Genomic DNA, 72,089 nt, shown 5'->3' on the forward strand with positions numbered 1-72,089 from the left:
CATTTACACTTCTAATTACTTAGCATTTACACTTTACAATTCATGACATTTACACTTTAGATCATTACATTTACACTTCTGATGCCTTCACATTTACACTTCCTATACCTTAACATTTACACTTTTCCACTTATTGACATTTACACTACATTTCATGACATTTACACTTTACATCATATGACATTTACACATGTAAGTCCCCTATATTTTAACATTTACACTTCTAGTACCTTAACATTTACACTTCCTATTAGTTTACATTTACACTTCTAATTACTTAGCATTTACACTTTACAATTCATGACATTTACACTTTAGATCATTACATTTACACTTCTAATACCTTCACATTTACACTTCCTATACCTTAACATATACACTTCCTATTAGTTTACATTTACACTTCTAATTACTTAGCATTTACACACTACATGTCATGACATTTACACTTTACATCATGACATTTACACATTCAAGTCCCTATAACTTAACATTTACACTTCTAATACCTTAACATTTACACTTCCTATTAGATAACATTTACACTTCTAATTACTTAGCATTTACACTTTACAATTCATGACATTTACACTTTAGATCAGTGACACTATTTTTAACGTTCACACTTACATGCTAGCTTTATCGATGACACAGTACACGTAAAGCAAGTGCAGGTTGTACGATGTTTGAAAGAACCAGGAATCCTATGCCGCCATATAATATGGATTTTTTCAAAGAAGTGGGATAAAGACTATACCAGAAGATTATGTTCGAATAGATGGATGAAAGAGTATCTCCGATTAAGGATTTTCAATAGTAATGGTGAAGGAACAGAAAACATGCAAGTCATCGATGAAAAACAAATTGCAATGTCAATAATGTGGTCGAAGTTCATGAAGTGTAGGGCTCCTTCGAGACAAAGGAATAGCTGATGTTGTGCTTTTCCATTGTAATTAGATCATTTAAACGAGTCCCTGTCACCATTAGGGGAAGTGTTGAATAAAAATCAACAAATGGAGAAATTTCTGAATTGTACGGCATGTGAGGTAATGACGATATTGCCACCAAAGAATTCGAAAAACAAGGGGACCGGAAAAAGATTGCTGTCAGCCAAAACAAAAGCAATGGTGTTGGCTAGGAAACCCAAACGTAAGTGTAAGAATTGCAAGAGAATGACAAATCACGACAAGAGAAACTGCCCTAACCCCTTCTCAGCACACACTCCATTGTGCGAAAGGTCGTCTGAACCAGAAGAGGATGAAGGAGAGGAGGAGGAAGAGCTGGAGTCAGAACAAGAATAGACGTCAGATCAGTGACAAGTGTTGCTCTATATATTTTGAGTGTGTAACTTAAAACTTTGATGTGCTATAACTGGAGCGGGCGATAAGGAATTGGTCTCATGGCAGCGTAACTTTGAACTGCAGTTGGTGTAACTTTTAGTAACACCAACGTTAGAGTTACACTGGCATAAGACCAAAATCTCTCTGTTTTATTAGATAGCCAAACATTGTGTTACTTGAACTTATTTTGGATTACTTATGTTATTTCAAGTAACAGTTACACTTATTTTCAAATAACTGGTGTTAACATTTACACTTCCCATGTCAGCACATTTACACTTCCAGTAACTTCACATTTACACATACTATATCCTCACATTTACACTTTGAATATCTTCACATTTACACTTCCAATTTAGTCAGTTTTACACTTTATTTGTTCACATTTACACTTCTCCTATATTCAAATTTACACTTCCTATTTGTTCTTATTTACACTTTTTTTTGTTCACATTTACACTTGGGCTGTCACCACATTTACACTTCCCATGTCACCACATTTACACTGCATTCAAATTAATTTCAGTGTGTTTACATTCACACTTTCAGTATGTTAAAGTTGACACTGACAGTGTTAACATTTACAATTTAAGTGTGTTAACATTTACACTTAGTGTAAATGTGAGTAAATTACAAGTGTGATATCATTTACACTTGCAATTTAGTCACATTTACACTTTGAATAAACTATGATTATAAATGCCAAAAAATAGTCAACCATTACACTTCATTACTGTAAAGCTTACACTTGCAAACATTGCCAACCACAATACAAAACATTCCTTTCTAAGTTCAAGATTGCCAAACAAAATACATTTAAAAAAAAATATGTCCACAAATTGTTCACTTTTTCGACAACACAGCCTTAATTTTGCGCTTCTTTTGTAACTTGGCCCATAAATCTTCTTTTCCGGCGATAAACCCATTCAACTTTGCTTCAAAAATGTCTCTGTTGACATTTATGTCAGCTAGAACAAGCGTCGCCACCAACTCGACTACCAAGTACCGTCGATTCCTCTTCCTCTCCAAGTCTGGATGCTCAAAAGGTAGACCCTCGTACATCAGCATATACGTCATACAGAAAATCCCGATTCTGTTATGTTAGGAAGGGTGTTTGGCGCCTGAACGGGATTTGCCGATGCTCAAAGCTCGTAATCTCATATCCCCTGTCCGTTCTGACGTCCAAATAATCGCTAACAGCTGATGCCACTTGGCGAGTAACATTGCACATTTCAGACTGATCCCAGTTGGCATGATGTTGGTAGTCAAGCAGATCAACAGTTTGTTGTCCAAAATTTATACACACGCATGCAAAGTGACCACCAATGTTGACAGGTACGAAGATAAACTCGGCATTCAGGTTGAAAGTTTTATCACAGTCCTGGATGAAGGTATCCCAAATGTGATACAACCGATCAGTGATGTCATTAGACTGTGAGCCTACTTCACGGATTTCCAAAAGCTGCATGATACATTCCTGTTCAGGGGAGTGAGTGAGACTACATAATACAAGTAAGAACTAATGTATAACTTTTATATATTGAGGGGGGGGTGTACCATATGACGTATCCCAAAGAAGGCCATCCTAGGAAGTAAGTGTTCAGCAGACTCCAAATGGTTCAGCAAAACAGCCCACGACTCAATGACAACAGGCGACATTACAACCTCAGGAAGCATGGTCATGATGTCGGACCGGCGCAGCGCGGCATGCCTACTATACTAAGAGATTGATTCGCTGCAATAAACACACGTATAATAGTAAGAAATTGAGAAGTAGTTACAAATTAAATATCGTAACTAATTGGCCCTGTTATAAGAGTATGGCAGGTACTTACGAATTTTCAAAGTTGTAGTCGTCTAACAGGCAATAGTCCACCGCATGCTTCCGACGTGATCGAATACCCCTGACCAAGCTTTGATTGTTCCGTAAGAAGGTCGAGACAACAAGAGTTGCAGTACCAGCAGCCCCACAGTCAATTGAGCAACCCAAGCCATCCCCCCCGCCACGGGGACGGCTCCGTACGGCTGACAAAGGTTGGCTACCCGACGATCCGACCGACGCTTGAACAACAACGGGCGCTTTCACTGTAAGGCTACATGATTGCCCCGGGGCTTCCGTCTCACGCGTTTAGGGGTGGGACCGCAACACGGGGACGTTCGTATCGTAATCTCTTCCTCGTCGTCCGCACTCCGCTTCGTGCAACATTGGAGACCAGGTTTTCCCAGTTCACACCTTGACCATACTTTTCCTGAATTGGGTTATCCTTGAGCGAACGTTCTCCCTCACTTTGTTATGGTCACTCAGGATAAGAATCGACACCACTTCAGCCGGACGAGGTTCGTAACGTCCCTCTCACCTAAGGCGCGATCAAATAGCTTCCCATTGAAAAGCAGCATGTGTATCATCATGTACACCCCGCAATCAAACGCAGAATAACCCGTGCCTTGCCATTTAAATTCGACATTCACAAATTTGAACCCAAAGAACCTTTGAACCTCTCGACAAACCCTTTAGACTCCGATACGCACCCATTAAATCACACTGTAAAAGGAATTTAAAAAAAAAAAGTCAATTTAAAAACAGTGTTTATCATTCCAGAATACAACAACACTAAAGAACAAATTAAGGTATGCTATTTATAATTATTACCGCAATACGGGAAATTCCAAAATAGGGAAGCTTCTCAAAATCATCGTCGTATCGACGGTTGTCCAAATACTCTATCTGCTCGGAAACGAAGTTTATGCATGCACAACTGTAATGATCATTATTGCCAGATAAGATCGGGATGAAGACCTGGCAGGTGTGACAACAAAGACATAAAAGATACACTCAGTAAAAAATTTTAGATTTACACTTTCAATAATTCGTCACATTTACAGTCCCTGTGTCATGACATTTACACTTTCCATATATTCACATTTACACTATATATGTCATGACATTTACACTTCATATTTAGTCACCTTTACACTCCCTGTGTCATAACTTTTACACTTCACTATATCTCACATTTACACTTCCTATGTGACGACATTTACACTTTCCATATATTCACATTTACACCTTATATGTGCTGACATTTACACTTCCTATTTAGTCACCTTTACACTCCCTATGTCATCACATTTACACTTTCTATATGATCACATTTCCACTATACATCATGGCATTTACACTTCACTATGTGTCACATTTACACTTCATATTTCATTACATTTACACTTCATAATATCTCACGACATTTACAGTTCACTATGTCTCACGTTTACACTTCATATGTCATGACATTTACACTTTACATATATTCACATTTACACTTTATATGTGCTGACATTTACACTTTCTATTTAGTCACCTTTACACTCGCTATGTCGTCACATTTACACTTTCTATATAATCACATTTACACTATACATCATGACATTTACACTTCACTATGTATCACATTTACACTTCATATTTCATGACATTTACACTTTCTTCTTAATCACATCCAGGCATTTATACTTTCTGTGAAAATCACATATACACTTTCGGTGTGATGACATTTACACTTGACAATAGCTCACATTTACACTTACCATATCAGATCCAAGTTGAAATGGAGACAAACAGAATTGAATCCAAGCATCCCACCCAGCCCAGATTTCGTCCTTCTTGTCAAGAACAATGCCTTTTTTCTTGGCTTTCCAAATATCCAGTGCAGGGCTCTGTTCAAGCAAAGGGCAGCGTTATTAAATTTAGACACTTACATTACAATTAAATAGGAACTATAAAAATTGCAATGAGTGAGGATAGGGCAAGTACGGTGTGACTAAGCCCGAAGAAACAACGAGAGGTTGCAACTGGTGCAGTTTGGTCATACATCATCTTATTGATTAGTAGGCACCAACAATCGATTACAGAATTCATAACTTCCTGTCCAGGTTCAAGGGTTAACATGTCTTCCCGTGACACGAAGAAAAAGTCCGAAAAAAGCGCCAATTCTTCCCTACAAAAAAGAAAGATTTATATAAGGCTAACATGGTTACGACAACATATAAGTATTAATATGTTTGACATAGAAATTAAACGACTCACCCGTTCAACCAAGCTTTCGATTTGTTAAATACGTAATCCGGGACGTATTTTCTTTCCTTAAAAACACCCCTAAATAATTTCTTATTCAAATTGCAGTCTACAGAACAAAGCCTGCTCGGGCATGGGTTCCCCACAATCCATGGTGCAAGTCGATTCTCGGGGACCACTTCCATGCCTTTGTAAGGGCTCGGGTGAATGAAATAGGAAAGGGTGGTGATCCATATTACTCCAGGGGACATAAATTTCCCGACCATCCGCGGGAACGGCTGGTTGAGAAGGGCCTGCCATATCAGTCGTTCCAAAATCCTCACCTGGAACCCCCTTAAATGCCTCAGCTAGCTCTGCAGTAGATATAAACGTACACTGAAATTCCGGCAACTTAAACTCAGAGGAGGGTGCTTCAACAACCACCTTATCTGCTCCCTCTGCAACATCCATGGGCTTGTCATCATTCTGAAATGAACCAGGGCAACCAGGTTGTTCAGTAGGGCCCTCAACTTGCTCGTTGACCATGCCACTACCAATCTCTAAACCTTCTTGCGATGCATCTTCACGGACTGTGGTCGAAACAACGCCAGGCTCACCATCCGTTGCTTTCGTACCACTAACTTGGCGTCGGTCAACGAGAGTGTTTCACTCCCCGGTGCACCACTAACATCCACACCTCACCAGGCACTAGTCCAACCACGAGTGGTTCGGGCCACGGCAGGCCCCGGTCTTGGGGCGGCTCCATGTCCATGCCCTGCACAGCCTCATCCTGGACTGTCGGTGCACCGCTAACATCCACATCCACGCCAGCCACTAGTCCAACCACCAATGATTCAGGCCCACGGCGGGTCCCCTGATCTTGAGGCGGCCCCATATCCATTCCCCGCATGACCTCGTCCCCGCTCTCTTGGTGCACCACCCGTGCCACTTCACTTGTCACCATTTGTCGACAACTTTTTAGCGCGTTATCAATATCAGATGTCGCTATAAATTTCAACTGAAATGAAGATGATCCATCTTCAATTGACGGGACTACCACATCCGCAGCCACCTTGTTTGCTACTTTTGAAAAAGACGCCTCCCCTTCGCCAGAAACAGGCCTCTGTTCTTGAGCCAGATCCATATCCATACCCTGCACAATCTCATCCTCACCTATCTGTACGCAGCCCTCTACCTCTTCACCACCACCATGACCAATATCTGTCAAACCTTGCAGCGCGTTCTCAATATCAGCAATCGAAATAAATTTTAGTTGAATCGAAGATGAACCATCTTGATTGGTCGACCTACCACATCCGCATCAACCTTATTCGTTGCTTCTGACTTACACTTCTCAACAACATGTTCAGATTTCTCAGGGGCACCACTAGTGTCAGGCACTTCCCCTCCCAAACTTTCTTGCTCCTCGTTCAATGAGGGCTTTGTGTAAGCTTCTTCAACTTCATCCGGGCTATAAATTTTCTCTAGAATCTGCCGATCAGTTAATTGAGTCAAGTCGTCGGTCAAATCTAGCCCGCATTCCTCTTCCTCTCGTCGACAGGCTTCGTTAAGTTCAGCGGTGTTGTAGAAATCAACAATCTCCATTACCTGTGACATCGCCGCATCACCTGCTTTATCACCCAAATCAGAATCTTCTGCTAGTGATACAGGCTCTACAGTAGGCGCAAACTCGAACTTAGGTTCCTTGGTCTTTCTTTTCTTGCTTGCCTTTGTTTTTTTCATGGCCACCTGTTTTTTCTCTTGGCCAACATCTGACAATGAGGGAGCGTTATCATTATACTTCTTCATTTCCGAAGCTAAATTTCCAACTTCTTCAACATATTCCATCACCTTTGCACCTTCAAAAAAAGCTTGCGTCGCTTGTGACGGAACAAGATCACTTGAAGAAGAAGCACCTGTTGTTAAATTCTTAAGCATTGCAGCTGCGTCCGTATACCAGGAATAGAAGGCCACAGCGTTCCTTTGAATCTCCAAGTACAGCTCGTGTACACCCTACAGTTGGTAACAAAAAAAGATTTCAGAGTCTAGATATGCAAAATATACCTCGTCAATATATATATATATATATATATATATATATATATATATATATATATATATATATATATATATATATATATATATATATATTAAAAAATATATGCGATTAATCAAACATTCATAACATAAATCTTACATCTACAACCCTAGCTTTCAACTCATCGTCATCTTCAACACCGGGAGGGAGTTCAATCTGAATAAACTTCTTATCGGGTGATGTACCCGACGTTGAAATCAGAAGAGGCGTAGGGCTTGCCAATGGCGTCTTGGGCGCGCCGGCCTATAGCCAACATTGTATTACCAAAGTGTCCTTCTCATCGGGGTCTTGTTTTGACATCGCGGATACTTCACCTTCGACAAAGTTAGTCGACCCGGTGGCCCACGTCCAGCTCATCCTTTAACCTCTTCGATAGAGTTTTGAGATCCCAATCTTTGAATAAGTGGAAGGCCATCGGGGAACTCTTGCCACGGTAATCATACCGCTGAAAATAAGTAATCATGAGGAAAGGGATACAACAAGCGGATGTGATCGCACACTGCGAGCCGGCTGCGACATTAGCTAAACATTCTAATACATACGAGCACCAGTCATACTCCGGTATGGCACTCACATCTTCAACCACTTTCAAAAGTTTGATTTCAATGCCGTTGTTCAATGTCGGCGCAAGGAATGATGAAATGCTAAGAAGCACAAACAGGAGGCAGAATTCATCACCTCCATCTTTGAATTGCTCTGACTCAATATAATTGAAGACGTCTCCTAAAGGAATAGAATCAGAATTTGATTTCACTTTGAACTTTTTGCGCCACAGTTGTTTTATGCGCACATATTTTCCATCTTTAGCACCAGGCATATGTCCAGTAGGTACTATTTCCATCTCTCTCTCACCAACAGGTAACATGAAACAGTCATAGACATCATACTTAGTAACCATAAACTCCTTCAACTCCGACGCCCTGAAAACATGAGAACCATCGCTGAAAGCCTCAAGAAATTCAGGAACATGTGAAAGCGGGAAAGTTTTGAGTTTAAGATGAAGCAGCCCCCCAAATCCAATCCTCTGTACAGCGGCTCGTTGGGCAATGTTCAGCTTACCAATAAGCTTGTGAAGCCGGTTAGGGCGACACTTAACGGAAACAGTGGGGGTAACTTCTGGTTGTTCTTCACTTCCAGGTACTTCTCCATCAAATACCATCTGAATCAGGAACAAAAAGTACATAAGAAATGCACAATATCAGTCAAGCTATAACAGTCTACACATTTACATTTACACTTACTCTATCCTCACATTTACACTTCCAGTATCTTCACATTTACACTTCCAATTTAGTCAGATTGACCCTTTATTTGTTCACATTTACACTTCTCCTACACTCACATTTACACTTTCATTATCTTCACATTTACTCTTCCACTTTAGACAGATTTACCCTTTATTTGTTCACATTTACACTTATTCTATCCTCACATTTACACTTCCAGTATCTTCACATTTACACTTCCAATTTAGTCAGATTGACCCTTTATTTGTTCACATTTACACTTCTCCTACACTCACATTTACACTTTCATTATCTTCACATTTACACTTCCACTTTAGTCAGATTCACCCTTTATTTGTTCACATTTACACTTCTCCTACACTCACATTTACACTTTCATTATCTTCACATTTGCACTAAAAGTTTAGTCAGATTTACCCTTTATTTGTTCACATTTACACTTCTCCTACACTCACATTTACACCTTCATTATCTTCAAATTTACACTTTGACTTTAGTCAGATTTACACTTCATTTGTTCACATTTACACTTCTCCTGAACTCACATTTACACTTCCAGTATCTTCACATTTACACTTCCACTTTAGTCAGATTTACACTTTATTTGATCACATTTACACTTCTCCTACACTCACATTTACACTTCCATTATCTTCACATTTACACTTCCACTTTAGTCAGATTTACACTTTATTTGATCACATTTACACTTCTCCTATCCTCACATTTACACTTCCATGATCTTCACATTTACCCTTTATTTGTTCACATTTACACTTCTCCTGAACTCACATTTACACTTCCATTATCTTCACATCTACAGTTCCATTTTAGTCAGATTTACAGTTTTAGTGTTCACGTTTACACTTACTCTATCCTCACATTTACACTTTGAATATCTTCACATTTACACTTCTAATTGAGTCAGATTTACACTTTGTTTGATAACATTTACACTTCTTCTATCCTCACATTTACACTTTCTATTTGTTCACATTTACACTAACATTTACACTTCTCCTATCCTCACATTTACACTTTCTATTTGTTCACATTTACACTTTTTTTGGTTCACATTTACACTTGGGCTGTCCTCACATTCACAGTCCCAATTACATCACATTTACAATCCCCAAAAACAGACTCGATTAAAACCCTAACAAATACATTGACACTACCCATCAATTCAGATTTACACTATGAATTTAATTAAATATTCAAACACACAATAAAATCACATAAATTGAAACACACAATAAAATTGAAACACGCAATACAACAATTACGACTCAAGCATAATTTGCAAATTTAAAAAATTTAAACAAAGAAAAGAATAAAGGATGATCAATGAATTACCTTCAAACTGAGGTAAAGAAACAAAGATACGAACTACAAGGGTTTGAATGCGATAAAATATAGAAAAGAAATGGATTTGTTGTATTTGGTAAGCAAGAGAGATGGAACAGTAAGGAATAGAAAAGAAATGAAGAAATGTGAGATGAAAGACAGGAATAAGGAAGGACGGTTTTTTGAAATTATGAGGAGGTTGTATGAGATAGTGGAGGGAAGTTGAATAACGTGCAAGTGACTGATGAAGAACATACATGCAGAATGAACAGTAAGTCTAATAGCCTAAGGAGAGAGGTAATTAGTCTACACATTATTTTAATGTTATAAGTTGCTTTTTGGTGTAATCTTAGCCATTCATCCTCACAATCTAAGGGCTCTAAATGGGACTTATGGACTTAATGACTTAAGGTGGACTCACTTGATCCTTCTTCTATATATATATATATATATATATATATATATATACATACATATATATATATATATATATATATATAGAGATAGGTTCAGGTAAGTCCACAAATTTGGTTGAGTCCCTAAGTCCCATTCTTAGCCAATCATTTCTTAGTGTAACTTTATTACTTTATGAGTGTAACTTTAGTCATTTATTGATTCATGAGTGGAATTTTTGTCTTTAAGGTCATTTTATATATGAAAATTTGAATTTATAAATTTGAATTTATGTAATTTTAACAAAAGTATATGTAACTTTATTTTTTTACGAGTATAACTTTAGTCGTTTTAGTTGTAACTTTAGTCATTTTAGATGTAACTTTAGTCATTTTAGATGTAACTTTAGTTGTATGGTGGTTTCTATACTTTTACAGGTGTAATTTTACCCCTTTTAAGTGTAACTTTAGTCATTAGAGTCGTAACTTTAGTCATAATAGTGAATTGTATGTGAAAATTTGAATTAATATATTTTGTTATTGTAACTTTAGTCCTTTCAAGTGTAACTTTTGTCTTTCAAGAGTGTAACTTTAATCAATAAAGGTGTAATTTTATTGACTAACGAGTGTAACTCTAGTCCTTGAATTTGTAACTTTAGTCCCGGAAAATGTAACTTTATACTAATAACTCTTCTTTCTCTGCCCACCACCATCACCATCCTAGGACCTCCTAACCCAACCACCACAGCACGACCACCACAGTCCCACCACCACCTTCCAACCACGAATCTGGAAAAAAAAAACAAACAAAACCACGAATCTGAAACAAAAAAAAAAAGAAAAAAAAAGAAAAAGAGGAGAGGAGACGGCCACCACCATCCCCCATCACCCCGACACCCACCATCCCCGCGTCACCAGTAATAAAAAAAAAAAAAAAAAAAAAAACACCACATAACCACCACGGCACCACCATAAAAAAAAAACTGAAAAAAAAGGTAACAACTCACCCATCAACAACCAACGACCACCATGACTTCAAATTTCCAGATCTGAAAAAAAAGGGAGAAGGGGAGGGAGACGGCGGCTGTCGGCGTCGTGGTGTGTGGTGGGTGAAGGGGAAAACGATGGAGAAGGAGAAAGAAGCATGGTGGTGTGGTTGATGAGGCGGTGACGGCGAGTGGAGGGCGGTGACGGCGAGTGGAGGGCGGCGGCAGGGAGGGAGAGATTGAGGGAGAAGTTGAGAGAGAATGAAGAGAGAGAGAGGGGGTGGAAGGATTTGTGAGAGTGATTAGGGTTTGGGTGGGATTTGGGAGTTTTAATCTCAGCCTTCCATTTTCTTTTAATCCTCACCACTCATCTCTTAGATCTAAAGGCTTAGATTAGGACTTATGGACTCAACCAAAATAGGTGGACTTACATGATCCTTTCTCTATATATATATACATACATATATATATATATATATATATATATACATACATATATATATATATATATATATACATACATATATATATATATATATATATATATACACATATACATATACATATATACATATATATACATATATATATATATACATATACATATATATATATATATATATATATATATATATATATATATATATATATATATATATATATATATATATATATATATATATATATATATGCATGACCTTAATCACATGATACTACCAACAACCAAACGTTAACATCGTCATGATCATATAGACATACCCACATCACATTACAAGTACTCCAATCATTTCCATTAAACCCAAAAATATACTTCATCCAACATATAATTAAAGGTATACAACAGATAACGATCCCTTGACACCCCATCGTGACCGGCTCAAAGTTGTAAGGGCAAAGTTACGGCCTTAGGACGTCTCCCAAGCCTTAGCGGTAGCTCCAAACAACTCCTACCCGGGTTCATTTTATTTAGACTCTCTAAGTCCATTATGTTCATTGGTTACAGGCTCCAAAATCGTCGCTCTGATACCACTTTGTAACACCCCCACATACCAAGGTGTCTTACCAAGGACCACCCTAGCATAAGAAATTGTTACCATATCGGTTGTCCGAGACTAGTATATCAAAATTAACAATTTCAAATCATTTATGAAAGTATTAAGTTAAACGATTACATTGTCTCAAAACAAAACTAAAATAAAGTGTATATGAATCTCAAAACAAGTGAAACCAAAGAGCTAAACTCGTAACAGCGGAAGCTAGACTCGAAGTGATGACATCCCATCTCCTCCCCATGGCTAAAGACAACCATCACCTGTCAAAATCTGCTCACCATCCCTAAATGGATCACCACAGTTTTACAAAACAACAACGGGGTCAGTTCACTGTATAATTAAGATAAACAAATTACAATAAAAGCAGTGACAACAATTCCATAATCACTCTCCATTCCCAATGTCTCAATAATATTGATTACACACTTAAGTGTATAGCCGTGCCAGTGGGGGACCGCAGCCTCACCCACCTAAGCCATGCTCATTGCAACGAGCAACAACCCATGTTCCTTAATGTGCACATCTAGGGATGGCAGTGGGTCGGGGACCCGACCCAGACCCTGAGGTTCGGACCCTAATGGGTCGGGTATGGGTCTCATTTTTTCAGACCCAATGGGTATGGGTCGGGTATGGGTCTTAAGAAAATATTTCGGGTCCGAGTCTAAGTTATGAGACCCATACCGACCCTTAGACCCTTTATTATAAAAAAAAAAATCAAAATCACAACTTTTCTGAATTCATACTGGCAGACCGTAGAAACCCAACTAAAGTCTCTTTCTCTTCCCTCATCCCATAAAGTGATAAAACCCAACCAAACTCTTCTGACAATACCACCACTCCACCACTGACACAAGAAAATCACCACCACAAAGACGACACGCGCGGCAACCACCTCTCTAATAGGCGGCGACCGACAACCACCATTAAAGGCAGCCAGCGACGGTCAGATGGAGACGGCTATCAAGTACGGTATTGATTTTTGGGTTCCGAGTTTGATTCTTTCACATGTATTTGGATGTAAAATTAATTTAGGTCTTCTTTGTCTTTCTTAATCTCTTTGGTATGGATATTGGATTTGGTAGTGTACAATAGAGATTAATAAACTCATAATGTTAAAGTAGTATGAATTTTTTTTAATATTATAGACTCTATAGCTGTTAATCCTGTAACTAAAGTGGCTGAAACTCGGACCCGCGGGTAGACCCAGACCCTACTCTTACCCATACGGTCCGGGTATGGGTCCTCAAATTTTAGACCCTTGCGGGTCTGGGTCGGGTACGAGTCCAAAGGGAAAATCTCGGGTCCGGGTCCGGGTCTAGGCGGACCCTACCCAGACCCTACCCATTGTCATCCTTATGCACATCCCTCTTGTGGTGGGTTCCACAAGGGGCGAATCAAGGACAGGAAGCCACTCCCGCAAGTGACTCCACTCAACCGAGGACATACCCCATCATCATCATTAATCCACCACAACTCCAACAATTAAGAATAAAATCAACAACAATACTTATCATGCCAATTAAATCACAATATCACATCTTAACATAATTATGCAATCAATTGAGTAGGGAAAAATGGGATTAGGCAGGGGGGACCCCATGTCCCCTCTTCTTTTTATTAATGGCATGGATCAAGGGGAGGTGGATTACATTCTCAGGATCTCTTGTTTTAAAGTTGGGGTATTCCCATTTAGATATTTGGGAATAACAATTTCCCATAAAAGGATGGGTATTGGTGATTGCACAAGGTTAGTATAGAAAGTGGTGGCTAGAATAAGGAGTTGGGGTGCTAAGAAGCTGAGTTATGCTGGGAGACATGTCCTCATAAAAGATGTGCTGACTCAATTACATACTTACTGGACAAGAATGTTTGTTATTCCTCTTACAGTGATTGATAGAATTGATGGGATTTGTAGAAATTACGTATGGTTTTGGTCTGATTAATACTTGAAAACTCCTTCTGTCAAATGGGAAAATACTTGTAAGGAGAAGAAGAATGGTGAATTGCGCATTATTAATTCCAGAATTTAGAACACTACTATGATTGGTAAGTACACTAGTTGGCTAGCAATGAAGAGTGACCATCTCTGGCTGAGGTGGGTGTGTCATGTATATATGAAAGGGAGGGATTGGAGTGAGTACAAGCCCACTACTAACACTAGTTGGACCTGGCCTAAAATTTGTCAAGTTAAGGAAAGAATGAAAGCTGGATTTAATCATGGGAGTTGGACTGCAACTCAAGAGGTGTACATGGTTTCCCGTGGTTACAAATGGCTTATGGGATAGCAGCAACCAGTGCATTGGTATCCAATTGTTTGGAGCAAGGCTATTATTCCTAGGCACGCTTTTATTGGTTGGCTAGTAGTGCCGGAAAGACTGATGACAAAGGATAGACTTCTCTGATTTAGGGTTATTAATGATGGTGATTGTGTGATATGTTCTAACCAGATTGAAACTCATTCTTACTTGTTCTATGAATGTATCTTCAGTAGGCAATGCTGGGACTTGCTAAGTGCTTGGCTTGGCATCCAGTTTTCTAGGATTAATGTAGTTGATTGGTTTCTAACTTGGAGATGCCCTTTCTCGATGAAGAAGCAAATTGTGGGTGCAACATTTGTGGCTTTGTGGTACCATATTTGGAATGCTAGGAATGTTACTTGTCTGGAAGCTCGAGTCTTGGCTCCTCGCTACATTATTACTCAGGTGAAGCATGACATTCAAGGGAGATTCCGAGAGAGGAAATGGGATTTGAAGGCTCTTCACTTACCTTGGGAATCTTCGTATAATTAGTTCCGGTTTGCAAATGTATTAGCTCAAAAATGGTTATGTTTATACATTGGTGACTTTGTATTACATTTATTATTTCAATAATTAATATATTTTCACAGTTTCACCAAAAAAAAAGTTGAGTAGCGAAACCCTAGCTTGGCACAGATCTGATTACGAGTCAATAAATAGAAGCTAGAATTGTTCTTCTACAAATTCTCCACCTAACAACAATCACAATAATCCAATCACAACATGCAAACATCCCTTTTCCCCAATTCTCAATACTAGGGTAAAACTCTAAAAGACAAAACTGAAAAAAGGTGTAAGACTAGTGACTTACCGGCGCAATCGACGCAAGAGAGAAATAAACAAGGACTCACAAACAATCAATGATCTTGGGGAGAGATTAGAGATGATTAGAGTACGTAGAATTGTTTTAGATTTTGGTAAAAGTGAAAAATGAAACTGTTAATCGTAATTTATAACTCTAATCATCTTTAATCAAACCGCGGAAATAATAATTCCTGTCAGACCGGATACTCGGTCGAGTATTAAGAATACTCAGCCGAGTATCCCTTATTCGGTCGCGTATTACCATACTCGGTCGAGTATTCCTGGACTGTAGCCTAACCAGACACACGACGTATTACTCGGCCGAGTAAGCCATATTCAGCCGATTAACAGGGCTAAGAAAAACGTGGTATTACATTATAACACCCCTTATGACTCCGCAAGTGTACACCTTGGCTATTTGGTTGGGCCGCCACTACACCGCAATACCACAAAGTTTTTATTTAAATTGTTAGGAAGGACTGTCTTAACGTATAAGACCAGCCCAACAATAAGATAAAGCCCATCTTATAAACTTTTTCTGATTTGAAAGTGGAAAAAAACTGATTACTACACCAATATTTAGAGCCACAACTGCTGTAACTTATAACTTCCCTAAATTTCTTCTTTTAGAGATACCCTTTATACATCACAAGTTCTATGCAACTTATGATCCTTATAATCTTCAATCACATCTGTAAAAAAAATCAATTGATGGCCTTTCCTACGTCTCAACCCCCTTAACTCGCTCAATTTTTCATTAGAATCTACTTTATTTTCAACAAAGCAGAAAATTCAACAACAAAGGTTTGTTTCGCCATTTTTATTTCTTCTTGTATCAACTGCATTGTATTAGTATAATTTGTTTCATCCCGAATTGATTATGTCAGTAATTGTTTCATCATTTTCATTGAAATCTACTTTTGAACTTTTTTACTTCATCCCGAATTGATTATGCCAGTAATTATTTAGCAAAGATTTTGCCATAATGGCATAATTACTTGTTGATGTCAGTTTCTTTTATTGCATGATGAACTGATGGAAAGCTTAACAAAGTTAAGGCATCAATGGCAGAACAAGTGAGTACTTAAATGAAATTTGTTTTAAAAAAAGCCAATTAGCTCAAATGGAAGAGCATGTGTAAAACATAAGATATGGGTTCGAATCTCATATTGGCTACAAAACAAGTTTAGTTTAACCTAGAAATCGAGATTTTTAGGTGTTGTTTGGCCTTGCTTATAGAAAATGACTTTTCCTTTTTGAAAGGAGTTTATTCACAAGTTACTTTTCGGAAAAGTTTTAGTTATTTGGCCATACTTTTGTAAAAGCGATTTCTCACAAAATTTCTATGTTTGACCTAACTACTTTAATACAACTTTTGTTTGCTTATTTGGTTCTTTATGTAAAAGTAGAAGTAGAAGTAGTAAATATCTACTTCTCCTTTTGGGGGTGAATAATCGATTTTGACTTTTCAAAAGACTTTTTAAACTCTCTAATTTGTGTTTGGTGTTCTACTACTTTTTCAATTACAAAAGACTTTTTAAGGCTACTAAACAAAGACCTTATTTTCATTACTACAGTAATCCATCTATAGTAACTTGGATATTAATTTGAGGGTCCGTCCCTTTGGTATTACTCCGTATTATTTTAATGTTTTAAGTTGTAAACTTACGTTTTACTTTGAAAGTTATACGGGGTATTTTAAGTTATGAGTTTTATTCTAAGTTATGAAGTTAAAACTGTAGGTTATGAGTTTATTAGAAGTCTTAGTTTTAAGCTGAGTAGTTGAGAATATGAGTTTCTAAGAATACTATTATGCATTGATTATTTTTTTTTCTTTTGAAAAAATGCATTGATTATTTTGAGTAAGGTATAATATCAAAAGTTAAATGTAAATTTACGATGAAAAATATCAAGCATCATACTTTGAAAACTTGAGATTTTAAGTTGAAAACTATAGGACTATTAAATTAGTTTTAGTAATTTGATTATAAACTAAAATCAGCTTGTAAGACTAAAATTAAATTTCTGGTTTAAAGTATTCTATGTCTTCACTCAGTTAATTACTATGAACCCCAAAAGTCAAATTTTAAGTCAAATTTTAAGTTTGAAACTGCAAGTTTAAAGTTGAGAAATTGACGGTATAATTTTATAAGTAAAAGGTTATGAACAGAAAATTTGGGTGTAATTTAAAAACAAGATGTTTATTGGCAACTTAAGGCTCTGGATTTAAAGACTACGAGTATTCTAATTGTAGATTCACAATTTTTTTTCTCAAAAACTCGTGTTATAAGTTTATGATTAAACTCATAGGTGACAGTCCTAAATTCGAGAATATAATTTCGAATCAATGTCTTAAGTTGAAAACCTTGTATTTAACAATAAAAACTAGATCTCGTATATTTAAATTTTAGCTATTTCAAAGGTACTAAAATTACGAAGAATTGACAATTGACGATATACTAGAGGATTTTAACTTGAAAACTAAAGTATATACCTAGAAGAAAGGAGATAAGCCCCATATAGCAATAATCCCAAAAATGCTACAAATCATCAGATTACAAAATTTTATTCTTTAGGTTCTCTTGAATCTCAGCATTACCAACTGTCATAGGACGTGCATAGTTAAAGTCAAATGTTCTTAGTAAGTTATTTGACGGTATATATATTTTGACGGCAGTATTAGGCAATTACTTCCTTTTATTTATTCATTCTTTCTAGAGTATTGGGCTTCTCTCCTTTTGGACCCGTTTTATAATATTAGACGGTTTTATAGAAGAGTTATTTTTTTTTCACAAATTGTTAAGTAGAACGGTCTCTTACCATAAGACCAACCCAACAACTAAAAGCCCAACAAATAAAAAAGAAAAAATTAAAAGAAATCCACAATATCCCCACTACCACTGACAATTCTACGCTACTTTTCTACTTTCAATCACTCAAGTACTCAACTTGTTTTCCTTCCACTGCCTCTATAGTCCTTACTCTGGCTTCATACATAGACTATATTATTCCTCCACACAAATATTTGTTTCAAAGCCATCAATTTGTTAGTTAAAACACTTAGGCCCTGTTCTTTCTGGCTTTTTAAGTGAACGAATCAATCAAGCCCAGAATTTTGAAATAACCGAATCGAATAACCGAATGAATCGAATGAATGAATCGATGAGTGAATCAATCGAATCGAATGGAGTGAATCAATAAATGAATTTGAACTAAATCTGGGATTGAATAAAAGTGAATTGAACTGAAATAATCATATTAATAATAATAATAGTATTCAATATTATTGTTATTATCAACTATAATATATTAATATTCATAGTATAATAGTAATACTAAAATTAATATTTATAAGAAAAAAATTATAATATTATATATGAATAATCATAAATTATAATAATGAAAAAATAGTATTTTTCTACTAATAATATTTTTAATAACAATAATAAATAATAAGGTCATATTAATAATGATATTAGTAAAATAATTATTTAGAATAAAAACACTCAAGTAAGCGTTGCTCGAATTCAGGTCGAGTCAACGCCCTACTCTCATATGGCATCTCGAGCCTATGCTTGCTCTCTTCGGATGGATCTTTCACGCGTAACAAAGGCCTCAGAGGGTATGCAAAAGGTCCTTCTCTGATGCCTTACGGTAATGGTGGATAGTCGGGACTTTGCTTGAAGCTAAGGTCTTTGTGCCCTCTTGTAGTAGCTCGAGTAGTCTTACTTCTAGAGAGAGGAAATTGTTGGTGAGAAGTTTTTACCATTGATTGGTGAATAGTGAGATATTTATAGGTTTTATGTGTACCTCAAATGATGGTTTGGCAAGCACGGTTACCATATTCGCTATGAATACGCCTTCCGATTCGCGATTCGCTTATAGAAAATGTGTTACATGTATTTTCAGTAATCAACTTGATAGAATTCGCTTTTAACGATTTGTGATTCGTAGGGTACCAAGCGAATATGTAACCATGTTGGCAAGCGTGTTGACTTTTAAGACCCCGTATTGGCAAGTGAGTCAAGTCGGTTCGGTGTGCCTCATTAATAATATTAATAATAAATGTTATGAATTTTAATAATAATACCAATAATAATTATAATAACAACGACAATAATAATAATAAGGGTAAATTGTTGATTACAGCCTTTTATAAACCTCATTTTGAAAATTACAGCCTTATATAATTTTTTTTGAAAATTACATCCAAAATATTACTTTTCTTCTAAAATTGCACCAACTTGAGGATTTCGGTGAATTTTTATGATGTTTTTATGATGTTTGGGGTGATTAATTGGTTTGTGTTAAGGAGAGGTAAGAAATCTGGGTAAGTAGGCTCTCAAATAATAAAGGATACATCATAAAAACATCATCAAAAATCACCAAAAACCTCAAGTTGGTGCAATTTTAGAAGAAAAGTAATATTTTGGATGTAATTTTCAAAAAAAATTATATAAGGCTGTAATTTTCAAAATGAGGTTTATAAAAGGCTGTAATCAACAATTTTCTCTAATAATAATAATAATAATAATAATAATAATAATAATAATAATAATAATAATAATAATAATAATAATAATAATATCAACAACAACCACAACAACAACAACAACAACAACAACAACAACAACAACATTAACATTAACATTAATAACATTATTATTCATTTTAATAATAATATTCATCATCATCATCATCATAATAATAATAATAATAATAATAATAATAATAGTAATAATAGTAATAATAATAATAAATAAATAAATAAATTATTAACAATATTATTAATTATAATTATAATAATAATAAATAATATTAATATTAACAAAATAGTATTATTGTTAACAAAATTAATAATAACTATTATTTAAATTAGTAAAATTTGAAATGATTTGAATTTAATGGAATGAAAATGAAGTGAATCGAATGAATAATGAAGGAATGGAGTGAATCGAATGAATCGAATGGAGTGAATCAATCGAATGAATGGAGTGAATCGAAATGAATCGAATCAATAGAGAAATTTGAGTGAAATTTGAACTAAAATAAATTTGAAAATAAGCGTAGAAAAGAACAGGGCCTTAGTTTCCAAACTAAAATCCGCAACCATTAATGTAAAAAGCTAACTTGACAAAAAGAAAGCAATTTTCTAATTTTATATCAAAAGAAGCAATATAGAAACTTGAGTTTTGGTCATAGTTACATAGAGGTTTTGAAGTAAAAATTGGAAGTATTGAAGTTAAAACCTTTAGATGTTTAATTCTGTATGTGGGTCAGTTAAAATGGTGAGTTAACTATTTATATATGTTAAGGTTTTAAGAAAACTCAAAATTTTCAACTTAAAATTAAAAGTTTTCAATATAAAACTTAAGTATTTAAGTTTTTTTATTTTTTTGATGACGAGAGGGGTTAAATCCAGGGCCCATGGACGATAAGCCACCTTTGGGAGCTGTAGTGGCCAATTGATCATCGCCCCCGTTGTTGTTTTTATTTTGCACGGAGTAAACCCTAATTTCCAAACAGCCCAGAACAGATCGTGTTTCAATCAAGGTAATATCGTCTCTTTCATTCGTATTGTTCGTTTCCTTTTTTTATTTTCGTTGGTTTCTTCATGTAGTAGTTTAATTTTCAATTAAGGTTTTTGGCTTTGTAAAATTGTAAATATTTATTTTAATGGTTTAATCAAAGTTGGAGTATTTCTTTTGAATGGTAGCCTGTTCAGTAAAGGTGGATTTATGTGTAGCAATTGGTTTGATTGTTATTTATGTGTAGCCCTTAGTTTGATTTGGAGGAAATTTGATGGAGCGGCCACCAACAATTTTCATGTCCGTGGAGCATGGTCGTCCGGAGATGTCTCATTCACTATACATAATTCAGCCACCAATTGATTTATCCGACTACGACAAGATGATAGATTCACAGGGCTTCATACCTCTTTCTCCTGTCTTAACGTTGCCGGATAAGAGCACCTTAATGAAACACTCTGCCTTAGTCAACCTTGGCTCAAAAATCTACTTCTTAGGGGGAATCCACTCCAACTCGTTTCTGCCTCCCCCCACTCATCTTAGCAACCTAAGTTATCAGTTTCAGGTTTTCGACACTGATCATCCCGACCAAGGAATGCGCACCCTGGCATCCATGAATGGTCCTAAGGATTCTCCTTGCGTCTTTGTTGTTGATGGTCTACGCCCTTGGTGCCACCTTGCGCGCTTTCAGGCGTCCTGGCTGCTTTGAGCGCTATGATCCTTCTTCGACCCTTTGGCAAATCCGCCGACCCTCCACTTGACCCTTCTGAGTGGAAGGGTGCAAAGTTTAAGGCCACTGTGGTAGGTCGCCGGGTTTTCATAAGTTCGTACTATCATATCATCTTTAATTTGGACACCCAGAAGTGGGACTCACTTCCCCGGCAAGAACTGGCTCTCCGCTTCCCTTATGGTTCCATCTTTGTAAATGACTCTGTTTCTCTTTACTACCTTCTACGGGAAGGCTCCTGCAAGGCAAGTGGGTCTACAGATTTTTTTCGTCACCCTTCGCGGGTGGTTAAGAGAGGCCCCCTCACGACCTCAACCAAATTAGCGGGAGTTGACAATAGCTTATTCAAGAATCCCTGTTTAGACCCTGGAAAAGAACAGCTTATGGCTGATGCTAATGATTTGGATGACAACACTTTCTTTACTAACTCCGCCTACGGCAGTCTTGACTACTTTTTGCTTTTATTGTTGTTGTTGAATGAAATTTGCAATTCAATTTCGTATTTGGTCATCCCAAAACAGCCTTTTTTTTGCTCTAACACAAGTGTAAGGTTGCGTACAAACCCAACTTACCTAGCTGTTTGCGACAGCCCTTGAGGCATTTGGGTAATGCTGTTGTTGCTTGACTGCCTTTTTTAAGGGTTATTTGATGAGAATAATCCAAACTATCACTGGCCTTCTCAAAATAATCTCGCCTATTGTTTAATTCAAAATAATCGAATTAATACCATCATTTATTTTCTAGGGTTGTGTTTTTTCACATACGTTTTTTACGATTTTATCCTTGTCATTTTTTTTCAATCTCCCTAACTCATGTGATTTTATCCACCCTTTCTATTCACCTCATTTCACTACCGACGGTCGTCTCTCCGGCAAACCTTGCTCCGACCGACCGTACCTGCCCCGCTCCCCTTGATCCGACTACCCCAGCGCCAACTATGGAAGACCTCGGACAGACCATGTCCACCATGAAAGTTCAGCACATTTTGTATTGCTCAATGCACTCATTAGCAAAACCATCCTCCGACTTTGTAACAATACACTCCAAAATCCCTACAAATTACCAAAATTATATATCAGTATTTCTCTCTTGTAAAGATTTAAACTTCATTTTCCACATTCATGGCCGTTCAGGCGTTCACAACTCTTAGGCATAGTCCATTATGATTCAACAATTTCACATTTACATAAGATCTGCTCATCACACCAAAGATGGGATCTTTCTCGCTTAGTTTTTGATTTATTATAAACCCAGGAGTAGTTTTGTATAGTTCTATGATTAAACTTTATCTTACTTGACTAATTAGAGAAACTTAGGTAGGATCAATGGTTCAAATCTCTGAGCAATTAGATTAGATTTTAGGGTAAAATATTGATATTAGGGGTAATTTGGTTAGGTTTGGGTAAGAGGGTATTGTATTGAAAGTTAATGAAAAAGTGTAAGTGAAAGAGTAAAATCCGTATGTGAAAAAGGATTTCCGATTTTCTATTGCTTCTATCCTCTTATTAACTGGTTATTACCGGTTACCTTCCAGTTTTTGTGGGTTACCTTTGCTTTCTTATACCAATCATCTTCTTCTTCCGTTGTCACTTGTGCCAACTGTAACTTCCCCTTTTTCTTCCTCCATTAATTTCCTCGAAAAATGGGTGTCACACACTCCCTCTCCCTTCTCTTATAAACCAACAATCAAAGACCTTATCACGGCTGACATTGACGCTGACCCACCACACAAACACCTTCCTTGGTATCTTCAGATCCACCACCACCAGGGTGTTTCGAAGTCTGGGATGACGCTAGAGGCACAATGAAGTTGGATAGACGTAGAGATATAGCGTGGGGTTCATTGGTTTTTGGTGAACTTGATTGCAGATTGTATTTGATATCAATCATTAGGGAGCTAGACAATTTCCTAAAAGCTAGAGTATGTCACTTTGACCTTTCACTTTAAGGACCGTACGCGTGTCGACACGCCACAATTTTTAGGACTGTACCCTTGTCGTTTGGACATTTACTATCCTAACACTCCTCCTAGAAGAGCTAAACTAGTGAGCCTCACCCTACAAAGGTAGATTAAGAGAGTTTATAAAGCATGTACTTCTTTCCACTTTACTTCAAAAAGTTTTGGATGATTTCAAGTTTAGAAGTGTAGTTTGGCTTTGAACACGTGTCCCTGGACCCCTTTTTTCATTTCAGTATAGGGCCTTCAAGTCTTGAAATTTGTCAATGAGTCTCTCGCTTAGCATATGTACCCATGTCTAACACTCGTACCCCAAGACCCAAGTCAGAGTAACATAGCTTAAAAGTACACCGTGACTGACTACTTAAGCTGCTCTTTTTAAGTGAGGGTCTCCGTGTCTAAAAATATCAGTACTTTTCTGACGCTTATATATTTTACCCGTGTTTGACACACTATACCATGGCCGACTTCTTGAACTGAACAGTCCCTGAACATGATTGACACTCCACGAATCTGCAACAAAGAGAGAGTGCAAGTTTTTTAGTCAGATGATAAAAAGTCATACCACGTTTCAATGAATGAATTAAAATACAAAATTTAACAAATACTGTAGTAATAGAAGATGTAGATAGCCAATGCTCACCAGGATTAATCTTCATCAAAAGGTTGTGCCGCCTTGGAAAAAAATTATCGTTTTAACTAAAATGATCTCAACAGACTCCATAAATTATTGAAGTGGTGCAGTCATCTCATTTGCCTTGACAAAGCTATGATAAACTTTTACAAGTCAGCGCCCAAACTAATAGAAAGACGACCTATATAGAAGAAATACTTTGGGATCGAGTCTCTTATTTTCGTGGATGATCCAGCTTGAGTCATAATTGCTTGGGAATCTCGGGTTCTTTGAGATCAATTGCAAGATTATCAAATCACAACTATGTGAAGAAATTCACGATGATGCTTGTATGGTCTGCTAATAGTTGTTTTGGTTTTAAACGTAGCTTGGATTATCGCGCGGCTCGAGAAAAAGCAGGAAAATAAGCTGAAGCACATGATTAACACAAATTCAGAGTGAGCAGGACCAAGCTGAGCAGTGGCACCATGAGCTACTGGACAATACTCAGAATAGAGAAATGCAGGTCCTGGAGAAGCTTTTAGCAGGTAAATCCGAATCCTTTACTTGTTATCCCTACGAGTATATGAATATCGGTGAATTTTTTTTATTATATTGACACTCCGTAGCACTTTAAAGTGTTTGGTAAATTGTGAAACATCTATATTCCATCCGTGTACATCTCGCCCGTTAAATGAAAATTCGACCAACACTTTGCCCACGTCTAGCTTTCATTTCATCTGGCTTCTTCTACACAATTATACTTATCTTTCTCGCTCTTGTTGCTTCTGACCACCAAGCCTCTGCCTACCTCCATGAGTCCATAGACGCCATCCTCGTAGTTGCTACCACCCCACTTTAGCGTTTAACAGCAACCCATTAAACAACCACAGTGGACGCAAGCCTCACTGTCACATCATCCGCACAAGAATCTCGAGGCAGTGTTAAAGGGTTAAATTTTCCGGTGTCCTGCAACACCAGAAAAAATATCTTCTGCATAAACTTGTGAGCCTTAAATATCATTAAGGTGTCGATTTTATTTGCTGGCGAAATCGGCGTATTAGTGGTGGTCGTGACAGTGACGGTGGCTGCCCTTTCCAGCAGCCATTGTCTATTTAAAAAAAAGTAGGGTATTTCTACCGTTGTATTGTCATGTTTTTTCGAATTTTACATGGTACCTCTCTTTTCTGATACCCCTAACATTCATTAGTAACTCTCAGCTATGACAATTACTCCGTCCATTTGATCCATTAAATGCTTATGTGTCCCTTTAAATACTAAAGAGTAATTTATTGTATCACCAACATGACATGGCAACAACATGGCACCATCCGTATTTAACCGAATAAATTTAACAGAATAAAGTGACGGAATAAACGAAAGGGTCTTGGTTGAGGGTTATTTATATACCTCAGGGGTACCAATGTACCATTGATGTTTTTATAAAAAAGAGGGGCGCTGTTGATGTTTTTATAAAAAGAGGGGCGCTGTTGATGTTTTTCTAAGAGGGGTAACATATAGAGTTCGAAAAACATGAGGATACTATGTAGAAAAACCCAAAAAAAAAAAAAGGTCTGGGTCTTGAATTTAGCTGCACGGTTTAGCTTTTATTTGGTAGCTAAGCCGGAGTCGTAATGGCACCCAAATGGTGTTGGTGGTTCACTGATTGACATCGGTGTTTGAAAGTTGATCTGGACCGCTGAAGATAACGGATGGCTTGGATTAGATTAACTAATATGCAGTTAAGTGATAACAGCCATAACTGTAGGGGAGCCGTAACAATGGTTTAATCGGGATGTTATTTTCTGCCACGAGTCAACAAAACACTTGTTCAGCTCACCGTTAAATGTTATTGTATAGATAGATAGTTGCTTGTTTAAACTTGTCGTTTAATATTATTTTATAGAAATAGGTAAATTTCGTTAAAAAATTCTAATATTATTCTATAATTAGGTAATTTTAAAAGAGTGTGTATAAAATTGCAGTTCGAGAAGAAGAAATCAGCAGGTTGGCAAGTGAGTTGGCAGAGAAGAATGAGCGTTTGAAGTTATATGAGGCATTGTTCGCAAAAAAGGGAAGCATGTCGAGTGTTAATGTCAGTTAGTGGTATGGATGTGAGATGTATAGTCTATAAACTGCATGTTCACTGGCGAGTGTTGAAAACTGGTACACTCCTAAAACGAGGTAGTAAAAATGATTTTCATTCCCCTTTATTATAACCGGAAATGACATCAACTTTTTTTGGTGTTGCACCGGAAGCAAGCGTGTTGAGGGGATCATTACGTTGAGTGATGTGGTTAGTTTCTATGACAACTATGTGTAGGGGATTTTCGTAGGGTAATATATTTGACCACACACACAATAATAAAGACAAGAATAAAAGGGACACAAATATAACGAGGTTCACCAAATTGGCTACGTCCTCACTGCGGTTGCACTAGGATTTTATTGATCACACTCAGAGATTACAATAAGAGTAATATACACAAGAGACTTAAAGACTGCTCTTATTATTACACTTATAACTCACTTATAAGAATTGAGGGATACTAAACTGCATTGCACTCATTCCCTTTTATAGGGAAAAGCTTGGGATTCTTCTACGTGGGGTATGTACACAAGGGCAACATTTTCCTTGTGCACAATTCATGCGCCTATCAATGAAGACTTTGATGCCAACTTTTCCCCCACCACTTTGGACTTTTGCTATCACCAATAATGCACTTCAGTGGCTTTTTACACAATTGTCAACAAATGACAATTTGGAGTCATCATTGTGTACTACACTCCAAAACTTGGAGGACCCAGTACAACAATCTCCCACCTCCGACAATTTTGGAGGTACCACTGAAAACACCTCATTCACCCGATCCACCTAATACAACCGCGTTTTCGCTCATGCCGACTGCAAGAGCCCAATCGAGGTACAGTCCAACCTCGACCCATTATCATCCAAGTCTGTTCCCAACGGCAACCATACATGTCGGTTTTCACCCATCGCTCCTCGGGGCGTGCACTCCCACCTGAACGAAACACCCTTTCGTGCCTCCACAGAACTACTTGAATTTCCGCACACATCCCAGCGTGCCAGTTTCACCTTGTGCGTTCTCGGACCACCTTCCGCCTTCAAACCACCGACTTTACTCACACGGTGCTTAGTGTAAGGCCCACTATGCATAGTTTTCGGATCCCGCGACAAGTCTCGTGAAACAATTTGAGACTTCATCCCTCCAGCAGCTACTCTACTCGTGTCACAACACCCTGCAGTGGTGTACAAAGTTCCACTCTTAGTCCCACGAGCTAATACCATAGCTTCCTTGACTATTTTCCAGGAACTCCCCTCAAAGACAACCTTGTAGCCTGCTTCATCGAGCTTTCCAACAGATATCAATTTCTTTTTCAAGTTCGGGATGAACATGACATCCAGAAGCTCCCACCTACCCCCGCCGGGGTCGGGATTTTCACATCACCTCTTCCCATAATTGGCATAGCCTTACCATTCGCCAGGTAAGCGGTACCACACCTTCCACCAATAAATTTATGAAAGGAATTTTTACATGGGGTAGCGTGAAATGACACACGTAGTCTAACACCCAAGACTCCATCGGATCTTCGACACTCACAGCCAAAAGATCACCCTCACTCTCAACAGCTATCGCCGTACTACCATCCTCATAATTACGCTGCTCTCGGTTTTTCCTAGGATTCACACAATCCCTCCTGACATGTCCACTCTCACCACAATTCCAACAAGTCGGGCCACCTTTCACTCGTGACTTAGATCTCCCATGATGACCACCTCTATAATTTTTCCTCCCTCTACCCTCTGCAACTAAACCACTCCCATCATTGACTCCGGAGGTCTCACCTAATTCCTTCTTGCGAATACTTTCGCTCAGAATTAGATCTCGTACCTCGTCAAACTTGAGCTTCTCTTGTCCTTGCGAACTACTAATTGCGTGTGATGTAGTATCCCAACTACTAGGTAACGAGGATAACAAAATTAAGGCTTTTATCTCGTCATCAAAATCTATTTTTACCGAACTAAGTTGCCTCGTGATCACATTATAATCATTAATATGATCAGCCATTGTGGTTCCTTCATGCATCTCAGTAAACCAAACGGTCACGCATAAGGAATACCTTATTTGTAGCGAGATGGTTTCTCATACATGTTCTCCAGGGCATTCATCAGGTCAACCGTCGTTGTCGCATTCATCACATTGAAAGCAACGTTTCGGCCGGCGTCAACCGGACCACACCTAGCGCTGCCTATCCAATTTTTCCCACTCGGCCTTCTCCATGGAATCCGGCTTAGAGCCTTCCAATGGGAGATGCATATTCTTCGAATACAAATAATCGGTTATTTGCATTTTCCGAGAAAGCAAAATCTTTCCGTCGAATTTATCGAACATGATTTTACCTCCTTCCATTATTGTGAATTTTTTGTGGTTCACTCTTCCCTCACCCTTACTCGCCCAACCGACTCTCGATACTGGGTTGTAGGGGATTTTCGTAGGGTAATATATTTGACCACACACACAATAATAAAGACAAGAATAAAAGGGACACAAATATAACGAGGTTCACCAAATTGGCTACGTCCTCACTGCGGTTGCACTAAGATTTTATTGATCACACTCGTAGAGATTCTGATAAGAGTAATATCACAAGAAGACTTAAAGATCGCTTCTTATTATTACACTTATAACTCACTTATAAGAATTGAGGGATACTAAACTGCATTGCACTCATTCCCTTTTATAGGGAAAAGCTTGGGATAGGATTCTACGTGGGGTATGTACACAAGGGCAACATTTTCCTTGTGCACAATTCATGCGCCTATCAATGAAGACTTTGATGCCAACTTTTCCCCCACCACTTTGGACTTTTGCTATCACCAATAATGCACTTCAGTGGCTTTTTACACAATTGTCAACAAATGACAATTTGGAGTCATCATTGTGTACTACACTCCAAAACTTGGAGGACCCAGTACAACACTATGGACTACTGCATGATCAATGGCCTCGTTAGTTATATTAGTCTGTGATTGATCTGTGGGCATCGTGCTCTCAAGCCCCATTGTTTTTATGAGACAAAGCAAGAAATGAGAAAAAAAAAATGATTTTGGAAATTTAAGATATGCAAGTTTATTTCGTTCCCCCTTTATAACCAGAAATTATGTCAACTCCTTTCTGGTGTTGCACTGGCTGAGTGGTTGACCAAGTACAGTGGAAGCCGAAGTCTTCTTATTTGTTGATTCATATCAGATATCGCCTTTCAATTGTTATTTTGCAAGTGGCTCGTCTATACTTGTGGCTCGTCTATACTTGATGTTTGTCTCAAACCCTGATCAATACAGTGACTCTATTATCGACGTCATCATTGTCGTTATTATTTTTTTTCCACAAATTCTCATTTGTGACGGCCGATATCTGTCACAAGTTTGTGACGGAAGCGAGACCTATTAATTTTTTGTATCATTCATCTCAGATGCTGACAATATGCTTTGCCATATACCCAACAACGATCCAATCAGAAGTTGAGGTGCAATTGGTTTCTCCTGTTTTTTTATTGTCATTACCAAAACAATTTCATTTTTCATTTAAGATTGTACTAGTCGTGAAACTCTCATGTATTTATTAGTCATTGTCCTAGGGCTCTTAACAGGATTGCATGCTCCATAGCTAAACCAGCTATGGTCTAGTGTAATCTTTTTCATTCTGACCAAAATAAAAGAAAAAAAAAATTGAAAGTTGTTTGGACTGAACTTTCAATAGTCGTAGGCAATGGGCCGTGCTGGGCCGGCCTGTCGTGCCTTCCTCCAAAATTGGCCCGGCCTAGGCACGGATATTGGGCTCATTGGGCCATGTCGTGCCAGACTCACTGATCCAAACCTACCCCGCGGCCGCTCAAGGCACGGCCATTTTCGTGCTTGGGCCGTGCCTGGCCCATGGGCTTTTCGTGTCTAGTCGTTGGGCCGGCCCCTGTGCTTTAATATTTTTTTTATTTTTAAAAAAAATATTATATAATTGATATATTTTTAGTACCTTTTGTTTAATAATTGATGATTAATGGTTTATATATATTTTATTAAATATTAATGTACATTTTGTTTAATAAATGATGATTGATGGTTTAAATATATATTTTATTAAATATTTGTGTACTTTTTGTTTAGTAAATGATGATCAATGGGCTATTCTTTGGGCCGGGCCTGCCGGACCTAGTGTGTGCCGGGCTCCACCGTGCTTAGGCCGTGCCATGCCTGGACACGGATTTTTGAAGAAAATCGCGTCGGAGCCCATCTCAAGCCCAGTCGTGTCGTGCCTGTGCTTCCTCGATTTTCTCACTGGGCCAGGCAGGGCCGTGGGTCGTGCCTAGCCGTGCCGCCCACCAGCCCGCGGCCCTTTATGCCAATTCCAGCCATCCGTTATACTCCAATGTTACAAGAACTCTTCCCATGCACAGTGACGAACTAAGATGTTTGTTTCCCAGTATACCAACCATCAACTTATTACTCCATTATACTCCAAAAGCCTACAGTACACAGATTATCTCGGCTACGATAGACTAAACAGTTAATATAATTACTAAACTATCACAATTATAATAAAAAAAACGCAAACTTGAAGCCACCCAATGTACAGAGATTATAAACAACGCTGAGATAATTTCCATTGATAACGTACTGTTACATTTGGTTAGCAAGCTACAAAAATTATTAGAGTCAACTAATGTTTTCATGTACAATCCCTTCCTAAGTGTTATTCTATGAAGGGACAAGCGCTAGTATTTGAGTCTTAATTCTACCCATGCACATTTGAATCTCCCTGTAAATAGACAGGTTCTGAGACGAACAGGGATGCAAACTTCTAACAGCGGTATCCAATATCTGTGCAACCTCCGAGGGTGGATATTGTCGTTCTGTGCAAGTCTGAAAATCATTACAAGAAGGTGAGATGAAAGCTTCCACTATTCGAATATTATGTGAAGTTGGAAAATTTGTAAAACAACAGGACGTTCAACCATTAAGAGTATTGGCAAAATGACCGAAATTGACACTATCAAAGTAAAAACAAAAATTTAACTAAAAGAAAGTAGAGTTGAAACTGAAATGTACAACACGAAGACAAATTTGTTCGACAAAAAGAAAACCTTATCCATAGTAACGCGAAATGACTACTTGGACTCAATATGATGACCACTGGTTTAAAAACCTTAATAGGCACAAGCCTGAATTCACTGATACCCAAAATAACCCAACTATATCGAGCCTCACTCGAATTCATTATAACCGTGACCTGAGTAACTGTTTTGCCATGTCTACCAGACTTGACATACTAGTTATTTTAACGAGACCGCCTCTTTAGACCATGAGGACTAAAAAGATAATATGATAAATATGGGTTTAATTCTAATAGTATTAATAATAGAAACAAAGAATTCCTCAACAGTATGACTGTCATACGACATGGTGCTCTTGTCGCATAAGGGGGCTTGACTTTCTAATTTACGCATGGTGGAAAGGCTAGGAAGCTTGTAATGGTTGTAGTATAATTTACCTGTATCATAAGTAATGTAGAAACACATGAAGATATAAGTTCTGAGGGAACTTGCAGATCACATGCAGCAGTTGAACTGGACGATGCGATTGCGTTTTGAGGAGTCAAACCTCCCTGGGCTGTGTCCGAAGATATCATCACAGGCGACATACGACAATCAGTTACACGTTCTGCTTTACAGGCATCAAAAGCCTCGCCGATCCGTCCATATGCATCTTCACCTTTTCTCATAGAAGACATCGCCTGTAATAATCATCAAGGGGATACAATTAACCAGTAGTACAATTGCAATAAGTGCATCATACTTTGCCAGAGAACTGGAGTATGTTACAAAGCACCTTCTCTAATAAAAAAAGCATGAATGTACAATTAAGACAACACAAATTCTTATTATAGACGGGCACTATCCGTCTATACGTATAGACGGATACCATTTTCCCTCACAAATGACCCATTTTGCCATAAAGTGGGAAGCATATGAGGGTGCCCCACCTTGTCCCCCCTACCCATTTTATTAGAGGTCTTTACCCGTCTGTTCGCCCCACCCGTCTATACCAAGACCTATTGTTAAGACAAATATTATACTCATGAATCGTGACTCATCAAATGTCAGAAATGACTTTTCATGGCTAAGCTCCGATGTGCTACCCTACCATGCCCATTGAATTAAATTACTTAAGAGTTAAGATAAAACATATTAATTGCACACATATACTTCTACTGAAATCTAAAGCTTTAGAACATAGAAGACTCGTCAGAAAAAACGCTCATTCCCACGACATCGTGATACAGATAAATCGCAGAAGAAATGGATGAGATAGTATTGAGGCCAAGGCAAACAGTGAAGCCAGATACTTTTAATATCCAAGTAGGAATGACAAGCTAACACTTTCAAATCTCACAGCTGAGCCATAGCTTCTTTTAGACATAAAAATGGACATAAGTTTGGCAGAGAACAAAAAATATGCAAGGTGATTTTCAAACCTTAACAGCGACATCTACCATCTTTTGGGCTTTCTGCATTGATCCTTGAACAATTTCAACTACATTAGATGTAGTTTCTTCTTCACGCCTAAAGATAGAACTATCTGAAGTATGTAACGTCCCATTTACACAATCTGAATTAGCCAAAGGATGCTGACCAGAGACCTGAATGGAAAAGGGAAGAAAAAAGGTAAAGGCTCAGTACAATGAGGAAAACCAAAAGCGGGCACTAACTCTAAAACAACCTCTCAGAACACAGGCTAGGTAATTAAATCCTAAAACTCAGAAGATGAATAAATGTCAATCTCTGTATTTGACGCAAATTGATGGAATAATAATAATTAAAAAAAAATTATTTCAGAGAACTTAATTTTAAGGATTTTTTGTCAAGCACAATCACTATCTGGTAAGAAGAATGGAATGATCTCGTAAAGCAGAGCATAAGAAACTAAAAATGCACAAAACTGTTGCTACAATCGACATTCAAGAAGTGAACTATAAACGTGATTGAGCCATCTACATTTGATCAAGTAGCTACAATGTGCAACAGCTTGAGCCCCTTGTCCCACTAAATGTTTTCCAGAAACCATACCTTAGTAGCCAAACCCTGGGTAAGGCATGGACTAGGCATCACATCGGCTTTTCTTGGTTGCATATGTGCTAGATCTTGAATTTGTGTTGTTTCCTGAGTCCGTGGACATCCATCGCCTGCTACCTTTAAGTGCGAGTTCATACATACTTGCTTGACCTGAACAAATCAAATAATTGCGGCATTGTTATACACAAAAGCGTATCATAGGCCACCAATTAACTGCTAATCACAAAAACTGCACCTCAACAAAGAAAACAAATTATTGAATTTCAAGGCCCATCTGAAAAAAAAAATATGCAGCTTTTTGTTTTTAAGCAAAAGAAATGTACAGTCAGATTAATTATAGTAAAAATGGAGAAAAACAAAACGGAATGTACCAGTGAAAATAACTTGCAAGAAACAGAAAGGGGGAAACACAGATGTCAAAAACACATCGAAGCAGGGAGGGGGAGTAAGAGAGAACTTCAAAGGGAGCAATCTGATCTTCAAGAAATTCCCGTGCCGCAATAAATGGCTAAACAAGAAAATTCACAAAAACCAATGGCTTCTACCTGGAAAGTGCTCTAGGTGGTCAAGTAGTGATGAACTGAAGCCTCACTTCCAACTTCCAAGTGGTTCACTAAGTTTAACATTTTCATGTCAATAGTGGTTTTGTAATTTGAACACTCTAGAGCTGGTTTCCGCTATGGTCAATCATGTCATCTTAAAAGCATGCTAAAATTCAAGTATTTAACTAATCATTCTTACATTATCTTTACAGAAACACACGGGGGCTAATATAACAGTCCTGACTACTGCTTATGCCAATCACTTAAACCTTCCGATCAATGGTGATAAAGAAGTAACAGCTAATCAGGGACGCCAATTTTACTGTAAATCATCATGGACTTAATCAAACATTTTAAAAATAAAGAAAGTTTTCTACCCAGATCACTTACAATCAGTTGCTACCAACCCATAGTTTCTTTTAGAGCTTTGAAAGGACTAGCTTCTATATATATTAAGGAACAAAAAGAACCTAGAACAAGTCGTCACATCAGTCAAGGAAGTAATGTATGCAGGTGCTAAGAAGTAAGAAGTATGAATCGAAGAAACTGTGAACATGCCTTCACATCACTTGCAATTGCGGGGCTGAATGGAGGAGCACGCAAAGGAGGGTCCCGGATTTGCATATGCTCATCTGAGGCCAACATGAATGCTTCATTGATTTTTGGTAATTTTGAATGCCGGTAATCACAAAACATTTTATGTTGCCTTCGAGATTCCGGCATGTTTTCGACTGGATTCAGAGGCATGCAATCAATATCCTGCCACGAAGCACAAGTAAATGATTTTTAATGCTTTTCAAATCGCAAATGAAGGTGAGTATTTGCACTATACATATCAAAACTTCTCAATGATTCTTCCACACTATTGGAAGAACATCCTCAGGGCTTTAGAATTAAAATGAGAGCATTGGTTAGCGATAAAACAAAGGTTATATAGGGTGCCGGATGCCCGTATTGCCGGTTAACGGAAATTAACAAATAAACAAACCCAAAAACATAAATAAACTTTCATAAAGATAGAAAAAACAGAACAGTTATTGAGAAGCTAAAACAAGTTTTTTCAAGTAACTAAGAGCATGTTTGGCCTTGCTTATACAAAAGAACTTTTGCTTTTCTAAAGGAGTTTTTCCAAAACTACTTATCCGCAAAATTGCTCGTGTTTGGCCAAACTTTTACAAAACTGCTTTTTACTAGTTTTACATGTTTGGTCTAACTAGTTTATTTTTTAAAAAAAATATTTTTAATTTTAATTAATTTACATTTACTCCATATTAATTTTAATTTACATTTCCTCCATATTAATTTTATATTCAAGTAAAAATTTATATTTTTGAAATTAAGATAAGTTTTGTAATTATTCAACTATTTGTACCCTTTGACATAGAATTTACCATCATACAAACAAATAATAAGAAAAAAGTAAACCAAGTGCGGTAAAATCATTGTAAAAACAAATATAATAACTTGTGGAAGATTATAAATATAATAACATTTACATAACAAGCCATTAATATAATAAAAATATAAAATGAATGAAACAATTTATTTGTGCAGGGAGTAGAATACGTGAGGGGAGGATTAATGAAAAGACTTCTTTTATAAGAGGAGAAAAATTCTAATTAAGGGAGATATTTTATTATTTAATAGTTGCATCAAGGGATATTCACAAAGCTTTTGTAGAAATAGAAGCAGAAGTAACAAATTGCTACTTCTGTTTCTAGGGGCTAGTTTTAGAAAAAAGGATTTTAAAAAAACTGTTTCTACATTACTAAAAATCATTGTTTGGCCTCACTTCTACTTTTGTAGTTGAAAAAACAGTTTTTAAATGTGGTCAAACACCATCTAACTCAATCATATGATTTGATTATTTGATATAAGATTTCATGAGTTGTTATCTCCTTTTGCTTGAAAGATACTAAAAATCTGGAATATGCTATGAAAAGAAAAAACTGGGGTATAACACCTTGTATGAAGGATCAGAAACATACTGCTCACCCATGGTCCTGCACTACTGGATTATTAATATCAAGGGTCAGTCAGGGGTTACGCAATGTTCCTGCCTTCTGCTTTCTTAAGCGGAAATATGATGTGAAAAATATACCTCATTTTAAAACTACTCTGGCCAGAGAAAGCACTTATATAATCATGGCATTAGAGCACTAGAGAGCAAATGAATACCTTGACAAACTCTACTCCCAAATCTCGACGGTCAAACTGGACCAAGCAGCTGTGATGATCAACTGCTAAGACACTGCCATTGTGAAGTTCTCTCGTTTTCGGATGAATACCAACAACTTGCTGGCCAACTGATAGTGGACGTGCTAAGTCGTTAGGAAGCCCGTCACCAAGACCAGCACGAACATTAGCATAATGACTCCGAACAGATTCACGATATTGCTCAAGTTTCTCCCTTTCTTCCTGTAGGAAACGTTCAGAGAACCTCCGAGGTTTACCAAGGGAGCTGCAATCACATAGACCTCAGCAAAACTTTACAAATGTACACCAAAAACAATGGACTGTCGAATTAAAATGAGGGATACCCACCTTCTAATGACTCCCCATTCAACACGAGTAAGTCTTGGGATATGTCCCAGTCCAACATGATTTAGATACTCCACAAACTCTCGTCTAGCAAACCAAGGGTAGTCAATGGCACTGTAAAACCATTCATATGAACACCACCTGCGTACCTCAGGCCAGGATAGACAGTGCAAAACTTTTTCCTACATTTTCAGTAATATAAGATTAAAAATTCTTGTGGCTTGCAGAGAATGACTGCAATAATGTTAGACAACCACTCACCTTAGCGCATTGCACGCTTCCTTGGAACAAAGAAGAACATTGACTAGAAAAAACACCATTAGCATGATTTCTATCCTTTTGAGGGATAGTTCTGTCTCTCTTACGTCTACATTTCCGTCTTGTAGGTTCAATAACATGGCTAGAAGCTTGAACCTGCGTACTGGATACTACTGTCTCAGCCTCTCCCATGTGTTGATCATTGCTAGAAGACAAATCAGGAGACCTAACTGAAGTTTTACGTCTTTTGGAGACAGCAGATAAATCTACATTACTATCTCCAGACTTCACCTCTCCATCAGCAAAGATCTGTCAAATGATACCAATGTCATGTCGATAACTTTGCTAAATCAATTTCACAGAACAGAAATAAAACAAGCCATGAAAACAGCCATTTCTTTCATCCATGGGTCCACCTATCACACACTTGCAACATATATAATCCTCAGAGCAAACTTATTAAAATTGCCTTTTCATCATGCTCTAATGTTAAGAATGACAAAGGGCGAAAATACCAGCACAATCATCCTTCCAAACTCAACATTTGCATTTTCATCAAGTAAACTATCAAAAATAGAAAGTCAGCAACTCATCCTTCTCCTACGTAAAAACAGAATTTCCATTTGGAGATCTGACGAATGCCCCATAAAATTGTAAAACTACAGGGAAGGGCATTTATGAAATGTGGATTACCATATATGAGCGGAACTGAGATTATAGCAAAGCATCGATTTGAAATTATAGAGATGAGTTTCCTAGGGAAAGAAAAGTAAAACAGGTCCTAGGGAAGAAATCTCAGCCATTATATAGGATTGTTTATCGACCCCAAATAAACTAAAATAAGCCCCTTATCAACCATGCAATCGCTTATCACCTTTAAGGCTCTAATGATTACCAGGACATAAAAAGATTCGTGTGCCTAGATTACCCATCCCAGGAAGACCAAGCACCAAAAACAAGAGGATGGGGCTGAAAACTTTTGAGAGATATTAAGGGTTCCAACATCAGATGCACGTCTGTAAACACCACTAGGTCAGCACGCAGATTAAAAAAAAACAATAGCATGCTAAATGATAAGTGATAAGTGTCATCACCAAAGGGTCACCAACGAAAGTACATGAAAAAATAAAGAACCATATATCTGAAAACATTAACAAAGAATAACAGACACTGCAATCACCGCATTTGGCCAAACACTAGCACAGACAAAAAGTGGACAAAGGTAACAAAATAGAATTCAAATAACAAACCTAATAAAATGCATGATTAAGTTTAAGAAGAGCATATGCATCAAACTGAAACTGATACTCGCATTCATTACTAGCAGGCCTAAAACATTCTAAGTAAGTGAATCAACAGGAAATCTCCACTAGCAAATAGCGTCCAGAATTCACAAAAGAAATTGCCAACCAGTTACATAACAGCAGGGGAAAAAATAGAATCTTCAATTATTATTATTGTACCTCCTTTTCAAATTGCTTCTCAGAATGATCAAGGTGCTGTTCAACCTTCTGTACCAAGGACTCATCCCAGTCAGTGAATGCTATGTTACCAATAGACAAATGAAAGCAGCAAAAACAACTAAGCTAGGAAATACCTTTGAAGATCGGGGCTTGCGTTTCTTAGAAGGTACAGGGCTATCCTCTTGTAAAGCTGCATCAAATTGAGCATCTTTATCAGCAGAGGAGTACCGTCCAGCGACAGATTCTCTAGCATCTTCAGCTGCGTTAGCAATATAATTTTATGTCTTGTTCAGTGGATTGCCAAATGAAAACCACTCATAGAAGATTGCCACATTAAATCAATGACTTGTGCTAATGAGGAAACACTCCCATGCGTATTTTCTTAAATTAGCTTTTGTGCAATGTGTAAATAACTCGTGCAAGATTATATAAATAGATAACTCGCCCAAAAACAGCTGAAAATTCAAGAAACTAAAACCAATTAACAGAAAGGGTGGAGGACACAAACAGACAAAACACAGAAACTGGACTATGATAGAGCCTTGTCTTAAATATTAATCCCTACATTTCAGCATGATGTTTGAAACTGAAGCATGATAGAACCTAGTAGTAAATGCTGACCCCTACATTCCAGCCCAAAATCAATCCTAACCAAGAACTGACTCGCTAATATCCCCCTTCACCCAGCCTCTAATCTCCATCAAAATTGCCTCCAGCTACCACCAACCACAACCCTAACTCTGCAGCTCCCCCACAAGCAACACACCACCTTTCTTTTCCACAATCCCCACCTTGAGTTCCCGGACTCCTGCCACCAAAAAGCACACCATCAACCTCATCCACTATCAAAGCATGCACTACAACCTCCCCACCCCTGCCATACCTAGCACCAACCTCTACTCCCGATCACCCCTCCTAGATTTTCTTCCATGGTGGTGGTTGATGTTCAGATGGTAGTGTTCAGATGCTTCTGGGTAGAGATGTGAAGGTAGTGATAATGGGAGACGTGAGGAGGGTAGGGGTGAGAAGGTGGCTAAAAAGTTGTGGTTAAAGGTGGTGAGTAAGGTGGTGCAAATGGTGATTTTGGTGGTGTGCATGGTACTTGGGTGCTTGGTTTGAAGAATGTTGAAGGAGGAATGCAAAGGTGGTTAATGATGGTGTGAAGGTGGTTGAAGCTGGATCTTTCAGTGGACGTGGGAGGCGCTGTGGTTAAGTAAAGATTGTTTTGATGCCAGGGTGGTCTCCTTTGGTGGCTGGGAGGGAGGCTTGACTAGTGGGCAGCGGGGTCTTGGGTGAAGGGCATATTGTACATTTAAACCCACTTGTTTTTGCTCTCCTAAAACTCCATGCCAAACCCAAATGTAAACTACCAGCTGGAATAGCAGTAGTAGTATACTACTGATGCTTTCACTATTAGCACCATGACAACGAAAGAAACCCGACAAAAGAAAGCCCGGAAAAGGAGAAAATAGCAAGTGAACTCCATATGACAAGCTAACTAAGCCGCTCTTTATGGGTATTCACATATATGGTAGCAGGTTACAACAGAGAAGGAAGAGGGATGCTGAAAACATGAACAAAGCACCAAGAAACATCGTATGGTGAGAGCAGTTTGTATGAGTAACGACGTCCTTCTTGCATATAAAGATCATAAAGCGAATACAATTAACAAAACAAATAATGTGTTACCAGGTTCTGTATCAAGATACGGCATCAGCAAGGACATTTCAGCCAAGGTCTGCAGTGCATCACAAGCTACTCGCTCATCTGTCAAAAAATGAAAAAATAAATGTAAGCAAATAAGGTCACTGGAACCCGTGGAACACCACTGAGAAGTCTCAGTAATAAAATAGCCTACATACTTCCCTAGAATAATCAACAAAAACCAACAAAGGAAGTTCTCAGGTGGCCTGATTTTGAGACGCGAAATTATCATAATACCAAGCGTTTCAATGCAGCTAAACCACAAATAATCTGACAGTTTCAATAATCACTCTCAAATCTGAACACACAATAGCTCTAGTTGGTACCTTCTAAATATATTTAGGTATATGTTATAAATAGAATGGATGACAAAACGGCTAATATTATCATGTTATCCAGCATGATAAAAAACTTTAGATACCAGCAACAAAGCACGAGAAATTTAAAGCTTCGACGCTTAAATTCGCTGCATAGCCACTACAAGTCATTTTTTATTATTCAAAGGAGGATGAAAGCATATATACCTTCGAAAATCTGTGTTTTGTTTCTCTTCCTATGACCTGAATGTGATCTACCAATTTGGACACCTTCATTAACGGAATCTTCATTTATCATTGGTCCCTTGTTACTGAACTTATGAGTGTCGCGTACATCATTAAACATAATAGCTTGAGAAGCATCAAGTTCTTTTTTCTTTTCCTTCTTCCCTCTCTTATAATCATTCAAAGCAGACCTTGAATCCACAGAATTCTTGAATTTTTTTTCCATTCTATCTTCATAGCTGCCCAAACTATCATCCACAGATTCTTCATCTGCTCCGAGGCCGTCACTCTTGGGCTTCACCACAAGAAATTGTAAGCGCTTCTCATCAAAAATAAAAATCAAGATATTGGCAAACATACTCTTTTAATAAACAAGACAAGATACAACACACTGTAATGCTCGGACTCGGATACGAGGATCCGACACGGATCCGAGGGTCCGATCCTTGAAATCTCAAAAACAAGGACTTGGATACGAGGATCCTAATTTCAATTTGGACTCGGCTAATGTTTTATTTTTTTGAAAATAAATTGATTATTAGTTAAAAAAGTCAAAGAAAAGAAAGGAAAAGTAGTTTTTTCATGTTTAACATGCATGAAGACTTTATTACAGCATTAAATTCATGTCAAGATCACTCTTGATATAGGGCTGCTATACAAAACAGAGGTTAAAAACAAAACACTCTCACACCGATTTCTCATAGAAGGATCCGTCAAGGATCCATGTCCGGATCCGTGTCCGGATCCTGTCCACCGGATCCTCAGGGTCAGGTGAAGAGTCCAAGCATCACAGACAACACATATACTTTAAGAAAAAACAGCAGCTGTACCATGCCAGAGGGCATGAAATTACCTTTTCCCAAGATGACGCTTGTGAAATCCTGAAATGTTCAACTCTTTTGTACATTGTTTCTGAATCACGCGCCAAATTTGGATTTTCCTTTGCTTTTGCTAACAATGGAACTCTATGAGATCGCTCATCATCATCATTCCCATTCATGACTGATCTTTCAGGCATCTTATTTACATGACTATCCAATTGCGAAACTGGTACACGGGGTGTCCTTTTTCTGACAGGAAAGTTTGGCTGGATACCTAGATTTCAGCAAAAGCATAAGTGAAGTTTAGTGTTATCAGGTATCATTAGTCGACTAGGATAGCCACAAGTGCTTGCAAATTGGTAATTTTTAAAAAACCAGCAATCCAAAAAGGTAATTTTCTCATATTGTTTATCTCAATAATGTTTAGTATAATATTGTATTACCAACATACATTTTGGCATTTAGTTTATGATATATGAACTTTCTAATATTCTCGTCTATCAAAAGTGTTTAATTGTTCTTACTAAAATGAACTGAAGTTGAAGCTGATAAGGAACCCCAATAGGTGCTCAAGGGTGCCCTGAGAATCAGGGCTAATACAGGCTCAGTGAAATATGAAAACATATAAGTAAGAAAGTAAGAGAAGAAATACCGTCAAACATTTTCGGGAAAGATATGCCTCTGCCACTTGAACTGGTGGACGGCCGCTGTGAGGAATTTTCTCTAATTAACTTATCACTTGAACTGATGGACTGGCGCTGAAAAGACACCTGTCTTTTAAAGTCAGGTCGGCCTTTAGCCTTTTGGTGTTTCTGCACTTTACGAGCCATAAGCGTTATATCTTCAGTTTCCTTTTCACTTCCACTTCCATCCTATAGAGATAAATCAATCCATTATTTCCATGCGAATACAATACAATATGCATTATAAATCAAGGAAATACAAGAATCAATTATACAAAGCTTGAATTCAAAAAGTGGTTTTTTTTTTACAAAATGGTGTTAAATAAAAAAATTATTAACAAATTGGGTTGGGAATGAAACTATTTAATGTTATGGTGTCCACATAGGATCGGAGTTTGGTGTGGGAAGTGAGAGCAAACTGCCATTGGGAGTGGCGGTTTTATAAGCGAAACGCCACTCCCAATGGCGGTTCTATTTTGCTATGAATAGATCCGCTCCTAAAGTTTATGCAAAAAAATTCCTCAAAAATATACCAAATAAGACTTTCAACTGGTAATCAAAATTATTAGTTCCAATAAGTGCCAGAAAAGGACATTAAACTCAAATCTCTTTATTTCTAATCTCCCTCAAATGCTCATGATTCAAGCTACTGAACTTATCAGACGTTACGAACGTGGTATGGGAAAGGCAATACAACTTCGGAACGACCAATAAACTTGGAATCAGATATTACCATCACATTGTAGTGATCAGTCATCATTGCTATGAGCCCAGACACAGAAACTGCCCCCTCTGGCAGTGATAGGTATGCCTAGAAAACAAAATCAAAAGAAGAAAGATGTTTTAGAATTTGATCCTTCATAGTCATAAATGGTAAGAAAGCAAAACTCAAGAAGTACGAATACACATAACTCATAAGACAAAGGGACATAAACTTTTACAAAAGGCCAGCTGTACAATTCATTACAATATACATTTCCATCTTGGTTCTAAAAGGTGTGAGCCAGCCAAGGCGCAAGACTCATGTGTGCCTCATTCACACGAGATGAGCACTGTTTTACAAACAAGCTTGGACTTGTCAAACTAACATGGTGCAACAATGCCAGTTTTCTGGTGTGAAAGAAGCTACCATGTAAAGGAAGTAAAGGCTAGTGATAGTTAGCCGAAAGAGAAGAATATAAATGCAAGCTAGAAAAAGAATATTGAAATTGCATAGTAGTGTGTCTCACTAGTTGTGCCATGGGTGCTCAGCGTAGAAAAGTACCAGTGGATTCAAACATGAAGCAATACGACAACAAAGTTCAGAATGAAGTCTTAAGATTAATTTGGTTTGAATCACGCAACAGCGGATTTGCACTAGGCACAAAACCTGCCTTAGAGAGCACGGGTGTTTTAAATAGCGCCTTACTGTGACTTATGCTACGCGTGCCTTTTCACCTAAACAAAGCATTCCAATGCATATAACCTCATACCAAGTCTAAACACGAACCTTATGGTAACATGGATTTATCACTCACATGATACGCTTAAACTAGAGTATTTGCCTTAATACCAATACACCAACATGAATACTAAGCTTTATAGCTTCATCTTAAGTGAATGATCTTACATTCAAGAATTGATGAAGTGACTCCTACCAAAGAAAAAAGCACTGGACAGGACTCCATGAGTACTTAGACCATGAAAACAACTAGCGTAAAAGAAGACTCAATTCATACTATGTTCGATAACTGATAATTTTACTAAAAAGGAAAAGAGCCATACTCGCAATACACTCATGTGAAGGTCCAACAGCCCTACTTAACTAGAAGTGAGGAAACAACCAAGACAAAACAAACCAACGAACACTAATCCAAATTCTAGCTTTGAAGAAAAAGCTACAACTTACTTCCTCAGCAAGAAGAAGATATATTATATAGTTTATATTTTAGTGGTCCTCTTTACTATTAAATATAAAAAGAAAAAAGGCTATAAATAAATCTCTAATTCAAATCAATATACTGCCAGTGCCCAGCAAAAGCTTTGCATATGGTTTAACTTTTAATCTTTATTCTCGTATTAAATTTTAAGTTTTTGCAAAAGAAATCCGGACTTCGATTTTAAAACCCATAAGTTTACCTTGACTTTTGTATTATGTTTCACTCCCCTTTTGTTTTTCACTTTTCCTTTGCTATTTTTTTCGCATTTTGAGGTGTGCGTTCTCCCATGAGCGGTTCTAAAGGATGATTCATGTCGGCCGACCCAAATCATTTTGGGATTAAAGCTCTGATGTTGTTGTTGTTGTTGTTGTTGTTGTTGTTGTTGTATGGTTTAACTACACTTGCAAGTGTTGGAACAAACAAACAACAAGCAACCTCAAACACAAGAAACCAGACTAACAATCATCCTACCTTCCATGTAGTGATGTCTTTCGACAAAATACTTCAACTTTTCATAAATAGAACAATTGGAATTTCTAAAATAACTGTGATGCCACTAATAACATAGACCATACTACGGATTTCTTACTTTTTTAGGACATATCAATTCCCACAGTATCTTTTCCAATCTAAAATTGTCTCGCGTTAATCTCAAATGGACTTGAGCGGATATGAAAAGTAACAAAAATGCAAATGACACATTTCAAAAATAATACAATTACCCCCTTTGCTCAGACTAAGAAATTTAAGGAATACTCAATCGTTAATCTAAAATAAGTAGCCTTACTTTGGATCAGTGACGAAGTAACAAAATATTGAACATGTCAGTAAGTGCAGAAAGAAAAATCTATTTGCAGATAGTGCAGTTACCATCATGAGATACAGAAAGCACACTTACTCGATTCATAGTGTAGAGTGCCTCCACCATTTCGGTAGATCTAGAACGCACAACAACGGCAACCTAAAATTGAGTGGCAAGAAGAAAAATAAACAAAGATCAAGGAATTAAAAGAAAAAATAACCAATAATCAATATATTTCCACTGCATTCAGAACCAGATCCATAATGGTAACAAAAGAGCTAAATCCTAAGGGAAAGTACTATATACAATATACATACCTTCTTCCAATCTCTGCCGTATTTCCTATAAGCCTCATAAAACCGTTGAAGCTCAGCTTTACTCCATTGGGGTCCAATCATATCAGATAACTTCCGTTTCTGGTCAAAAGACACCAAAATACTGCATCAAACTAAAGTTCCCCTAAAGAGTCATCCCAGTCAGGCTGCTTTATATATACCAGTAAGAACCAAAAATGATAAGACTAGTAACCTTGCCGGGAATCACTAAACAACAAGATTTTAGCATCAGGAAAAGCCTCTAGACTTTGAAAAACTTTGAAAGAGATTAAAAGCTCAGAACTCAGAAGTCAGAACATCTAGCTTTAGCTGATGATATGTAAGCACACGAACCACTTCTACTAATCAGATAAACATTGTACTGTCAAAGGACATGATTTCTAAACGTTCATTCAATACTCAATAAAATCAATGAATAGCACACACTCTGTAGCATTAGACAACAATATTGCTTGAATTTTGAAAACACGAGTCATTAAACTACTGGAATCCAAGCCCCCCTCCTTCCCCCAATTTTTCAGCATCTTTTTCATTTTAATAGGGCATAAATTGCCAAAAAGCCGTAGTATTAAATTTTAAAAGGGAATCAGTCGTCACAATCTCATCTTGGTTGCTACGCTGTAAATGGGGTTGCAGTCATGGTTTTAAATATAGGCCGAGATACCAATACACAGGCGACTTATTAAGGTTTGAGGCTTACCAAGACCACAATATAAGGGTAAGGTCATTAAAAATGTAGCATTCTTCAGAAACCAGTTGTGGATCTAGGGGGTAGCTGCGGGCGAGCGCCACTGGCGTTCGGAAATTTCTAAGTTTTAAGTTCAAATATTGCTACATGTTTTGAGTTCTCCTTACACCATTACCCGTTCGCCCCCACTGGGATCAATTCCTGGCTCTGCCACGCCAGAAACCCATACGGAGTATTTCACAGGGCAGTCTGACCCCAAAAATAGGCATACAAAGCAGAAAAACCATGCATTCATCACCATTAAGACACCATTCATGGATATCTTCGGCAGTTGCAGAACTAATCAGGGGCGGCTCCCTCCCACCCAACAACCCACACAGCAATAAAAAATTTGAAATTTTTAGGTAAATTTTCAATTTGGTTCTAGTTTACCATACTCCACTAATAATGTGGGTCCCAGGAGGTATTCACCCCCTAACTATAAATCCTCGTTCACCCATTGTTCGTCATTGATCGTCACTGAAGAGCCAAACGCATATATTCTAAAACCAGCATCAAAGACAAGATAACACTTGATAACCCGGTACTAATCCTAACTAAAGTGACAACAACCAAAAAAATAAATAAAAAACTACTGCAATTGGAACTGTGAGACAAGTTTTAAACAAAAATCGAGTTTTTAAATTGAAGTTACCTTTGGTTTGGATTTTTCATCTCTGCTACAAGATGAATCATACGGAACAGTAAATCCTTTATTGATACTTTTCGATTTCTTCACCGGCGCCATCTACACTCTAACAAGTTAAATATGAAATTAAAATTAAGTTCTGATTTAAAAAAATTGGTAAAAACCCCGCTCATTAAAAAAAAAATCAGAAATCAAGAAAATATCAAAAACCCATTTCCCACAACTCATAATTGATCATCACAAACATTCCCAAAACCTTCCAACAGAAATCAAAGCACTGTGACATTTTTTTTTAATATTTTTTAATAAAAAACATCAAAAAATAAGCAAAATTTCAGAAAACGTATAAAAATTCATGATCTAATCAACATATAACGTTAATTTTTCCATCAAAAATAACGACTAACTAAACTGTAAAACTTTTAAAAATTCAAAAAATCAAAATTCCAAGGAAATTTTGAAAAATTAATAATAAAAACTTTTAAAAAAAACGTATACAGAAAATTGGAATTGAGGAAATGAAATATACCGCGAAAAATCAACAAAAGAAATCGCAAAAAAAGGGGGGATGAAATGCGGAAGAAGATGTAAAACCCTAAAATCAAAAAAAAATTGGAGGAGAAATTGAATTAAACATTGCATTAGAAAAAGAATAAAAAGGAAAAATAAAAAGAAAGGAGTGATAACAGTAAGCTTACGGGAGAAGTATTAATGGAGAATAATGGAGGAAATCTGGGAAGAGATAGAAAGAGAAAAAGAAGGAAGACGACGAAGACTGATATTATAAAGATGGAAGAAGAGAGAGAATGAAACAAGGTTAGTGTTTAAGCCGTTGCCGCGAAAAAACTTAAATGTCGACTCTCTTTCCTTTTTTTTTTTTTTTTTTTTTTTATTTTAGAATTTGAAAAAGTAGGTTACGGTTTTACTTCTACTACGAGGGCTTTAGGGATTTTGGGTGTGGTTTGGAGGGTACTTACGTACTATGGGGGGTGATGAGGGTTGTTGACTTTTTTATTGGATGTGTGTAATTAATTTTGTTGATTTGTGGGTTCTGGATTGTGATCGTGCTTGGGTTTGGGAGGCTTGGTTTTTTTTTTTTTTTTTTTTTTGGTCTAGTGCATCAAATTTTATATTTTCTTTTTTTGAAGGGAAACATGGTAGGCATTAAATTAAATCGAGCTCCGCCAAACTAGTGACGGGAGTCGGAAAATCGGTTACATAGATCCTCTCCTCACCGGCTATATGACATATTCTAGCCGTAAGATGAGCGACCGTATTACCTCCCCGTTTTACATGGCAAATGTTCTTAACTGCTAACAACGAAAAATAACGACAAATATCAGAAACACACATACCAAGACTATTGCGACTGAAAGCCCTTTTCGATACGGCTTTGACAACATTAAGAGCATCAGATTCGAGCACCACCACCTCCATCTCAAGCCGCTTAGCAATCTCTAGCCCAAACTCCAACGCCTTCGCCTCCGCCACATCCACCGACCAGCCAGCACGACACCGTCTGCTCGCGACAAAAACAATCTCACCCAACGCATTCCTACCAACAGCCCCTAAGCCCACCTCACCACCATCAAACATAGCCGCATCACAATTAATTTTCGTCTCCCCCACATTCGGCACAGACCACGCCCCTGACCCTACATCAGCAGCTAACACTCGTCCCCCACCCCCCACACAAGCGTTCTTATAGCCTTGGTACTCGGCTACCATCCGCACAAGACCCAAAATCGTTACATCAGGACACCGTTGTTCTTCTTCAAAAATTTTGTCATTCCGAATCGCCCACATTGCCCAAAGCATAGCAAGAAAACGCCCCTTCTCATCCCCGTGCAACAACTCGATAGCTTCAATAACCCACGAAGAGACCGACGTAGTGGCAGTATTAGATAGAAGCTCCTCAAATCCACTCGCCTCCCAATATTGCCTAATACTCGGGCAAAGATACAACGCGTGCAGCACTGTCTCGGAATCAACACCACATGAAGGGCAGATATCGTCGGGACAACAATGTCGACGGAATAAGTTAGACTTAACCGCAAGAACCCCTGAGCAAGCGCGCCAGATAAAATGTATAAGCTTAGGTGGAACATTCAACCCCCAAATAAACTTCCATACCCTGTCACCAACTCCTTGCACCACACCAACATCCGCTCCTCTTGCCAAACCCATGCCGAGCCAGTAACCCGTTCGAACAGAGTAAACCCCATTTCTCGTCGGCCACCAATACAACTGATCCAGGTGCTAATTAGAGCTAATAGGAATGCTTAGAACACGAAGCACCTCTGTAACACCCCACCTATTTCCGAGTTATCGCTAGTAGTTACTTGCTCATTTTCTTTATTAATATTGAACTTTAATTGAAAGTTTTAAAATTTAATATTGCTTTTGGAACAAAGTAAAATTTTAATTCATGTAAAACTTTATAAAAAAATATATATCTATAATATGGTTTTATAATATTCAAAAACGAGGTTGAAAGAAAAGTTGAATTAAGAGCCGAACTTTTGTTTTGGACCTTGACCCAACCTATAAGAAAATAAAAATAAAAAGGAAAATAAAGTTTTCCTTGTCAAAACCCTATAACCCGGCCTCCTGCTCATACAACTTTACTCTTTTACTTTCCCTGTATCACCTCTTTCACCAGTTTCCTATTCTCAAACCTTTTCCTTCCCGTTCTTGGTTGTACGCCGTCTTCCTATAAACAGTTGCCGGGCTCCAACAACGATTAGTAATCGATCGTCCTTTTTCCTCTCTTTCGGCCGTATAAATAGTAAGGTATTGTTACTCATCTAGTTTTTCAGTAACAACAAATTTTTATAAATCGTGCTTTTGAAAGTTTGTTTGATAAATCACTAAATTATGTTCTTAATCCCGTTTCGAGCCGTGTCGTGTTTATTGCTATTGTGTTTCGGGTGGCATGTACCTTATACCGATTGTGGACTGACCTTGATTGGGATTTTGGGTCATAGCTTGCTGGGTCTCGAACTTTGATGTCGGAGTTTGGGTGGTTAACGAAGTTTATGCTCGAGGTTGTGTAAGTTACGAATTAGTTTATGATCATTAAGACAAATTGGACTACTGCCATAATATGTTAATTGGATGGTGTAGTTTTGCATCTAAGTCATGGTAGCAAATTTGGAGTCCATGCGCTTGTGTGTTATGCATGAACTCAAGTATGATTTAAGGTTTTGTTTTGCTTGTCTCTGGATAATGTAAGTGGGGAATTGACTTTTAATATTTCTTGAACATCCTTGAATTGGTGGACACAAGAAGTGATGTGGTGACATTCGGGGCAAATAAGGCTAAAGTTTGCTGCTATATTTGTTTAATATATTGGTGGTTGTACCTTGGCAGTAGCTAATAAGAGTAAAAGTTTCATTAATGAGTGTAGTGTGATTTTCAGAAAGTATTATAATTAAAAAATGGGTTATGATTATACAGAGTTGAGGTTTTGGGTTTTGATACAGTATTTAACCTCTCGGTTATTAAAACCTTGATGTAGTTGGTCAGTAACTTCGGATGAATTTTTGGGATGAATTTTTGGTTTTATGACTGTGGGATGAGTTTATCGTGTTAGTGTTTTGGGGAAGAGACCTTATGATAGCAGGCTAGTATAATATGGTGGTACGTCTAATTTTACTTGGCAAGTTTATTAAACTACTTCATATTATTTGTAGCTTGCGGATTTGAAGAGAAAGAATTTTTGTACTAAGCTTAGCTCAGGTCGGTCGTTTTTGAGGTAAGGACTTTTACCCTTTTTAAAATTAAGAGCATGTTCGGTTGACATTTAAACTGTTTTTATATACTTTTGGTAACGATAAATTTCTATTAGTTTTGTGAATTTTTGAGAATTGATTTAAGTGACCGTGGGTCACCCGTTGGAATTTTGGCGCAAGCCGTCTTTTGGAATTTTGTGACAGACTCTGGGAGATCTGTTGGTCTAGCAGGTTTTTAGGTGCGTCTGAGACGTCCCTGGGATTACGTCCCGAAAACTGAACTCTTGGCCCGAGTTCCATTTGGGTGGGGTTTGACCGGCCCCCACTCGCTAGGGGGTTAGACTTTCTCCTTTGGCGACCTCATCCTCCGACCGCCCAAATGTGAGAGATGCGCATCCTTATAAGTCTGACCAAGCACAGGTGATACCTCTAGACCGTGTCAAGGGTAGGACCCTGGCACACAGGTGGTGAAAGTTATGGACTTTTAACGATTTAATAATTGGTATTGGATTTACGATAATGTTGGTTTTGGAATATAATTCTCTCTTACTGTTTTTGGAGCTTGTAAAGTTTATAATATTGTTCTACCGTGAATTTATCATTTCTTCTTATTTTCTCAAAACTCAGCTTTTGCTGACGTCCTTATGTTTTGGGTTGTTCCCCCACTGGAACCTGTACCTTTTTATGTTTTGGGTACAGTTGATAGGTACAATTGAGATGCTGCATGGGTGCATACTGGATCCGGGGATTAGTACGAGCGTGGAAAGATTTGAATAAAGACTCCATTTTAATCTATTTATAATTTTATAATATTGTTGGCCGGATTTGAATTTTATTTATTGTTTTAGATTTTGTAAGACTTAAGTCTTCCGCTGCAACGTTTTGATTATTTGATAAAGTTTTGAGATATGTATTTTGTTTTTAAAAGATTGACTCTGTATTTACCTTGCACTTGGCATTTTAAGCTAAGTGTGGAGTGACAGCCGTGAATTTTCCATCTCTAGTTTATCGTTTTGGTCGGTAAAATTTGGGGCTGTTACAGTTGGTATCAGAGCAATGGTTTTACGAAAAGAAAATAAGTTTTACAAAATTTAAAACAATTTTATTTAAAAAAAAAAAAAAAAAAAAAAAAGAGTGTGGGGTAGAATGGGTGCATTGCATATGAATATTTATTTGTTACATCTAATTTTGCCTTAAGAGCGTTTTAGTAGTCATTGCTAATTTATTTCGAGCCTTTTGGATAACTAATAAACTTGTCACACTTGATAATTTAGAGGAGATGGGTTTACTTTGATATGGTTTTGGTTATTGTTCACTCTGAGACTATACTAATCGAGCTTACAAAATAATGTTCTCTATATAGTTGACAATGCCTCCTCGAAGAGAACCTGAGAACAATGTTGATATGGCTGCCTTAATGGCACAAATGGTAGCCCAAAATGGTGCTATTCTTCAAGCCGTGCAACAAATGACAGCAGTTAGTAGGAGTATAAGTGCAAGGGTAGAAAGCATGAATGAAAGGGCTGAGGATGAACAGGATGGTGCACCTACTGTAACCGCTATGTCTGAGGCGGTGCAAAAGAAAAGACCACCATCTTTTACGGGAAAAGAGGACCCAAATGAGCTAGATAACTGGATTAGAGAGATGGAGAAAATTTTCTTGGCTGTGGGGTGTCCCGTGGAGTTTCAGGCTAGAATAGCCGTATATTATTTGAAGGAAGATGCTGACATTTGGTGGGAAACAATAAAGGAAGATTTTATGAAACCCGTTAGGAGGAGAAATGCTGAAGGGGTACTCACGCTTTACGAGAAGGATTGGGATGACCTTAAGGAGATGCTTGAGTATGAGTACTTTCCCGATCATGTAAAAAGTCAAAAACTTTCTGATTTTGGGGATCTGAAGCAAACTGATGATATGTCTGTGAAGGAATTTTATACCAAATTTGTGGAACTTAGTCGCTTTGCTAAGGAGTTGGTGCCTACGGAGCGTACTAAAGCAGCCAGATTTGAGGATAAGTTGAACTGGAAGATTAAGGGTAGGTTCGCTGGTGAAACCTTTACTACATTGAAAGAAGTTTATGCTAGGGCTGTTAATATTGAGAGGAGCTATCAGAAAATGGAGGCTGAAATGGGAAGTGTAGGTACCAAAAGGAAGGAGTTTCAGGGGAGTCAATCTGATACTCCAACTAAAAGAGGTAACTTCAGTCACAATAGTAACTTTCGTAGTAGGTCACGATCTTTTGGAGGGGCTGAAAATAAGGAAACATCGAGTAAGTGGCAGAGTAAGGGTCAGGTAACAAGTCGGGACTCTACCCGACATTATTTCTGTAAAGTGTGCAATGGTGACCACCCAGGAGTCGATTGTGAAGGAAAATTAGTGTCATGCTACTGGTGTGGGAATCCGGGACATCGTGAATTTGAATGTAGGAACAAGAAGGCTGGTAAACCGTGTGTTGCACGATCTGCTGGTGCAAGTGTGACCCAAAGCAACCGGTTTCAGAGTCCAGGAAAGAGCAACAACTATGCTGGTTCTGCGTCAGTTAATAATTTTAAGAACTCTACACCGATTCAAGCTAATTCAGCAGCTAGTAAACCTACAGGGCAAGTGAATGTGGCACAAGGCAACAAGAAACCCCACGGAAAGCTCTATGTCATGAATAAAGAAGAAGCTGAAAACGCAGACATTGTTTCGGGTAACTTTTCCGTGAACTCTGTTTTAGCTCATGTCCTGTTTGATTGTGGTGCATCTCATTCTTTTATTTCAACTAAGTTTGTGGAAAAACTCAAATTAGAGCCTAGTGAGATCGTAAATTATGATTTTGTTATGCCATCCGGAGACTTAGTAAACTGTGAAAGAGTGTATAAAGGTGTATCTGTGGTCATTGGTAATCATGATTTTAAGGCAGACCTAATAGAATTTCCACTACCTTATTTTGATGTAATCTTGGGGATGAACTGGTTGGGGACTCACAGAGCTAGTATTGATTGTTGGCAAGGCAAAGTTTCCTTGAGAGGGCCTAAAAATGTGAGAGTATCTTATAAAGGTCGTGTTAAGGGTCCTAGGGTGAAGCTTATATCTACGATGAAATTGAAGAATCATATATCTAGGGGAGCTGAACTAATACTCTGTCATATAAGAGACTTAAGGGTCGAATATCCTGACTTAAATGATGTACATGTGGTGAGTGAGTTTGTTGATGTTTTTCCTGAGGAAATACCCGGAATGCCTCCAGCTAGGGAAGTTGAATTTAAGATAGATTTGGTGCCAGGAACGGGTCCAATTGCTAAATCACCATATAGAATGGCGCCTTTGGAAATGAAAGAACTTAAGAAGCAATTAGATGAGCTGATGGAAAAAGGGTATATTAGGCCTAGTGTTTCGCCTTGGGGTGCTCCTGTGTTATTTGTGAAAAAGAAAGACGGAACCTTAAGGTTATGCATTGACTATCGGGAATTGAATCAAGTTACCATTAAGAATAGGTATCCCTTACCTAGGATTGACGATTTGTTTGATCAATTGAAAGGCGCCTCTGTTTTCTCTAAAATTGACTTGCGATCTGGATACCATCAACTGAAAATAGCGCCTGAAGATGTGCCTAAGACTGCGTTCTCCACTAGATATGGACACTATGAGTTTACTGTGATGCCCTTTGGGTTAACCAATGCCCCTGCTGTCTTTATGGATTTGATGAACAGAACTTTTAGGCCTTACCTTGATAAATTTGTTGTGGTATTCATTGACGATATTTTGATTTACTCCAAGAATGAGGAGGAGCATTTACGCGTTATTTTGGGCATCTTAAGGGAAAAACAGCTATATGCAAAATTCTCTAAGTGTGAGTTCTGGCTAGATCAAGTAGCTTTTCTGGGTCATATCGTATCAAAGGATGGAGTTTCGGTTGATCCTGCTAAAATTAAGGCTGTGAAGGAGTGGCCTAGACCAAAATCCGTGACCGAAATTCGTAGCTTTTTGGGCTTAGCTGGTTATTATAGGAGATTTGTGAAAGACTTTTCTAAAATAGCTAGACCTATGACTACACTCATGAAAAAGGCAACAAAGTTCCAATGGGATGATAAATGTGAGGAAGCCTTTCAGATTCTTAAGGAAAAGTTAACTACTGCTCCAGTGCTAGCTTTACCAGATGGTAATGAGGAATATGAAGTGTATACAGATGCCTCTAAAAATGGGTTAGGTTGTGTACTTATGCAGAACAGAAGAGTAATTGCTTATGCTTCTAGGCAGTTGAAACCTTACGAGGAAAATTATCCTACTCATGACTTGGAGCTGGCTGCTGTCGTCTTTGCGTTGAAAATTTGGAGACATTATTTATTTGGTGTACCCTTTAAGGTTTTCTCTAACCATAAAAGTTTAAAATATATCTTCACACAAAAGGAGCTCAATATGAGACAAAGGAGGTGGCTAGAGTTGATTAAAGACTATGAGATTGAAATTCAGTACCATGAAGGGAAAGCCAATGTGGTGGCTGATGCCTTAAGTAGAAAGTCCCTTCATACGATACAATTAGTAATGCATCGTGATAAGCTGCGGGAAGAGTTCCTGAACTTTGCGATCCAAATGGCAAAGCCAGGGGCTTCGTCTAATGTAATGTCTGTTGAGAATGATCTGATAAGTGATGTTAGGGATTTGCAGGGTAGAGATAAATTTTTGCAGGACAAGCTTGTGAATGAACCTGCGTTATTCAAGCGCGACGAGAGTGGATTGATTAAATTTCAGGATAGGGTGTGTGTACCTAACGATAAGGAGATTAAAGAAAGGATCATGACGGAGGCGCATGCGACGCCGTATTCTGTTCACCCGGGGGGTGATAAGATGTATGAGGATTTGAAACTAGCATTTTGGTGGTCTGGGATGAAAAAGCAAATTGCAGATTTCGTGGCCCGTTGTTTGATATGCCAGAAAGTGAAGAGTGAACATAAGAGACCTCAAGGGAAGCTACAACCTTTAGAAGTACCTGAGTGGAAATGGAGTTCAATCTCTATGGACTTTATAGCTGGTTTACCAAGGTCACAGAAAGGTAATAACATGATTTGGGTAATTATTGACAGGCTAACTAAGAGTGCTCACTTTATACCGATGAAGGATACGTGGAAAAAGAAGCAACTTGCTGATGCTTATATACATCATGTGCTACGACTCCATGGTGCCCCAAATGACATTGTATCAGATAGAGATGCTAGGTTTGTTTCTATATTTTGGGAAAAATTACAGAAATCTTTGGGTACCAAGCTCAAGATGAGCACTGCTTTTCATCCTGCTACTGATGGTCAAACTGAGAGAACAAACCAGATACTTGAGGATATGTTACGAGCATGTGTTTTGCAGTTTCAAGGAGGTTGGGAAGATAAATTGGATCTTATTGAATTTTCATATAATAAACGACTACCAGGCTACAATTCGAGATGGCACCATTTGAGGCGCTTTATGGGCGCAAATGCAGGAGTCCTATTTGTTGGAATGATATAAGTGAGTCTGTAGTTTTGGGGCCCGAAATGATTACTGAAATGGTTGAGCAAGTTAAGATTATTCGGGATAGAATGAAAGCCGCCCAAGATCGACAAAAGAGTTATGCGGATAAAACTCGCAGACATGTGGAATTTGAGGTTGGTGACAAAGTTCTTTTGCGCGTCTCGCCGACTAAGGGAGTAATGAGATTTGGCAAGAAGGGCAAATTGAGCCCAAAGTTCATTGGACCTTATGAGATTTTGGAGCGTATTGGTGAGGTAGCTTACCGACTTGATTTACCAGCTGACTTAGAAAGAGTTCATAATGTGTTTCACGTTTCTCAACTTAGAAAATATATTAGTGACCCTTCTCATGTTTTGGATCCGGAGACTATCGAGCTTGATGAGACAATGACTTATGAAGAGACTCCGGTAAAAATTTTGGATACTAAGGTGCGTAAAACTCGTAGAGGCGAGACTCACATGGTCAAAGTTCTATGGAATAATAATAATGTGGAGGAGGCTACCTGGGAGGTTGAATCTGCTATGAGAGACAAGTACCCTAACCTTTTTACCTAAGGTAATTTTACGCTTCGTGGACGAAGCTTTGCTTTAAGGGGATCGAGAATTGCACGTTTACTTATTTCTTTGTACTCTTGAGACATGTGTGTCATTGTTTTAGATGTTGCCTGTGCAATGCGTCTTTGGTCTTGCATAATTTCATGCTATTTACTAATTCTTGTCTATAATTATTATGCATAATATAATATTTTGTGTCTATTGTGCTTAATGCACAGTAGTGGCTGTTTTCAAGGTATTGATTTCTTTTTATTGCTTACTCACTGATGGTTAGTGTTTGGTGCGTCCTCTGATTGTGTCGCCTGTTCTATGTTCTATGGTCTGGTTGTTTACAATGAGCAACCTTTGGAAATTTTATTTATTTATTTACTTATTTTTTTTGTTGAAATTGTGAAATATGGATTTGTTCAAAAAAAAAATGTTTTCTTTTATTCCGACATGCTCTTAACTAATCTTAGCGGCCCTTTACCTTAGCTGAGAAACGAGGGGAAAGCTGATGGCGTATTGTGTTTTGTAGTATCTTGTGGAATAAGGAGACTATAGAAATGTGGGATGTGAGTTTATGTACCTTGTAAATGTTTGAGGATGTTACATAAGAAAATTTTTGAGGATCTGTTGTTTTCTGATTGGATTTAAGCTTCGAGGGCGAAGCTTTATTTTAAGGAGGGAAGTTTGTAACACCCCACCTATTTCCGAGTTATCGCTAGTAGTTACTTGCTCATTTTCTTTATTAATATTGAACTTTAATTGAAAGTTTTAAAATTTAATATTGCTTTTGGAACAAAGTAAAATTTTAATTCATGTAAAACTTTATAAAAAAATATATATCTATAATATGGTTTTATAATATTCAAAAACGAGGTTGAAAGAAAAGTTGAATTAAGAGCCGAACTTTTGTTTTGGACCTTGACCCAACCTATAAGAAAATAAAAATAAAAAGGAAAATAAAGTTTTCCTTGTCAAAACCCTATAACCCGGCCTCCTGCTCATACAACTTTACTCTTTTACTTTCCCTGTATCACCTCTTTCACCAGTTTCCTATTCTCAAACCTTTTCCTTCCCGTTCTTGGTTGTACGCCGTCTTCCTATAAACAGTTGCCGGGCTCCAACAACGATTAGTAATCGATCGTCCTTTTTCCTCTCTTTCGGCCGTATAAATAGTAAGGTATTGTTACTCATCTAGTTTTTCAGTAACAACAAATTTTTATAAATCGTGCTTTTGAAAGTTTGTTTGATAAATCACTAAATTATGTTCTTAATCCCGTTTCGAGCCGTGTCGTGTTTATTGCTATTGTGTTGTGGGTATACATCCGTATAATACCCTTTAAATTTAGGACTATAACGTAAATTTAAACATGTGATTATGGTCATAAAACATAAATACAATAGAAACGATAAGGAACAAGAAATCAACCTCGGGTCCTTTGATGCACGGCGTAAAGAACAGAAATCAAACCAGATTCCCTCCTAATTGTTGCACCCAAGACTTGTCCGAGATATGCCCTTGTGCTAGAACGTGTTCTCCGATTGCCTTGCAATATTGGGAGAACTTGTTGTGAGGTTTTCGAGATGTGAGATCTGAGTTTCAGAGAGAAAGTGTCTCCAAAACCCTAGTTTTCTGTAAAAATGAAATGTCTAGGTCAAAAGGAGAGGGAGTCTCTCCTTTTGTTAACCTCGGCCAGCCGTGGGTTTGCATGGGGAAGTGGGCTTCCACTTCCTCTTAATTTTAGCTCGAAGTCCAGTTCGCCAAAATGCTAAAATGTATATGACGGGTTTGTATTATAAACTGTTATCGGTTATCGGAAATTAAGGCATCAGCTAATAATACGGGTTAGCTGAATTATTAATACGTGTCCGACAAAACAGTATTGTATAATTATATTCAATATACATTTAATTAAATATAAATCGCTTATATTTAATTTTACGAATTAACTGGTTAATTCGCCTTAGCCCATGATATTTAATCCGTATTAAATATAATATCTCAACATCACATTTTGACTAAATATTAGTCAAATAACTCAGACTAACTGGTTAGTCAAATTTGGCATCTACATGACTGTATTTTCATACCGTCACATCTCTCGAACGTATCCTATAGGTGTGACTTTTAGGGACCAGTTGATCACCGCCATCTGTATGACAATAACGTCAAACTTATCTAGCAAGCCAACCGTTATTGATAAACGTGGATCAACTGATAATAATACCAAAAGTATGCCCTTTGATCCTTTTAGAGGTTTATAAGTCCTTGCACTAACTGTTAAGGACACCAACCCCAACAAGCTCCCACTTGTCCGTACAAGTGCATGTGCAATGACGTTATCCGCACTAACTGGAGGACACAAGCTCCAACAAACTCCCACTTGTCCGTACAAGTGTATGTGCGATAACCGATTCTCATATTCATTTAAAATTTCTCCCACTCAATGTAAAACAATTTGCAGATCCGGATCCACAAAGGTCGTATTTTACAATCGATCTGTATCTAGAGTGGTTTCCCCGACTAGAGAGTAACTCAACCGATAAAACGAATCCGTATCCGAGCATGGCCATGCATTTCGATTCTGACTCCTCGAGTGGCCCCGAGAAATATCGAGTACCGATAAAGGCTGAATATTTCCTTCAACTCGACTCCTTCCGATCTAAGCACAACATGAAATGACCCAGAAAAAATCTACTTGGCCCCCTGTTACGGATGACCGTGAGAAAGAAACCAAAGTCACCCAAAATCTGCCGTAGTCTCAAGAGACAGTCGATAGTCAAAAGAATCGACTCTTAGGATCACCATGGAGGTCCTATCCACGACCGGGCACCGAATGTCATAAAACATTTAGGACTCCACGTCGATGTCACAATTGTGTCCTACGAAATATCCGTATAAATCGCCTCTGTGATTGGTCAGTCAACCGGTTGACTTATGGCTCGTTGAACCCACCATCAACCAACGTCACAAAATAATTGCCAGAGTTATCAGCTCATGTGGGCAATTAAGGACTGAAAAGATATAATGTTCGTTCAGTTCACTTTGTGGTGTTCAAAATTTGTCGTACAAATCCACATGACAAACAAAATATATATAAAATATCAAAACGATGATGTTGTATAGAGTACAAAAGCGAATGAATCTGATCCATAAAAGAGTACTACAACTTAGGAACACGTTTAATTCCCATGGAATTAACGTGCCCTTCATGCTTATCTTGTCGTAATGCTTTAGTGAGAGGATCTGCTATGTTATCATCTGTAGCAATCTTTTCTATCACTACTTCCTTTTGCTCCACGTAATCCCGGATTAAATGAGCTTTCCGTTGTACATGTCTAGATTTGTTGCTAGACTTTGGCTCCTTAGCTTGGAAGATGGCACCACTATTGTCGCAATAGATGGTGATCGGGTCATTCGAACTAGGCACTACAGAGAGTCCATGTAAGAATTGACGCATCCATATCGCTTCCTTTGTAGCTTCAGACGCGGCATAGTACTCGGACTCGTCGTAGAATCTCTTTATGTAACAGTTTGTTTGAACTCTTCCACTGATCAGCGCCATTAAGAGTAAAAACGAATCCAGACCGAGATTTCGAGTCATCTCGATCCGTTTGGAAGCTAGCATCTGCAGAATAGGTTGCGCATAGCCTTTGTTCGCCTCCATAAGTCAATGCCCAATCTTTAGTCCTCCGTAGGTACTTAAGAATGTTCTTGACAGCCAGCCAATGTGGTTCACCTGGTTGCTGTTGGAATCGACTTGTCATACTCAATGCATATGCCACGTCCGGACGTGTGCATATCATGGCATACATGATTGATCCTATAGCCGAAGCATAAGGAATTCGTGTCATGCGCTCTTTCTCTTCCGGTGTCTCGGTGACCGAGACTTGCTCAAATGCACCCCGGAGCCATAGGAAGGAACCCCTTCTTGGAGTTAGTCATGCTTAATCTCTCTAGGACTTTGTCTATGTAAGACTCCGATCGAGAGATAACATCCGTCGTGATCTATCTCGATAGATACGGATGCCTAGAATTCTTTGTGCCTCTCCCAGATCTTTCATCTGGAAATGGTTTTTCAACCATACTTTCACCGAAGTTAAGAGAGGTATGTCATTCCCAATCAGGAGTATGTCGTCAACATACAATATTAGGAAGACAATCTTGCTCCCACTCGACTTGATATATAAACATGGTTCCTCGACCGATCGAGTAAATCCATTTTCTTTTATCACTTGGTCGAAGCGATGATTCCAACTCCTTGATGCTTGCTTAAGTCCATAAATGGAACGCTTAAGCTTGCACACTTTCTTAGGATGTCTTTGGATCGATGAAACCTTCGGGTTGTACCATGTACAACTCTTCCTCCAAAAAGCCGTTTAAGAAGGCGGTCTTCACGTCCATTTGCCAAATTTCATAGTCGTGAAAAGCGGCAATCGCTAAGATAATCCGAATGGAACGCAACATAACTACGGGTGCAAAAATCTCATCGTAGTGCAAACCTGGCACTTGGGTGAAACCTTTAGCAACTAGTCGTGCTTTGTAGATATCTTGTTGACCTTCCACAGAATGCTTTATCTTGTAAAGCCATTTGCATTGAAGGGGACGAACCTTAGCAGGTAAGTCAACAAGATCCCACACGTTGTTCTCATACATGGAGTCCATCTCGGATTGCATGGCCTCAAGCCATAGCTTTGAGTCAGAACTTGTCATGGCACCTTTATAGGTTGCGGGTTCACTACTCGTTAAGAGTAGAACGTCATCTATGTCATGTTCCTCGACCATACCAATGTATCTGTCCGGAGGAATAGAGACTCTTCCCGACCTCCTAGGTTCCTCAGGAATGTTAACCGCAGCCGGGATTGAAGGAATAGGTTCCTCCAATGGTTGCTCGGTATTTGGTTCTGGAACCTCCGACAGGTCGAAGGTTCTATCACTCTTTGCATTCTCAAGAAATTCCTTCTCTAAGAATGTCGCACTGGTCGCAACAAAGACACGTTGTTCGGTTGGCGAATAGAAGTAATGACCAAGTGTTCCTTTAGGATAACCTATAAAGTATGTCTTGACCGATCGCGGGCCGAGCTTATCCTCGTGTCTCCACTTGACATAAGCCTCGCAGCCCCAAACCCGTATAAAGGACAAGTTAGGGACCGTTCCCTTCCATAGTTCATATGGAGTCTTGTCAACAGCTTTAGACGGACTTCGGTTAAGTATTAGAGCAAAGCGGTGACATAAGAGCATAACCCCATAACGAGTCGGGCAACACGGTGTGACTCATCATGGATCGAACCATATCAAGTAGTGTTCGATTTCTCCGTTCGGACACACCATTCACCGAGGTGTTCCGGTGGAGTTAATCGTAGGGCAATCCTACAAGTCCTTTAGGTGTTGATCAAACTCGTGAGAAAGATACTCGCCACCACGATCCGAACGTAGTGTTTTAATCTTTCTACCCAATAGGTTTCGCACCCTATTCTCGGTATTCTTTGAATTTCTCAAAGGATTCACTTTTGTGCTTCATTAAGTAGACATAGCCATATCTACTTAAATCGTCCGTGAAAGTGATGAAATACCTATAGCCTTCTCGTGCGGTGATTGACATAGGTCCACATACATCCGTGTGTATGAGTCCTAATAGGTCGGCAGCGCGCATTCCAACACCTTTGAAGGAAATACGAGTCATCTTACCGATGAGACATGATTCACACGTGCCAAATGATTGAAAATCAAAGGCCGAGATAGCTCCATGTTTGATGAGCTGTTTTACGCGTTTCTCATTAATGTGTCCCATACTACGGCGAGTGCCATAGATACGTTTGATCTTTGTCACCAACCTTTAACTTTTTATTCATTACGTGTAATATTTCGGTGGTCGGATCTAAAACATAAATTCCATTCATGGAGACTGCCTTGCCATAAATCATATTGTGTAAAGAGAAAATGCAAGTATTATTCTCAATTACAAATGAAAAACCAAGTTTGTCAAGTGCGTAAACCGAAATAATGTTTTTCGAAAGACTGGGTACATAATAGCAATCATATAATGATAACTCAAATCCGCTAGGAAGTTGGATCACATATGTTCCCCTCGAGACGGCAGCCACTCTTGCTCCATTCCCGACACGCAGATCAACCTCACCCTTTACGAGAGGCTTGAGATTTCGGAGGCCCTGCATATGATTACACAGATGAGAACCACAACCAGTATCAAGTACCCAAGTTCCGTAACTTGCGTGGTTAATCTCAATCATATGAATAAAAGTAGAAGGAGAAGACATACCAATGAGTTTAACGCGACCGCTTTTATGTCCTCATGATAAACGGGACATGTACGCCTCCAATGCCTGATCTTGTGGCAATGATGGCATTCCATGTTTTTGGTCTTGCTCTTTGTCGCGCCTGATGAGTTACTTGCCTCACCAGGCCCACTCTTACCCGATCCCGACTTCTTAAACTTCGGTTTGCCTACCGCTAGGCCTGGCTGAACTTTGCCCTTACCCTTGCCCTTGTTTGACACAACGAGAACATCTTGTTTCATGCTCCCACTGAACTTCATGTCCTTCTCGGTCTGCACGAGGAGGGAGTGCAGTTCATGGGGAGTTTTCTTCAAATCATTCATATAGTAATTCGCTCTAAATTGCGAATAACCATCGTGGAGTGAGTGAAGTATGCGGTCAATAACAATGTTCTCGCTGATCTTACAATCAAAGGTCTCCAACTTCTCGACATTCTCAATCATGCTGAGAATGTGTGGGCTAACCGGTTGGCCCTTTCGGAGTCTCGCATCAAAGAAGCGAGTGGTAAGCTCATAGGTCACGATTCTCGGTGCTTTTGAGAATTCCCTAGTGAGTGTAGTGAAAATCTTGTTTGCACTTTGAGCTATGAAGCGTTTCTGCAAATTGGATTCCATTGCAAAAATAAGTACGTTCTTTACCGCACCCGCTTCCATGGCGAAACCGTTATACTTGTCGATTTCGTTAATTTCAGCCGTGGGGCCTGGGTTTGGTGGGATGGGCTCAATCAGATATTTGAGCTTCCCATCGCAATGGCAAGCATTCCGTAATGCCGCCTCCCGGTCCGTGAAGTTTGATCCATCATTCTTGATCGAGTAGATCGATTCATCCGATCCATGAAGATCCGGCCAGGACTCACGGTCCAATGTGACACTTGGCATTGGGTCGTCCTCACGGCCAGCCATTATGTTATTAGCAGTTTAAATGTTCGTGTTCTACACTGAAAAAGGAAGAAAAACAAAACGAAATAAGCAACTCATCGAGGTGATTTAAGTCTATTTAAAATTCATTTTAAACATGTAGACTCTCGCACTTGCATAATTGATCTCCCTCAAGAATGATACAAGTGATCCCAAGACTCAATTTCTGTAAATTGATAAGCCAACTGTTTAGCTAATTCTTCCGGAAGAACTCTTGGTCGATAGATTTCCGTAAATCCTATCTATAGTCCACCACAGTCACAAGATCGTACGAGTGACCATAGTGTTGAGATAAAATAGGTCAATCGGTTCCAACTTACCCGACGTAGAAGGGGTCATATTATGCCTACCGACGAAGAAGGGACTCATTGGAGTTTGACCTATAAAGACCGTTCTCAATTTTTTGTTTATACGAGGAAGATCCCATCAACTAAATTATAATTCATATTAAGTGAACGAATAACTAGCGTCTGCGTGAATGAATTAATTTGGGTGATGGCTTATAAAATCGTGTGACATACGAATGTCAAAGAAAACTAACTCGTGACCTCTATATGTGTCAGTTTTCATGCAATTATTAGGTGGTTTGGTTTTTAGGCGGAATATGATGCATACTATCGTTACGAAAAATAAATAAATGAATGCAATACGTAAATAAAAATTCCTAGTGTGGCCTATCCTAATAAAAAGAACAAAATACAACTTTGGAATCCACCGTTGGTCCCAAGAAGCTTGTCTTGTTGTTCCATCTTGATCCAGGTAGCGGGAGTGAGCATCTGGTCTCCGTCTTTGGTCTTCTCAAAAATTACAATTAAAATTACAAAATATAAACCTAATTACATTCTAATAAAAACTGTAATTACAAGTGAAAAATCCAAAACGGAGATACGAGATCTCAAAATACAACCAAGACCGTGTTCCATCATTACGGTAACACGTTCTACTAAGGCCACACTAAGTTACAACCGTTTGCAAAAATAAATAAATACGTAATAAAAGGCATTCAAGGCATTCAAAATTAACGATAAATAAAAATGCATCAACTAAAAACAAATTCATTCGTGACATAATTCCGTAATTATGTTAAATTTATCCAAACCACCTTTTAATGATTAAAATTCATGTGATAAAACCGCTTCTATCATTTAATTTTAATCCATTACAATCCGTTACTTTAAATACGCTTTAAAATAACTTAATGGTACGTGTGTGAACCGTTTCACAATCATAGCGAGTGTACAATATCCGTATAATGTACATTTTGTAGCCAAAAGAAAATTTAAAGCAAAAGGAATAAATTTTCAAAGCTGCCAAAAACGGAAATCCCTCGATCCAGGGACACAAGTGCTCGATCGAGGAACAAAAGAGCTCGATCGACTGAACTGCAAGTCGATCGAGAAGGTTGCCAAACAGAAAGTGCTCGATCGACTAAACTGGTGGTCGATCGAGTACCTTTATCAGCAAAACTACTCGATCGAGTACGAGGACAACTCGATCGAGCAGTAGGGTTAAGAAAGGGGTCGATCGAGTACAACAGGGACTCGATCGAGTAAAAACTAGACATAAAACTACTCGATCGATTAAAAACGTGGTCGATCGAGTGCAAAAGTCTCTGAAAACTTAAAACCCTCGTGAAAACAGTTTTGATGAAATAAAGCATTCGCAAAATTGATCAAAAACACATCAAAACAATTTTATAATTTGCCAAGACATGACATATTGTTATAATTTCCGTATAAAACAACAATATGTAAAAACAAATCGAAAACAAAAGATCAGCCGTGTGTAAACATGACACGGTTTACAAAAAAAAGTAAAAACAATCGAAATAAAATTCCAGCCGCACGGTTTTCTAGACAAAACATGATCGTCTCAAAACGTTTTATGAAAAACACATAGAAAAATTTACGTGGCCTCGCTCTGATACCACTTGTGGGTATACATCCGTATAATACCCTTTAAATTTAGGACTATAACGTAAATTTAAACATGTGATTATGGTCATAAAACATAAATACAATAGAAACGATAAGGAACAAGAAATCAACCTCGGGTCCTTTGATGCACGGCGTAAAGAACAGAAATCAAACCAGATTCCCTCCTAATTGTTGCACCCAAGACTTGTCCGAGATATGCCCTTGTGCTAGAACGTGTTCTCCGATTGCCTTGCAATATTGGGAGAACTTGTTGTGAGGTTTTCGAGATGTGAGATCTGAGTTTCAGAGAGAAAGTGTCTCCAAAACCCTAGTTTTCTGTAAAAATGAAATGTCTAGGTCAAAAGGAGAGGGAGTCTCTCCTTTTGTTAACCTCGGCCAGCCGTGGGTTTGCATGGGGAAGTGGACTTCCTCTTAATTTTAGCTCGAAGTCCAGCTCGCCAAAATGCTAAAATGTATATGACGGGTTTGTATTATAAACTGTTATCGGTTATCGGAAATTAAGGCATCAGCTAATAATACGGGTTAGCTGAATTATTAATACGTGTCCGACAAAACAGTATTGTATAATTATATTCAATATACATTTAATTAAATATAAATCGCTTATATTTAATTTTACGAATTAACTGGTTAATTCGCCTTAGCCCATGATATTTAATCCGTATTAAATATAATATCTCAACATCACATTTTGACTAAATATTAGTCAAATAACTCAGACTAACTGGTTAGTCAAATTTGGCATCTACATGACTGTATTTTCATACCGTCACATCTCTCGAACGTATCCTATAGGTGTGACTTTTAGGGACCAGTTGATCACCGCCATCTGTATGACAATAACGTCAAACTTATCTAGCAAGCCAACCGTTATTGATAAACGTGGATCAACTGATAATAATACCAAAAGTATGCCCTTTGATCCTTTTAGAGGTTTATAAGTCCTTGCACTAACTGTTAAGGACACCAACCCCAACATGTGTTTCGGGTGGCATGTACCTTATACCGATTGTGGACTGACCTTGATTGGGATTTTGGGTCATAGCTTGCTGGGTCTCGAACTTTGATGTCGGAGTTTGGGTGGTTAACGAAGTTTATGCTCGAGGTTGTGTAAGTTACGAATTAGTTTATGATCATTAAGACAAATTGGACTACTGCCATAATATGTTAATTGGATGGTGTAGTTTTGCATCTAAGTCATGGTAGCAAATTTGGAGTCCATGCGCTTGTGTGTTATGCATGAACTCAAGTATGATTTAAGGTTTTGTTTTGCTTGTCTCTGGATAATGTAAGTGGGGAATTGACTTTTAATATTTCTTGAACATCCTTGAATTGGTGGACACAGGAAGTGATGTGGTGACATTCGGGGCAAATAAGGCTAAAGTTTGCTGCTATATTTGTTTAATATATTGGTGGTTGTACCTTGGCAGTAGCTAATAAGAGTAAAAGTTTCATTAATGAGTGTAGTGTGATTTTCAGAAAGTATTATAATTAAAAAATGGGTTATGATTATACAGAGTTGAGGTTTTGGGTTTTGATACAGTATTTAACCTCTCGGTTATTAAAACCTTGATGTAGTTGGTCAGTAACTTCGGATGAATTTTTGGGATGAATTTTTGGTTTTATGACTGTGGGATGAGTTTATCGTGTTAGTGTTTTGGGGAAGAGACCTTATGATAGCAGGCTAGTATAATATGGTGGTACGTCTAATTTTACTTGGCAAGTTTATTAAACTACTTCATATTATTTGTAGCTTGCGGATTTGAAGAGAAAGAATTTTTGTACTAAGCTTAGCTCAGGTCGGTCGTTTTTGAGGTAAGGACTTTTACCCTTTTTAAAATTAAGAGCATGTTCGGTTGACATTTAAACTGTTTTTATATACTTTTGGTAACGATAAATTTCTATTAGTTTTGTGAATTTTTGAGAATTGATTTAAGTGACCGTGGGTCACCCGTTGGAATTTTGGCGCAAGCCGTCTTTTGGAATTTTGTGACAGACTCTGGGAGATCTGTTGGTCTAGCAGGTTTTTAGGTGCGTCTGAGACGTCCCTGGGATTACGTCCCGAAAACTGAACTCTTGGCCCGAGTTCCATTTGGGTGGGGTTTGACCGGCCCCCACTCGCTAGGGGGTTAGACTTTCTCCTTTGGCAGCCTCATCCTACTGACTGCCCAAATGTGAGAGATGCGCATCCTTATAAGTCTGACCAAGCACAGGTGATACCTCTAGACCGTGTCAAGGGTAGGACCCTGGCACACAGGTGGTGAAAGTTATGGACTTTTAACGATTTAATAATTGGTATTGGATTTACGATAATGTTGGTTTTGGAATATAATTCTCTCTTACTGTTTTTGGAGCTTGTAAAGTTTATAATATTGTTCTACCGTGAATTTATCATTTCTTCTTATTTTCTCAAAACTCAGCTTTTGCTGACGTCCTTATGTTTTGGGTTGTTCCCCCACTGGAACCTGTACCTTTTTATGTTTTGGGTACAGTTGATAGGTACAATTGAGATGCTGCATGGGTGCATACTGGATCCGGGGATTAGTACGAGCGTGGAAAGATTTGAATAAAGACTCCATTTTAATCTATTTATAATTTTATAATATTGTTGGCCGGATTTGAATTTTATTTATTGTTTTAGATTTTGTAAGACTTAAGTCTTCCGCTGCAACGTTTTGATTATTTGATAAAGTTTTGAGATATGTATTTTGTTTTTAAAAGATTGACTCTGTATTTACCTTGCACTTGGCATTTTAAGCTAAGTGTGGAGTGACAGCCGTGAATTTTCCATCTCTAGTTTATCGTTTTGGTCGGTAAAATTTGGGGCTGTTACAACCTCTTCGGGCAAGAGATAGTCGTTTAGTTTATCAACATTCCATTCCTTTCCTTGATCATCCATCAGCTCCGCTACTCGCATCTCGCCATTCGCCTCCAAATTAGGAGCCGGGACAGAGCACCCCTGTGCACCGGGAACCCACTTGTCACTCCAGACGCGAATAGTGTCACCGTTACCCACCCGCCAGCCAAGGCCCTCCAACAAAAGCGACTTTGCCCCCCACATACTCCTCCAAGTAAAACTAGGATCGAACCCCCTATTAGCCTCAAGAACGGACGAATTTTTGAAGTAGCGAGCTTTAAGCACTCGGCTAACCAGTGACTCGGGTTTAGTCATTAATCGCCAAATCTGCTTCGTCAAGAGCGCTTGATTGAAGACTTTTAAATCACGGAACCCCATGCCCCCTAGCGACTTAGGCTTACACATTTTCTCCCACCGCCACCAATGAATCTTTCTCTTCTCATCCGTAGAACCCCACCAAAACCTGGCTATCATAGCATGGACCTCGTCAAGGAGACCCTCCGGGATAGCGAACATACTCATCATGTACGTAGGGATAGCTTGGACGACCGATTTAATAAGCACCTCCTTTCCGGGCATAGACAAAAGTTTCTCCTTCCAACCTTGAACTTTCTTCCAAATCCGCTCCTTTAGACACCGAAAAATGGCCTTCTTCGACTTGCCAATAATGGTAGGTAAGCCCAAATATTTCTCATGCCTCTCCACTTCCCGAACCCCAAGCGCCCCAACCAGCTCACTCCTCAAAGATATAGAGACCTTTTTGCTAAAAACCACTTCCGACTTGGAATAATTAATTTTCTGTCCCGATGCTCTTTCATATTTGCTGATCACGTCAGCTATTGTCGAGCATTCCCTCATATTAGCCCTAGCAAAAAGAATACTATCATCCGCGAAGAAGAGATGAGAAACCCGTGGTGCACTTCCACACGCCTTAGCCCCATGTAAATCGCCCCTGTTTGCCGCATCTCGTAATAAATAGGAAAAAGCATCATCACATATAAGAAAAAGATATGGCAAAATAGGGTCACCTTGACGAAGCCCTCTTCCCGGCTTAACACTGCTCGATGGTTTACCATTTATAAGGACGGAATGAGCTACAGTTGATACACATAACATGACGCGCCGCCTCCATGCCTCCGAAAACCCCATCCGGCCCATTACCTCGTCAAGAAAACACCACTCAACTCGGTCATAAGCCTTACTCATATCTAACTTGAGAGCAATAATAGTACCATTACGTCCCTCCCCACCCCTCTTCATAGCATGAAAGAGCTCAAAAGCGATAAGGGCATTATCCGTTATAAGTCTCCCGGGAGTGAAAGCACTTTGATTCTCCGTTATGACCTCATTCAGATACGGTTTTAGACGATTCGCCAACACCTTGGAAATAATTTTGTAAATTACATTACATAAACTTATTGGTCTAAACCCCGTAATCTTACGAGGATTATTGCATTTTGGAATTAGAACCACATTAGTAGCATTAATACTCTCCAAGTCGCCGTCACCATCCCACCATCGCCTCACGTAGCTACAAATATCCGTCCCTACAATGTCCAAATAATTTTGATAAAATAGGGCGTGCATACCATCAGGACCCGGGGCCTTAGTTGGGTGCATACAAAACAAGGCGAATTTAATTTCTTCATCATTTATAGGACGATCCAAGTTAGAGTTTACCTCCGCTGAAATGAGCGTTGGGATACAGGCCAACACAGAAGCATCGCTCGTCGGGTTACTAGACGCAAATAAGTCTGCAAAGTAATTATTAATCACTCTCTCAACGTCCCCTTCGCTCGTACACCACTGGCCGTGATCATCTTCAATACCCGTAATAGAATTACGCTTTTTTCTTTGTTTTGCCTTATGATGAAAATAGCTGGTGTTTCTATCACCATCCCGGAGCTCCGTTTTGCGTGAACGAGTATACCAATATGTTTCAACCTGTCGACGCAACTCGTCAACCTCACCAACGAGCTCCCTACACCGAGCAAGCATATCGGCCGAGGGAACCTGTTTCTGCCACCACTCCAATTCAGCTTCCTTGTCAACAATACGCTTTTTTACATCGCCAAATTTTTCCTTCGCCCATCTCGACAAACGAGCAGCACACACTTCAACTTTATTCGGAATAAAATCACCCACCTCACTCTCCCATGCCTCCTTCACAACCTCAGCGCATTGCTCGTCCGCCACCCAAAAAGGTTCAAATTTAAAACCCCTTCTTCTCCTACTCGGCTGCAAATTCACTTCTTGCTTGATCAAAATTGCTGCGTGATCCGATTTATAAATGGGAAAATGTTGCACCACCGAATTCGGAAAAAGATGTTGCCAATCCGTAGTAGAGAAAGCCCGGTCCAGCCGTTCCCGGACTAGAGTATTCACATCACAACCGCGTTGCCACGTGAATTTATTTCCTATAAACCCCATATCATACAAGGCACAATCATCAATAGCGCCTCGAAATGCGTCCATCAACCCCTCCCTCCTCTCAGCACCTCCCTCTTTTTCATGCCCATAAGCAATTTCATTGAAATCACCAAATAAGATAAGAGGTAGAGAGCTACATGCACTAATACTTCTCATCATGTCCCAAGTCTTATATTTATTACTAGTTTCCGGCCAGCCATAAATTCCTCCAGCTCGCCAAATGGGAACCCCGTTCCCGTCAACGATCTCCACCAGAATATGATGATCATCGTAGGAAATCAGCCGAGCATCGACATCTTTCCACCACAAGCCCAACCCACCAGAACGACCCCTTATATTTACACAAATACCCGACACAAAACCACACTTATTTCTAATTTTCTCTAATTCTTTCGCTCTCAACATTGTCTCCATAACGAAGACAATGTTCGGGCCCTCCTTCCAACATCTATCACGAAGGGCCCCCCACTGTCAAGGGGTTTCCCAACCCTTGACAGTTCCAACTTAATATTTTCATTGCTGTTCGCGGAGCTGGGCCTCGCCAGTCTCCGCTACTTCCATAATGTGGCCATAGTAGAATCAACACCGCATCTCTTCTTCACACATCCCGAAACACCCACCCCTCTTTCACTTTTTTCCAGCAGCTCTATAGTATCGCCCTTCCTCTTCCCCCCTGGTTCAAAAACGTGCACCATCGCTCCCTCAGCCCCGTCAGCATTACTCCCCTGCCTTCTACGAATAGAGACCGGTTTCCTTCTTTTAAGCACACCCTTCGACACCCCTATAGCACTAGTATCCCCCTTAGCCCGAGTCGCTATACTGGGATCATTGTCTTTTGCCACCAAGGAGGCCGTCGAAGAGCCCTCATCATGAATTTTTGCTGCCCCCTGGTGATCACCAGCCGTAGCTATGCCCTTCGAACCACACTGGGAAAGTGATACGGCCCTAAGCAATTCCACCATACGACTCACTTCTTCGTCTTCCTTCTCAACCTCATCTTCCTCCTCGAAATTTAATTTTCTCGCCGCACCACTCCTCCATCCAGAATCATCTTTGTTCACCATTACCCTCCAAGGAGACGCCTTGAGCCAGTCACCAAATTTCCGCCCCATCCCAATCGGCCCCTTTCTATCCCCGCAGTCCTTCTCCCCATGCCCAAGCTTACCACAAACATAGCAAAAAAGATTTAAATTCTCATAACGAAGTCGAACCCGCCATTTCTTACCACCCTTCCCTTGCAAGAGAATGGACGGCACTAGGGACTTACGAACATCTAGCATAACACGGATGCGCATAGACCGATTAATCGAAGGGT

General features: G+C 38.6%; 2 protein-coding genes and 2 long non-coding RNA genes across 7 annotated transcripts; 1 reads left to right on the top strand and 3 right to left on the bottom strand.

Moving 5' to 3' along the window:
• Positions 1-12,581: 12,581 nt before the first annotated feature.
• LOC141637645 (uncharacterized) lies at positions 12,582-15,706 on the bottom strand. Its single transcript, XR_012541832.1, has 2 exons — positions 15,622-15,706; positions 12,582-12,796 (listed from the first exon to the last, which is right to left on the bottom strand). It is a non-coding gene; the product is annotated as an uncharacterized LOC141637645 (long non-coding RNA).
• Positions 15,707-22,311: 6,605 nt separating this feature from the next.
• LOC141637653 (uncharacterized) lies at positions 22,312-29,050 on the top strand. The gene is made up of 3 exons (XR_012541839.1): positions 22,312-23,790; positions 24,828-24,987; positions 26,425-29,050. It is a non-coding gene; the product is annotated as an uncharacterized LOC141637653 (long non-coding RNA).
• Positions 29,051-31,100: 2,050 nt separating this feature from the next.
• On the bottom strand, positions 31,101-47,519 carry LOC141637640 (protein ALWAYS EARLY 3-like). 4 transcript variants are annotated; one of them, XM_074447113.1, is made up of 19 exons: positions 47,274-47,519; positions 46,582-46,681; positions 45,182-45,280; positions 44,961-45,023; positions 42,877-42,954; positions 42,113-42,332; positions 41,493-41,734; positions 40,622-40,934; positions 40,083-40,160; positions 38,528-38,652; positions 38,394-38,441; positions 36,934-37,239; positions 36,676-36,854; positions 36,310-36,592; positions 34,690-34,890; positions 33,584-33,739; positions 32,992-33,156; positions 32,008-32,250; positions 31,101-31,379 (listed from the first exon to the last, which is right to left on the bottom strand). In XM_074447113.1, exons 2-19 carry the CDS (start codon positions 46,672-46,674, stop codon positions 31,215-31,217), a joined length of 3,057 nt encoding a protein of 1,018 aa, XP_074303214.1. In that variant the 5' UTR covers positions 46,675-46,681; positions 47,274-47,519; the 3' UTR covers positions 31,101-31,214. The 4 variants fall into 4 exon arrangements, with proteins under 4 accessions (XP_074303214.1, XP_074303215.1, XP_074303216.1 ...); XM_074447114.1 differs by having other exon boundaries at positions 38,394-38,438; positions 47,274-47,397; XM_074447115.1 differs by having other exon boundaries at positions 40,622-40,928; positions 47,274-47,385.
• A 220-nt stretch (positions 47,520-47,739) lies between these two features.
• Positions 47,740-48,762, bottom strand: LOC141637622 (uncharacterized). The gene has a single exon (XM_074447096.1). The coding sequence runs from the start codon at positions 48,760-48,762 to the stop codon at positions 47,740-47,742; it is 1,023 nt and encodes a 340-aa protein (XP_074303197.1).
• Between the last annotated feature and the right edge of the window lie 23,327 nt (positions 48,763-72,089).

This window comes from Silene latifolia, unplaced genomic scaffold (genome assembly GCF_048544455.1).
Source record: "Silene latifolia isolate original U9 population unplaced genomic scaffold, ASM4854445v1 scaffold_124, whole genome shotgun sequence".
NCBI lineage: Eukaryota > Viridiplantae > Streptophyta > Magnoliopsida > Caryophyllales > Caryophyllaceae > Silene > Silene latifolia.

Excerpts from the sequence above, each read along its gene's own strand:
- LOC141637640 (XM_074447113.1), bottom strand. The coding sequence starts at position 46,674 with ATGGCGCCGGTGAAGAAATCGAAAAGTATCAATAAAGGATTTACTGTT. Across the intron at positions 33,157-33,583 it reads CCCAGGGTTTGGCTACTAAG|GTCTCTGGTCAGCATCCTTT; the intron begins GTATGGTTTCTG and ends TTTTCCATTCAG. Across the intron at positions 31,380-32,007 it reads CTACATTACTTATGATACAG|ACTTGCACAGAACGACAATA; the intron begins GTAAATTATACT and ends AATGATTTTCAG.
- LOC141637622 (XM_074447096.1), bottom strand. The coding sequence starts at position 48,762 with ATGGGTTTGGCAAGAGGAGCGGATGTTGGTGTGGTGCAAGGAGTTGGT.